Source organism: Papaver somniferum, chromosome 5 (genome assembly GCF_003573695.1).
Source record: "Papaver somniferum cultivar HN1 chromosome 5, ASM357369v1, whole genome shotgun sequence".
In the NCBI taxonomy this organism is placed as follows: Eukaryota; Viridiplantae; Streptophyta; class Magnoliopsida; order Ranunculales; family Papaveraceae; genus Papaver; species Papaver somniferum.
The window spans coordinates 89144159-89214178 of NC_039362.1; the positions used below are offsets into that span (position 1 = coordinate 89144159).

Genomic DNA, 70020 nt, shown 5'->3' on the forward strand with positions numbered 1-70020 from the left:
CGTTGATAGCTTCTACTGCATCCTTCTTGGTGATTCCTCTTGTTACAGGAGCCATGGAACCGAAAATTCTTAACGAGACAATAATATGCATTTAATCCTAAAAAGATAAAAATGACCTTCCAACACGGTACATGAACCAGTAGACATAATATAGACATTGCTGTCCGTGAATCCAAAAGATAATACACAAATTTTTGGCACTTTTTAATATATAAATTGTGGTTACTATATCTCATGGGTTATACCATAGTTTATCACATAAGTTTGACACATTTTCTTAGCTCGAATATACAGGGTTTAGAGCACTAGAGACGGTTAAACGATACTTAAGGACATTAATTGGATATGGAACACAATTACATATTCTAGATTTTGGAGCTGGCTCGACAAAATCATTCGTACCAACAGTTCTATGAAGATATTATGAGATAAGTCAAGCTTTCACTTTTCACTTACCTTTTGTTGATGAAGTTCTCCAAAAGCTTCGGTTGATCTTCGCCTTCAAACAGTAAAATGCATTGATGACTTACATGATCCACTATTTCTCAACTACATTTCTATCCTAGTATGAGACTTAACTAATTGTAGACTAGAAATCAAGATATATTTTTGACAACTAAATTTAATAACAAGTTTGAGATATCAATACTTGTGAGTTCGACTGAGCAATGCTCTAACAATCTATTAATTTGTATCGTCTTTATACCATTTGTATCAACAGTTTTATCCTGGACACATCTACACTATTAAGATATAACATTTCTCCTTCTTAAGGAGCATCCACATCTATTGTTAAGCATAAACTGTTCGCTACGACCTAGTGATAACATAAGGACCCATGATAGCTAGTTTCTGGTGGTTTTCGAGTGGCGGAAAATCATCGTACGAGAGAGGCCTTTCAATCCGACAATCCTTTCACAAAAGATTATTTTTCGTTCTTTTTGATAATCAGGCAACTTTTTTATTAACGATATTGTTTAAGATCGAAAATAAAAGAATACAAAACCACAAGATAATACGGTAAGATGACCAAATTATTGTAGGGCTTGTATCCCATGGATGTGCGGCCCAATATAGTGTCTAGTTCTTCCTACTTATATATAAAGGAATATATTTATGTTAAACAGTTTACCCTGATCAATATACTTCTCTGCCTCTTTATCTTCTCTATATTTTCCACTGCAATACGTTATCATGCACGAAGCTATACCACAGAGCTATATTGGATAGGTTGATTTTTTATTTTATTTTTTTGCATGGATGCGTTACCAGGTATTTCTTTTGAACAAAGAAATTTCGTTTCATAGTATATATTAGGGTTCCACGAAAGCATGATTATCAAAAGTATAGACTTCACCTTTAGATTTTCATGAAAATTTATTATGTTCAACTAAATCAGTCGCTGTTTATTCTGTTAAAATTCAATCAAATCGGAATATGATGCAATCTAAAAATTATGATTTTAGTAGAACTGTCTTCGTTTAGAAAATCCTAATTATAACAGCGTTGAAAAACCTAAGTTTCCTATAATTTTAATCGTTGGATTATTCTGTAATTTTTATATGTGGTATATGTTATCCTCATGGATATACGGTAAAAGTTTCATAAAGATCCAACCATGGAAGTACTCCAAAGTACGTGATCTTTCCTGCTGTGTCCACAGAAACGTGAATTGGAACAGTTATACGACGTCATAAATATCTTTTTATCTAGACGTTGGATGTCTTTGAAATTTTAATATGTTTGTGGAAACAATGTGGTGAATCTAAAGTAAACATGACCTTGTTTTTTTCTTCAATTTTTAGGGTTAACGATATGTTTTGGGCTATGATGCTAATAGTTTCACACTTATTATCAATGGGCTTGAATAGTTGACCAGACCTTGACTAAACCAACTCGACTCTAATTTGACCTTTTGAACTCAGAAGTACTTGAGCACCACTAAAGAGTCTACGATGTGGAAGTTTGTGTACACAAGTACAATACTTTCTTCATAAAAATCTTCAACTTATAAAGATACACCTTTCAAAGAGGAAGCCATACCTTCAACATTTTCAAGGCGACATATTAACTTCAGATGATGTATTGCTTTGAAGGAAGTTTGTCGAAACATTCATTTCCCCCCAAACTTGAATGTTAAGTGGGATGTAATCCACTTGATAGACTATAATGAGTCAATAACTTTGACAATGATATGTTGTAATTAAAAGCACACCTCAAGTTTTGTGGAAAGAAACTCACAAAAGTTTCCATGAGTCAGAGATGTAATTCTGGCTCCAGTATTAATGACACAAAGTAAATGTATCTACCTATAATGGGACAAAGATGTAATTCTGACTCATACCAATGAGAGTTGCAAATCTTGGTATAAGCATTTTACTGAGAATGATACAAGCGTTGTAATGCAAGTATCATATATTAGTAGTCAACTACAAGAGATATAGGGAGTTTAAAGGAAAACAAAACACACTATATTCTTGGAGAAGGTCATGCCATAGACATCAACATTAATGTAAACAAGAAATTTTCCAAGTCAATACACTTACCCGTTTTTTCTTACCATTATTCAATCGAATTTGTATGGTTAGATTCTACATTTTGATCCTAAACTGTTGTCTACATGATAGTTTGACATATGTTTCATTAGCTAAAATAAAGAAATTTTTTTTGCGAAGAATTAAATTCATTGTCTGCACTTATGGAATGAAAAGTATATCATTTTCATGAGATTGAAATACTCTAAAGAACTTGAGATGTACTCAAAAGTACTTGAGTTATAAGGATCATTCGTACATTATGATGAGAAGTATATCATCTTCACGAACGGTAACACTCTAAAGTAAATGACATAGATTTTCTTTTGTTACGTAATAAGGTCACACCACTTATTACACGAAACTCTTAAGGAATTTAAATTAGTTGTTGAACTATTTCCTTATAATGTGACTACGATGATTAGATCATCAAGCGAAGCAATGTTCAAATTTTGTTTCAAAGATGGACAAAGATTAAAAGTCACAAAAGCTCTATATGTACCGAGAGCTAATCACCTTGTTAAATTCCAAAGAGACCCATGCAAGTGGATATCATATGGAAACTCACAATGATGAGAATGTAATTGATTCCGTCTTTTATAGTCTCTAATATATTTTGAAGGAAATATATCTTAGAGAAACTAATGAGTCAATCCAGTGAAATGTAAATCACTACAGTATTTGGATTATCGAACCCATATTGACTTCCACGATGAAATATTGGGAATTGACTCATAAAGACTTTGACATAACCATAAAGGCACTTTGGTTGTGACATGATGTTTCGTTTTGAAAGGACTCATACGTACATCACTGTGTTTGAGTGGACGAGACAACGGGAAAAAGATTGACAAAATGCGAAGTAACAACATATCTCTCAATAAGTGTTCTCTAAAGAACTAGATGCACAACCCCTTTCCCGTTATGCTTTTAAGTAAGAGAGCATATCACTCATTTCACAAATCCTTCAGTAAAATAGGACCGAGACCATCCTAAGATGCAAATGGTAAACAATCCATATTACAAAGAAAACGAGGTGATATTTAGAAAAATATCCATGCAAAATACGGACCATTAAAGTGACTTATGGCTCTCGTGGATTTTTTGACATTTTGGACTAGTTATAGTTCCCAAGTAATGTTGCGTTTGGAAAACTACTAGCACACATTATACATGTAAGGACTCACCACCCCTTGTAAATGCTAGAGAGTATACATCAAAAGGACTTGATGTTTATTGCATGTTTAATAGGATAAATGTAGAGCATCCTATACCCTATGGTCTCGCAAAGGCTATCATCAAAGGTTACATATGGTGCCTAAGCCATGGTTATGCATACAAACCTACCTTTAACTACTTGGGGAATATGCAATATTACACGCATCTTCACTTATTCGTTTTAGACCCACAATTGGTCAACCATTCTTTGCGTACCAGTTGGTAACTGGATATAGGCCTGACATTTTGTGTTCATACGCATTTTTGGTTGCACTATATATGTGCACTTACGACTCCACATCGTACTATGATGGGTCATCGAAATGATTAAGTGATTATGTTGGACAAGAATTTCCAACAATTATCCGCATTTTAAAACCTTTGGCAGGAGATCTCTTAGCGCTAGATTTGCGGGTTATCACTTTAATGAGACAGTCTTCCCGTCGTTAGGGGGAGATAATAAAAATTATTTTCTAAAGGAACGACAAGAATTGTCGTAGTGTGTTCCCACTGCGTCTCATATTGACTCTTGTACTCCACAAATGTAAATGTGAAGTGAAAGAATAATCGATTTTCAGAATGTACATTGATGTCGCTAAAGTGATGAGATCACACAATACCAGCTGCAAACCTACCTGCAAGGTTACAAATCCTCAATAAGGGATATACACCATAGACTAAGGTGTTGCAACTACACTTAGTGGAAGTGTGGTGGAAGTTGGAGAGACCACTTGGTTCGATCAATCCCCACCCAGAAAGGAAGTAGGTGAGGAAGGCACAAATTACTTATATCATCAGAAATCATCTCATAAGATTGTCTCTGAATATGTCCATGAATCAAACTGGAGGACGCTCTGAAGTTTAATAATTCCAGAGAACAATGACATCCCAAGTGGATTATGAGAATGCACACGAGTCAATAGAAAGATCATGCGAGCATATTGATGATTAATTTCATATACACTTGCTTAAGGAAATATAGCAAGATGAGATCGAACCGTTCTCCTTGTTGCTTAATGTCAACGAATAACATATTTGGCCTACACAATCCAGGTAGAACTTGGTTCGTTGACAAATATACATGTATTTGGTGTGGTAGTGCTAACCAACCAAGTGTAAAGCCTATTGGACATACATGATTAATTTGTCATAAAGCATAATGAGAAGAAAGAAGTCTTAAAGTATAAAGACTCTCCTTATGGCGCGAGGTTTCTCACAAAGCCCTGGAATTGTTTTGTAATGAACTTCATAGTGTTCGGCTACTCATTTAGCTTGGTAATTTCAAAAGGACTTGAAATGCAGCATACGTATGTGGTTGTTACGTATCTCTGAAAGAATCAAGAGATAAAAGATATTTACAAAAGTACTTGATAGCCTTTTGTTACCCAAATCAAGTGACTCTAAACCACATAGTGTGTTTACAGTTAGATATAACACTCACTTATAGATAGAAGCAATCAGGAGGATGTGGTATACCCGTCTAAGTGGCTATTTGATTTGGAGGGGAGAGACAAGTAAGTTATTTTTCCTTGCGTATTCACAAGAAAGTTCCTGATTTGGAATTGTAGCTACATATGTCGATGATACATAGATGATGGGTACTTTTGATGTAATAAGAGACCTTAAAAGCTATTTGAAATCCGAATTTGAGATTAAAAATCTGGGGAAAACTCGACCGAATACTGAGCTTGTGGTATATCATTCCACCAGTTTGCATATGTCTAAAGTTGTCGGGCAGTTTAATAAAGACATGCATCCTGATAGAACTCCCATGATTAGTCGAGGTTCAAATGTAAGGAAGTGACCATTTCGTCTAAAGGAAGATGACGAAGATGTGTTGGGGATGAAATTCCCATATCTAAGTACAATATACGCATTGTTGTACTTAGTATAGTAATATACTCGATTAAATTTTATATCCTCATGGAACTTGTTAGCTAGATATAGTTCAGCGCCAACGCAACGTCATTGAAATTGTACAATGAATGTAATCATGTACTTAAAAGTAACCATTGAAATGAGTTTGTTTTATCCCAGCAAAGACATAAAAATGAATGCTAAAGGAACTGCAATCCTAAGGTTGTTGATTATGAAGGAACAATAATCTCTTCTCCAACGAAAGTAATCAGGGGGAGATATGGTAGACTATTTTCTATGTCATTACCTATATTCAGTTCCGAAAAGTACATGACTAAAGATATTGTCTGGAACAATTCATAAAGTAATCAGGAGGAGATGACGACATCAGGGAGAGGATCCAAGGATATGATGTCGACATAATTTACTTCGAAATTGAAGATGTGTTGTACTCTTTTTCCCTTCAATCGAGAATAGTTTTTCCCAAAGGGTTTTGTTACTCGACAAGGTTTTTAGCGAGACAACACAAATATCAAGTATGTTGAACGTTGAAGACATAAAGATCACGTTGATATTACTGAAATATCTGAATCAAAGAAATGAAATGTGATATTCTCTTAAGCAACGTAACTTCCAGAATCAACAACATGTCTTATAAACATTCAAGTCACCAAAGTAAAGTGTGATAAACTCCTTTGGAATGCATTAGACTAATGAAAATCATCTGACATCAGGGGGAGCATCTAATGGTGTGTTGACTGATAGACACATTTTTGTGTCTAATTTGTCCTCAATGTCTGTATTGTTGGAACTCTATTTTTGTACTAATATTGTGTTTTTATGTATTTTTAGGAAATAAACATTTTTGGAAATTCGGCTCGAAAAGTTGATTTTGGCACCCGGAGGACACGTGTTATTTGGACTCCCAAGTTTGGATAAGGGGTAACCTAATTACTAAGGGGCACCCCCAGGTCACCCAAGGCATCTGCTATTCGGACACCTATACAGGATAGGGGGAGGTCATCTTCTCAAAATTCAAAATCAATTTTTGGCGGGAAAAGAAAGTTATTCTCTGGCAGATTTTTGGTTCGTGATTTGGAAGTGTTTTAGCGAGATTAAATCGTTGTAATTCTTCGGAAAGGTTTATTTGGGCTTAACAGTCGTCATACGGGTTTTGGTTTCAATCCAAATTGGATAGTTAATCCGAGAGAAGAAAAACAGGGAAAGCACGTCACATGGAAGATATTCTCGGGATTTTTAGCTATCTTTGGAATGATTTCGTGTGTATACAGCGTGCGTTACTTCATCAGAGACGCGTAATAAACATGATGGTAGAATGTCAACACCATGCAGACGCGTGAACAAGGTAAAGAAGGAAATAATTACGTAACTCTGGTAGAAAATATTTTCCGAGAATAAAACTCATTAGTGGAAGATTATTCGAATTGATGGCGGAGATTTGGAGGTGCTGTGACTATATAAATGCTTCTGGGATGTCATAGAACGGCTGTCGAGAGTTGGGAGAGAGTTAGAGACGTAAAAATCAAAGAACCAGACGCTGTGAAGAAGTTCCTGCTGCTGCTGGAACTGAAGAACACGAAGAACATTGGACGAGGCAGGAAAGTCGTTAAACACTGTCGCTTTATTGCGACACTTTTCCACTCCTTTCCGTGACTGAGTCGTTGTACCAACAGCACTATATCTGTGTCGTTGATTCTGGACGCCTTTTGTGGGTCGCATAATCCTGTTTTATACTATTTACTTATCTTTCTCTTCATTGTAAAACACTTTTGAGCATCAATGAAATTCTTTGAGAGGTTTTCCAATATGATGAGCGACTAATTCCCTCGTAACCAAGGCAATGGAGGAAGCTATTCACGCAACATAAATGGGTAACTGTTTCATTTAATTATATAATTCACCTAATCGCTGCTTTTGCATATTTTTAAATTATTTGAATGATTGTCTTAATTATTTGTTATTCAGTTTGATAGGTTATACTTGGTTAAATCTCTTGATAATCTATGCTTAAAGTTTACAAATAAAATTTGAGAATTTGTATGATTGATAGTGAATTAAAGATAAAAGAGGACTTAAGAATAGAATAGAGTTTTGAAATATTTATCAATCAATTTTGCGTAATAGTGGAATCTAGTGTCTTGGTTACCTCTCACACCCATTGTTAATATTTTTGTATATTTTTAAATCTAAAAATCCATTATCTTTACAAGTCCGAGCAACGAACTTTTACTACCACTTTCAAAACTACAACAAAATGGCGCCGCCGACACGGACTTGTATATAGATTGATTTATTTTTTTAGGTTTATTATTTTTTTAGAATTGTTTATTCCTTTTTACGTTTCTTTTTGTCTTTATTTTGCAGGTTCAAAGTGAAAACTAAGGACTTGGAGAGGAAAAATCTTAAAGCGAAAAGCGAAAAGAGAAGAAAAAAAAGGACAATTTTAGGATTTAATTTTTAATTTATAATTTTTTTAGAGTGTGTGAGGAAAACTGTATTTTTTTTATTTTTTTATTTATTTTGGACTTTGGACTTTAAACAATTGGACTTTGTTTTTTTTAACCCTACGGAAGGGTATTATTATTAAAAAAAAAAATTATTATATAAACTGTGTGCAGGGAAGGACGACGATTACTATATCGTCTCGGCCCCTCGGTTTCGCACACGGCATAGGAGTCGTGGCCCGAGTCGACGACAACGGTTCATCGCCCGTCTGGTACGGGAGGTAAGTCCAATCGAAACACCCGCGAATCTCCTGCAAGCGGGTTACTGTCTGCCTTAAGGTGATAATTGTTTGAGGACGAACCGGACTGTCTTTATTTTCCTAGTAAAGGGCAAGGCCTGGCCTAAACAAGATAAGGGTTCGGATTTCATCACCGCTCCCTTCTTGCCCGCCTTAGGAAAACGAAACCTAACGCGAACCCAAGCCTTAAAATTTGGAATAGAACGAGACCGATAGGGTAACGAGCTTAATAGGAAACTCGTTCGAAAAAATATTGGTTGCTCTTTAAGCACACTTCAAAGTTCATGATGGTTTCTGTGAGTTGAATGCGTGACTGCGCCGCCTTGTGATAGCGGTGAGGCCTTGGGTATCAAAGCTCCACTGAGCTTCCCTGGCCTCAATTCAACTCACTTTGACTCAGATTGATTCCAGAGGGGTTTGCTCAAATTTTAACGAATTCCCTTTCGAAAGATAGAAGCTGGTCTAGAAACAATCTAAGTGGAGCCATCATGCTTTTTGTTTGCTAGAAATCTTTAGGTTTGTTTTGGTGGAGTCGAGTCAGCCTTGTTTGTGGTTGTGTAGAATTCCCTTGCAATTAAGAATGTCGAACTGGTATGATAGAAGCCAATACAATGAGTATCGACCTGAATTTGAATATGGACATCATCAGTTTTATGACCATGGTGGGAATAGTAGTTGGGAACGCCAACCTTTTCAAGGTTATGGTTCATATCATAGTGAGCCCAATTACTATCCACACACGAATTGGTCTTACGAGCAAGAAAATCAGGAATATTATAGTACTAGTCATGCGTTTTTGGAAAATTGTATAAAAACTAGTCCTGATTATGACATTTCTAAACCTGTTCAATCTCTAGAAGAAACCTACCAACAAATTCGAAGGGAGTATGAACGTGCAGTTAGTTCAAGAGAAGAGAGTACACAACGGTCTAAGATATTCAATGAGACTTGTGAACGTATAAGTGTTACGCTCAGTGAAATTCAAGCACGTTTAGAGGCAGAAAATGAACAGTTAGCTAATGCTGCTCGAAATAATCTAAATTTCCAAAATAGTGTTTCCAATTCTACCCTTGATATCAATAGTGAATATTTTCCCAATCTAGAGGACGAGGTTAGAATAAAAGACACTACTTATTTAGATAAGGTTCAATCATCTTTGTACTATTATGATGATGAGGATAGTAGTAATGAAGAATCTGAAATATGTAGGCATAGTGATCAGGAATATATTAATCCAATTGAGCTTTATAATGATTATATTATTTCTAGTTCAAATCCAAATAATTTTTATGATTATTCACCTATTCAAAAGGACGAGGATTTGATTAGGGATACCACCGTTTTAGACGATGTAGTTTTTCCTTTTGATTACGAAGCCGATAGTGGTTTAGAGGAACGGGTTCATTTCGAAAATACTGTTTTAGAGTCTAGCGACTTAGAAACAATAGTCTTGGAAGAAGAAGATAGACCCGTAGAGATGAGTAAAGATGCACTACCTGATAATAACTTAGAAGAATCTCTAGAATATTTAAGGACTCTGAATATACGGAAAATCAAGAAATAATTAGAGGTCTATCTAGAGACACTGAAAACTCTAAGTTTGGGGGTGATTATCATTTCCCTAGTGCCTTACCTTTAACTCTCAGAAAGTCCCCACACTTAGGACTTGATATCTGTGCCTCGACCATTTTACAAACCTTCATACTCGTTTTCCCGAGCCTAATGATGTCCATGAAGGAGTTCAGTTATTAGAAACCCATCCTCTGGTTGATGTGGTTTTCCCAGGCTATGATACCCAGATTGACTTTGTTTTCCCACCAAATAGTTTTCTTCCAATTGTGGGAACGTTTATATTCCAAATGTGTCGAATATTATGTTCTGAGACTAAGCCTAAGTACTTTAGGTTAATAGAATTGACACATTTTCCTAAGAATGACCACTACTCTCACTGTGGTCAACTATGCAAGTCATATCTGATTGACTTAGAGGATCCACAATTATTTAGGTTATTACTTCGTGATTCTAAGTTCGTATTTGAGTTTTTCCAGACTCTATGACCTAGTAATTTGGATCCAATCTATGAAGAAACGCAGCCAATGAAAATATTTTATTTAGACCCTTTCATATAACCTGAACCTGAACCGCAATTAACGATAGTTTTCAGGAAAATAGGTAAGGGCATGTTTTTCTTGTCCATTTTCTTGGTTCATTGTAGTTTCCTTTGGTCAGCTCTATTTCGTTTTGAAGACCCACAGTTATTCCGACTGCTACTTTATGGTTCCAGTTGACTAATCCTTTCCTAAGTTTGGCTGAAGACTTTAAACTTAGCACTTCTTGGGAGGTAACCCAATCTCATGCAACCCGGTAATATCCTTCCTTCACTCTTTTGCTTCAAATAATAACTGTCTCTCCTTGTGCATGCTTTTAATTTCATCTTTAGAACATTGAGGACAATGTTAATTTTAAGTTTGGGGGTATGGGAGAAACTTTTTAGTTGCAATAAATAAACTCCAGAGCCTAGAAATTTATGCCTATTAAGGATAGCACTAACCAATCTAAGTGGATGGAAACATTTTTGTTTTAGGAGCTAAGGAACCAATCTGACTAGATGGAAACATCTATAGAGTCTATTCATAAAAGCACAGAGCTCAGGTGTTAGAAATAACATGATAGTTTCGCCATATCTCGTCGAGTCCTTTTCACTTTCTATTTTTAGTTTTCTTTTATTTCAAGTGATTTGGTGGGGCACACGATTCAAGTTGTTACCTTTGCTAGGGTGAAATAGAGTGACTGAGTTACCTTTTAAAAAAATAAAATAAATAAATAGACCGGACCAGTTAGACCAATCGGAATAAGTATTAACACTTGGATAGCAATATGCGTGTGTTCTCCCTGTTTCCGTCGCCTAAGCAAGCGTGGAATGCAGGACCCGTGGGAACTATCGTGTAATCTGCTGACAAGAAGCATGCGCTTGGATCAAAAAGATCTATTCATGCCGTTAAGTTAAAAAAAAAATGGTTATTGTTATGTGTAGTCAACTGGTGGTTCCCTTGTATTTGCCAGTTTGTTGATCTATATTTAAGTTATTGACCACTGGTTCCCTTGTATATGCCAGTGTGTTAATATTAGTCAGACCGGTATCTCAGTCATTTAGGTTAGGTTCACCTTGGCAGAGGCCTTCAGACAGATATGGGAAACACCGTTCACTTTTCAACCATCTACATTTTTCTTTTTCCATCTTCTTAATCTTTTCATGTGATTAGTCTGACTCCGAGTATGATGTCCATCGTGAAACTATCTTAGTAGAGCTCTGTCACTTATATGAATTTTAGTTTGCTTGAGTGAAAACTCGTGTACATCAATTGGAATTTCGCATCAGGGTACTTCCTCCTATAGTCAATGATTGTATGCCAACCAAGGAGATTCTTTAGTGCCTTCCAAGGTTCGTTGTAGATAGCTAGGGTCTGGAGTAAAGGTTTTGTGGGTACACCTCTGGTAAACCCTCCGGAGACAACATTCCGCCACTAGGGCCACCTAGGGGTTCAAATGATTTTCCTTTCTAGAATAAATTTGCTCGAGGACTAGCAAATAATAAGTTTGGGGGTATTTGATAGACACATTTTTGTGTCTAATTTGTCCTCAATGTCTGTATTGTTGGAACTCTATTTTTGTAGTAATATTGTGTTTTTATGTATTTTTAGGAAATAAACATTTTTGGAAAATTCGGCTCGAAAAGTTGATTTTGGCACCCGGAGGACACGTGTTATTTGGACTCCCAAGTTTGGATAAGGGGTAACCTAATTACTAAGGGGAACCCCCAGGTCACCCAAGGCATCTGCTATTCGGACACCTATACAGGATAGGGGGAGGTCATCTTCTCAAAATTCAAAATCAATTTTTGGCGGGAAAAGAAAGTTATTCTCTGGCAGATTTTTGGTTCGTGATTTGGAAGTGTTTTAGCGAGATTAAATCGCTGTAATTCTTCGGAAAGGTTTATTTGGGCTTAACAGTCGTCATACGGGTGTTGGTTTCAATCCAAATTGGATAGTTAATCCGAGAGAAGAAAAACAGGGAAAGCACGTCACATGGAAGATATTCTCGGGATTTTTAGCTATCTTTGGAATGATTTCGTGTGTATACAGCGTGCGTTACTTCATCAGAGACGCGTAATAAACATGATGGTAGAATGTCAACACCATGCAGACGCGTGAACAAGGTAAAGAAGGAAATAATTACGTAACTCTGGTAGAAAATATTTTCCGAGAATAAAACTCATTAGTGGAAGATTATTCGAATTGATGGCGGAGAATTGGAGGTGTTGTGACTATATAAATGCTTCTGGGATGTCATAGAACGGCTGTCGAGAGTTGGGAGAGAGTTAGAGACGTAAAAATCAAAGAACCAGACGCTGTGAAGAAGTTCCTGCTGCTGCTGGAACTGAAGAACACGAAGAACATTGGACGAGGCAGGAAAGTCGTTAAACACTGTCGCTTTATTGCGACACTTTTCCACTCCTTTCCGCGACTGAGTCGTTGTACCAACAGCACTATATCTGTGTCGTTGATTCTGGACGCCTTCTGTGGGTCGCAGAATCCTGTTTTATACTATTTACTTATCTTTCTCTTCATTGTAAAACACTTTTGAGCATCAATGAAATTCTTTGAGAGGTTTTCCAATATGATGAGCGAATAATTACCTCGTAACCAAGGCAATGGAGGAAGCTATTCACGCAACATAAATGGGTAACTATTTCATTTAATTATATAATTCACCTAATCGCTGCTTTTGCAGAGTTTTAAATTATTTGAATGATTGTCTTAATTATTTGTTATTCAGTTTGATAGGTTATACTTGGTTAAATCTCTTGATAATCTATGCTTAAAGTTTACAAATAAAATTTGAGAATTTGTATGATTGATAGTGAATTAAAGATAAAAGAGGACTTAAGAATAGAATAGAGTTTTGAAATATTTATCAATCAATTTTGCGTAATAGTGGAATCTAGTGTCTTGGTTACCTCTCGCACCCATTGTTAATATTTTTGTATATTTTTAAATCTAAAAATCCATTATCTTTACAAGTCCGAGCAACGAACTTTTACTACCACTTTCAAAACTATAAAATTGAACTATGTTCCTTCACCGAGGTTGCTTTTTCCTATAGGGTTTTGTTACTCAGCAAGGTTTTTAATGAGACAACAACAAACACCGGAAATGTAATTTCCCAGCTAAGGCTATTGTCTTTCCCACAAGGATTTTCTGCCTTAGGAGTTGTGAAGCAACTAGTCAACTTCAATGGAGCAAAGTGATCATCTGCAACAGATCACCTTTACTTGCATCTGTCACGTTGTACTCTTTTCCCTTCGTCAAGATTTTTTCCCACTTGGTTTTCCTTGTCAAGGTTTTAATGAGGCAACATATTCGAGTCTAACTATGTTCTACGTTTGCGTAATATTGTACTCTTTTTCTTTAGTTCCGGTTTCGTCCCTTTGGGTTTCCCTGACGAAGTTTTAACGAGGCAATTAAGTTAGACTCATCGATCTTTGAAGATCGTATTGCATGTGATGAACTACATGTAAAGTACGAGACAACATGTGAAGTACTACATGTGAAGAGTTGTACCAAGGTTTTATCCCACTGGGTTTTTCCTTTTCAAAGTTTTAATGAGGCAATTGATTTCCGCACAAGTCATCAAGGAGAGGACGACATTTGAAGAACTATATTCGAAGCAATAAATATGAAGCACTGCATATGAAGTTCTATTGGACCGCACAAGAAAAACTATTGTAGGGCTTGTAGCCCATATAGTGTCTAGGGTCTTCTTCCTACTTATATATAAAAGGGATATATTTATGTAAAACAGTAATAGACTTCTCTGCCTCTTTATCTTCTCTATATTTTCCACTGCAATACAAATAAAAAAAAACGAGGCTCAAACTACTTCCGGCCACTGACTATCTCAGAACCAAAACCACTCCTTAGTTATAGAAAAGGGAGACAAAATTAAGAGAGAACAAATTAGTTATGGAAGTAACTCAGAGAAATTCATCAACCACTCTCTTTAATCATCTTGCCTCGCCTAATCTCTTTAATTCTCCCAAACAAAATTTATCATTTCCTCCCCAAATTGATACTATCTTTTTAACCGCGAAAATCAACACCACTTCACTGAAATTTCCAATCAAAAGAACGCCCTCATCCATTAGATGTATTGGAAACCCTAACCAAGAAGGAGGAATTCTATTGACTTGTAAGAATTGTAAAACCCAATTCAATCTCTCTCTCAACCATCCTCAAGCTTGCCGTTTTCACACTGCTCATTTTGGAGGTAACCCTTTATCAAATTATTATGCTTTTCATTTCTTAAATTTTAGTTTTCTGATTAATTGACCATGACATCCATATACTGTAGTTGTTGTTTATCAGTAATTTAGAAGGTAGACGAGTTTCAACCTTAGTTTGGATGTTAAGAACAATTTTACCACCCTACTTAGCCAATTGCGTAGTTCAATTGTTTCGAATAGCAAGAATAAGAGTATCGTAGGCTGAGAGTTTCCTTAATGTTTGTAATGTTAACTCAGTTCTGTAGAGGATATATACATACAAGATGGTGCAAAGTGTACGTAATGTGGGGGAATAGATCCATGATTTGTATCAGCATAGCGTCAAACAATTCAAAGCAAAGATCCATTAAGTGGAATTTGTAATGAGGTTGAGTATTTCAGTTATGTAGGTATCAAAAAGTTCCTGAATTATGCATTTCACCTATAAAGCACTGATCCATGTGATGCCTATGTGGAACTTTGCCAAGCTTATCCTCGTATGGGTCTGCATTTTGTACTGTGTGGTGATGTTTCTGGCAAGTTTCATCTATAGGACTAGTTTCGTTCACACAAGCTTATTACTTGGTTTATAGTTGATCAAACAACTCCGATGACAAGTTTTGGCAGTAGTTGACTCAAAAAGCTGAATTGACTAGTTTGGCACTAACCTGAAACGGCGAGGGGTATAGGTAAACTCCTACTCAAAAATATTGATCTTGGAGAGCTGTTATTCTCCTTGGCGAGTCATCCTTTCTTTTCATTGGTCGATCAATATAGAACTTATTTAGTGGATGCGACAGGAACGACATTCAACAAAATTAAAAGAGCTAGGCCAAAACACTTTCTCCCCCGAACGAAGCTTATGTTACGTAACAATGATATAGGTATGTTGAGGCCGATTATGGTATCCTTAACAAGAAATTATAGCCATTTGGGCGTAGCTAGTTTCAGTTAAATCAAGTTCATGACTTTACTTGTATGCTTCACAATCTTTACTTGCTCTTTACTGTTTATTGTTTTAAGTTGCCTATCAGTATACCCTCATAAACACAAAGATGCATCCACCTATATTTTTGCTTGACCTCTTGAAGTAGCTCGTAGTCGGTTCTTTTCCTTCTTTCTCATCGTTTCCTACAACACCTTACTGCAGGAGAAACTAAAAGAAAATTTGAAAGCGTATACAGCGGAGGTACCATGAATACACCAAATGGAGGTGTTATTCTGCAGTATTGGCATTGTTGTGGCTCAGAAGATCCTTCTGACCCTGGATGCACAGCAGCACCTCATTCTTCCTACGACGACTGATACAAAGTCGGAGAAAGAAGGTTCTTTTCATTCTTCTAGAAAAGTTCCTATCAACCCACAATACATTTCGAGTAATATTCATGCTTTCTTTGTGTTGTTTGTGTACAGCTTATGATGTATCAAGAATTGCATATAGGCTGTCAAATGTTGTAAATCGCCTTCCACTTTTCCCATTTTTGATCCAACACCCGATTTAACAGGGGAAACACTTGGCCTTCAGCCACCAGCTCTATCTTCCCTGTCATAGCATTGATGTCAATCAACATATTTTTTACATCATTTTGTAATTTCTATACTGCTTAAAATTGCATTGAAGTCACCCAAAACTAGCCCATGGATAATCGCATACTTTTGACATGCCATATGGTATGGTCCTGTTTATACTAGGGCTGCATTTTTTTTTCTTTCTTTCTGTGTGTTGTCCGCTTGTCCTGTGTATACTAGAGCTGCATATGGTCCCTCCTCTAATGGTGGTAAAAAATCATTCAGTTTTCCCATTTTCTATTAACACCCAGTTTAACTGCGCCGAAAGAACTTTGCCTTTCCAAACGAAATTTAGTTTTTCTGTTAAGATTTACAGTGAACATAAGAATAAGTTCACTCTTCTTGCTTTCTCTTCATGAAAGCAAAAAGGAAAAAATGCTCGACTGTAGGACAATGGGTAGTGGTTTATAGGTCCCCTCGCTAGGATCTTAAAGAGAGAGAGAGAGAGCCATCTCATCTCAAGTTTCATGCTGAGATAAAATTTCAGATCAGTAATGTGTCCAATGGAAAATGATATATATTCCCCACTCTTTACCCCACTCCTTCCCCGCCTATGTGTCATGCAGATATTGATTAAATCCAATAATAATGGATCCCCAGCTAATTTCAATCCAGGGGATTAAGGGCTAAGGCTAATCCCTATGGGTTAAATTGGAGTGTTAGATTGGCCAAAAAGTGTTGCAAATCAAAAAATAAGTGTTGGAAAAAAGTTAACAGTGATAGTTGATAGTTCCCTCTCCTACCAGGTGCTCGCAGTCCAACTATCAGCGAGATTGAAACGCTGAACCGTTCGACGCTCAAAAAGTGGTCTAAACGCTGAACCGTTCAGCACTGGGAGAAAATTTTCTGATCTAACGGCTGAGATTTAAAGCGCCGAACCGTTCATATGGTGGTCCCACTGCTAATCTAGCTGCTAGATGAGCCATCCTATAGGACTTGGAAGGTTGTCCATGCTCACGTGGATGGCCAATCTAGCAGTTAGATATCTAGCCCATAGAACTAAGCCTAAGAACAGTGCCACCTAATGACGGAAGTAAGCGCGAAAGTATAGCAGCTTCGGTGTCCAACTGTGCGAGTCTTTTCTTGTCAGCAGCCTAACTTTGATTTTGTCATCATTCCGACAATAATAGAAGCAACAGCTTTCATGTTTTAGGACCCATAATGGAATGTTGCTTTATTTAACTATTTAATGGATTGGTGCTGTAATGAATATTGACAGATTGAAATCCAAGTAAAGAATTTGGTGCCGGTGAGTCAGGTCACTGGTATCATCACCCAGTGACTTTAACACTATAATGACACCGGCCAAATCATCCTTGAAACAAGATTGTTCAGCCACATCTCCAAGAGAATGATGATATTGATATTGGCTTTTTACAAAGCAAATGTGTCCGGGACATATTGATGACAGCTACAGTCGGTGCATCCTGATCGGACTTTGCTATTTATAATTTAAGCAGTCTACGAGAGTCAGTATTGTAAAATGACTGTAACCTTGAGTTTTTTGTTTTTTTTACTGCTCAAAGAAGTACTCCAATTACCGCACATTTTTATTTCACATATGTACTGTGTACACATAAAGGGTTTTGATTTCATAATTGGCTCTGGGGCAGCAAAACTTCGTGTGTTTTATCCCCGGGGTGGTGTCAGGATTTTCTTAGGAAATAATCACTGATAACCGCGGGATAATGGATCTTGAGATATTATGATGAATAATAAGTAAACCAAGCACAAGCAACCATAATAATACGAGAAAGATAAATCAACTCACAAGACACAAGATTTATAGTGGTTCGACCAATACATACAACTTGTATATATTGTCTACGTCCACTTTGAGCCGCACCAACTCAAATTCACTATGAAGAAAAATGATTACAGCGTCGTGTGAATCCCAGCAAATCCTTGGTTACACCGCAACAATTACCCGAGACGATAACCTTGTCTCTTATTCCTCACCAATATGCTCTCACAACGAAACCCTAGCTTTATACCTAAAAGTTGTACAAGAAATATCTCACCGATCTCTTAATCGTTTTCTACACAATACAATTCTACAAGGCCTAACTACCTATTTATATAGGTTACAAACTTGGCCACCAAGAATTCTAGCCGGTTTAGGAAACCCCTTCCCTAAATAACCACGACTAACTTTAGGAAATAATAATTAGTCTTCAATAACTAACAATCTCCCACTTTGAAGACTCATTGATTGTCTTCCATTCTTCAACTTTGGATTGACGGTGCTAAAACATCTTCCTTGTTAGTGCGGTCCCCTCCCAGATCCTCATTATGAGAGACCAACTAAAGTCTTGCAGAGCTTTAGCTTGTCTGATGTAACTCCCTTGGTAAACATATCCGTCGGATTCTTTGAACCAAGAATCTTCTCGAGATTCAACTCTCCTTCTTCTAAGAGATCCCGAATGAAATGATAACGGATATCTATATGCTTCGTCCTAGTATGATAGGATGAGTTCTTGGCTAAATGTATAGCACTTTGACTGTCGCTAAACAGAACATTATCTCCTTGTTCCTTTCTCAACTCAGTTAATAATCCTTGTAACCAAATCATCTCCTTGCTCGCTTCCGTCACCTCTACGTACTCCGCTTCCGTAGTAGACAATGTCACCAACTTCTGTAAACGTGAGTTCCAACTCACTGCAGCTGACCCCATAGTATAAACATAACCGGTCGTACTTCGCCTTTTATCTACATCACCTGCGAAGTCTGCATCCACATAACCCCTCAAGATAGAACCACCTTTTCCATAACACAATGGTACGTTTTTGTTACCTCTCAAATACCTGAGAATCCACTTCACAACTTCCCAATGTTGTTTTCCTGGGTTGCTTGCATATCTACTCACTACTCCCACTACATGTGCAATATCCGGTCTCGTGCACACCATAGCATACATTAGACTCCCAATAGCCGAAGAATATGGTACGTAAGACATGTACTCCTTTTCTTCATCTGTCTTTGCACTATGCATACTTGAAAGACGAATTTGACTTCCAAGTGGAGAACTAACTGGTTTAGCATTCTCCATATTGAATCTTTTCAACACTCGTTCAATATATTCAGCCTGACTAAGCATAAGTACACCCTTAGCTCTGTCTCTTATGATCCTCATACCAAGAATCTGCTTTGCTTCACCAAGATCTTTCATAGCAAACTCACTTGCTAATTGTTTCTTCAAATTCTCAACTTCTTGTAGAGATGTTCCGGTAACCAACATATCATCCACATACAGTAGTAATATGATGCAGTCAGAACCATTCCTTTTGAAGTAACAACAATGATCTGCATTACACCGTGAGTAACCACTTATATGCATGAAGTTATCAAACTTCTTGTACCACTATCTCGGGGCTTGTTTTAAACCATACAAACTCTTCTTTAGCTTGCACACCATCTCTTCCTTGCCTTTTACTATGAATCCTTCTGGCTGCTTCATGTAAATTTCTTCATCTAGGTCACCATGAAGAAAAACTGTCTTTACATCCAACTGTTCAAGGTAGAGATCTTCAGAAGCCACTAGACTTAACACTACTCGAATAGTAGTCATCTTCACAACTGGAGAAAATATCTCGTTGTAATCAACACCAGGTTTTTGTTAGAAATCTTTCACAACCAACCTCTCCTTGTAGCGAATATCTCCATTTTCTTCAGACTTCATCCGATAAACCCACTTGTTATGCAACGCCTTCTTACCTCTTGGTAATTTTACTAACACCCAAGTGCCGTTCTCATCAAGTGAATTTATCTCATCCTCCATAGCAAGTTTCCACTTGCCTGAATCATCAGCCGCTAGTGCTTCCTTAATATCTCCAGGTTCGCCTCCATCCGTAAGTAATAGATAATTCAAAGCATACCTTGGGTTTGGTTTAGGAGTTCTTGACGATCTTCGTACTTCTTGTGAAACTGTAGGAATAACTCCCAATGCAGTAGAAGTATCTTCAACTTGTACTTCTCTGCCATCAACAACATCATGCTCTTCTTGTTCCACACTTCTTGCAAAAACATCATCAATATCGATATACAACTCCTTATCGACGTTGCTTGACCTGACATCTTCAACTTGTATTGTATTCCTGTCCTTGTACAACTCATTCTCATGAAAAGTGACATCTCTACTTCTAATAACTTTGTGACCCTCAAAGTTCCAAAGTTTATACCCAAAAGCGTCAATTCCATAACCAAGGAATATACACTTCTTTGCTTGAGCACCTATCTTAAACCTCTCACCGGGACTAAGATGAATATAACCAACACAACCAAAAACTTTCAAATAAGAAATATTTACCTTTTTGCCAGTCCAAACCTCCTCTGGTATCTTCATATCTAATGGACTACTAGGTGTCCTGTTAATTAGATAAGCAGCCGTCTCTGTTGCATGTGCCCAGAAGGTCTCGGGCAAACCAGACTGCAACCTCATACACCTTGCACGTGCATTCAACGTCCAATTCATACGTTCTGCTACTCCATTCTCATGTGGTGTCCTTGGAACTGTCCTCTCCAAACGAATTCCATTTGTATCACATAACTGTAAGAATTCTGTTTTGCCATACTCACCGCCGTTGTCTGAACTTAGACACTTCAACTTCAGACCAGTTTCTGTTTCAACCAAAGCTTTCCACTTCTTAAACACTTCATACACCTCGAAGTTATTCTTCATGAAGTAAAACCACACCTTCCTTGAGTGATCATCAATAAAGGTGACATAATATTGGAACCCGCTGTGAGATGCAACATCAATTGGTCCCCATACATCCGTGTGAACCAAATCAAGTTTTTCACTTCTCAAGTCTCTTCCTCCTCTGCTGAAACTAACTCGTTTTTGCTTTCCAAGAACACAGTCTTCACAAAAACTCATATCAACAGACTTCACCTTAGGTAGATATCCTCCCGAACATAGAATCTTCATGTTCTTCTCACTCATGTGCCTTAATCTTCTATGCCATAAGTTAGTGTCTTCACCACTACTAGCCACTGCTAAAGTAGTTCCATCTGAAGTCCGGTATAGAGTACCGACTCTAACTCCACGAGCTAACACCATATCCCCTTTCTTTACTTTCCAATTGTGTTTCGTTAACACAACTTCACAGTCATCATCACAAACTTGGCCCACAGACACCAAGTTCTTCTTCAAATTTGGAACGTGTCTTACATCCTTCAATTTCCATGTCGAACCGTTGACTTTCAAGATCACATCACCCAAACCGATGATGTCGCATGCTTCACCGTCACCCAAGAATACTTGGCCATATTATCCTTCTTTATAAGATATCATAATACTCTTATCACCCGTTGCATGGAAAGAAGCTCCCGAGTCTATAATCCAAGACTCATCTTGCTTGTCCTCAGAGAGTAGTAGAAAACCTTCCGTAATAATCTTCTTGTTATCAACAAGGACCTTCACCGGTTCCGCAGCTGCAACTACGTTGACCTCTTATTGATTACCTTTGTTTCCACCATTATTAACACCTTTGTTTTCCGGACAATCGCGCTTGAAGTGTCCTACTTTCTTACACGCCCAACACTCAACAACACCTCTAGGTCGAGATTGAGATCCCCCTAGACTTCCCTCTAGACTTCCATCTGGATTTGTTGTTGTTGTTCCTATTTGAACTCCTGCCTCTATCTTCATCATCCATACTTAAGGCCGAGCTTGAAGAACTAAAAACATAACCTTGTTCTATTCTTCTCTCCTCTTCAGCGATCAACCTTTGCTGCACATCATCAAGCTTCAACTTCTCGCTCCCTGCAGAATTGCTTATGGTTGTCCTTGCAGTCTCCCAACTCTTTGGTAATGACGAGAACAACCATAAAGCTTGAACTTCATCATCAAAAGTAATACTAACTTTTGAAAGCTGAGAAATAATTGATCTAAACTTCCCAAGATGTGCTGAAATCGCTTCGCCTTCTTGCATCTTCAGATTAAATAATTGTTCACACAACATAATCTTCCCCGAGGATGATGACTTTTGATACAACTTTTCAAGTTTATCCATAAGATTCTTCGTACTAGTTTCCTCTTTACGTTATTGTAGACTTCCTCCGTTAGGCATCTACGGATCACGGCTACACACTTGCGATCAAGAGTATTCAATTCATCGTCTTTGCGTGCTCCCTTTTTTCTTAACTCCACCCAATGGATCAGCAAGGTTTTTCTCATATAGGTAGTCTTCTATCTGAGACTTCCAAAACGCAAAGTTCTTCCCATTAAAAACTTTAACCCTAGCTACCGTACTTTCGTTATTATCACTCATAACTCCCACTCCAATCGTATTACGATAAACCCTAAAGCTCTAACCCGAGCTCTGATACCAGTTGTCAGGATTTTCTTAGGGAATAATCACTGACAACCGCGGGATAACGGATCTTGAGATATTATGATGAATAATAAGTAAACCAAGCACAAGCAACCATAATAATACGAGAAAGATAAATCAACTCACAAGACACAAGATTTATAGTGGTTCGACCAATACATACAACTTGTATATATTGTCTACGTCCACTTTGAGCCGCACCAACTCAAATCCACTTTGAAGAAAAATGATTACAACGTCGTGTGAATCCCAGCAAACCCTTGGTTACACCGCGACAATTACCCGAGACGATAACCTTGTCTCTTGTTCCTCACCAATATGCTCTCACAACGAAACCCTAGCTTTAGACCTAAAAGCTATACAAGAAATCTCTCACCGATCTCTTAATCGTTTTCTACACAATATAATTCTACAAGGCCTAACTACCTATTTATATAGGTTACAAATTTGGCCACCAAGAATTCTAGTCGGTTTAGGAAACTCCTTCCTAAATAACCACGGCTAATTTTAGGAAATAATAATTAGTCTTCAATAACTAACAGGTGGCTCAAATTGGCACCATCTTGTGATGCCTCTAATTTTTACCTGTATCTGTTCTACTGAAGGCGCTCCAAAAGGGCCAGAACTTACCCACATTATGGTCTCCATGAAATGTAATTATGATTTAACAGCGCCATCTTGCATCACATGCGTGCAGCACCCTTAAGATGGGGGACCTATGAGCTCAAATTGGTCCTCCAATCCAACCAGCCTCTCCTACAAGTACAAGTAGTTGTGTAGTGGCAAATATGTATCTTGTCGGTCATCAACCAAAATTACCAATTTTGGTTGTATTTATTGTTCATCTCCTTATACTTTTTGGTCGGAATCCTATGCAAGGTACATTACAAGACATGAAATGAAACATTGGATATATGTCGTCTTTTAGGTGTTTTTTCTCGAAGACTGTTATTGGGGCGTCACACTCCTCTAAAGAGGCGTCACCTAATAAGACAAAAACGGGTCACTCATAAGTAATATGAAAAACTCCTTATTTTATATAATTTTGTGATGATCAAACAACCCTTGTTTGGCTAATTTTAATTTAATTTAATTAATTACGCCTAGGTTGGACATATAGCAAACCTAGGCGTAAAATTGGAATTACGCTTGGAAATCAACTAAACCTAGGCGTAAAATTGGAATTACGCCTGGAAATCAACTAAACCTAAGCGTAAAATTGGAATTATGCCTGGAAATCAACTAAACCTAGGCGTAAAATTGGAATTACGCCTGGAAATCAACTAAACCTAGGTGTAAAATTGGAATTACGCTTGGATATCAACTAAACCTAGGCGTAAATTGGAATTACACCTGGAAATCAACTAAACCTAGACGTGAACGACATGCAAATCAAAGTTTACGCTTGAATTGAACTAAACCTAGGCGTAAGTTCTTCAAAAACTAAATTACGATTGAAAAATCTAGTACCGTACCCAGACGTAACACTAGCAGAAAGTAAATAAAATCCTAGTTTTACTTTGATTTCATTCGATTTAAGCACAAAAACGAGTACAAAAAGATGGGTTTGTTCGATTATTACCTTACATACACCATGGGTTGTTGTTGAGGAGTTTGAAAAATTCATTCTTCTTCAATTGATTGAATCGGTGGAATGAGTTGAGGATGGAGTTGAGGTTGATTGAGATGTTGATTACCATCACTAGGATCAGTTTGCTTCTTCCTCATCTGTTTTTATTAGTTTTAATTGAAGGGTCATTTTGGACAAATTGCTATTGAATCAAAAGTATCCCTTAACCAGATTTTTGGTCACCAGATATCCAAATGACACCCTTCTAAAGGAGTGTGACGTCCCAATAACAGCCTTCTTTTAGGAGTGTGACGTCTAAAATTCCCGCATTTAATTTATTTTAAGCACAAACCAAAGTACATTGGTTCAAGACCAATTTGATGCATGTATTGATTGCATTTCACATTTTCTTTGTTCGTGGTTTTGTGTTTCTGATTTAAGTCAAAACATGCTTTGATATGATCTTGATAACTTTTGAGTGGAAAATCTATATGATAAAGCCTTATGAAAATGGCCAAATAAAATCCAAATCCACGACAGTGTCGATACAGAAAAGGATGCTAGAACATTAGTGTGCGACTTGAAACAAGGAAAACTGAAAAATCTTCAACACCAGCAATAATGAAAAAGCTGCACAGTGTTGGAAGCAAAACCACACATAATCCAAACATGGCGTTTAATTTGTGCGGTTCAGAAAAAGTCAGTCGACTGCACTAAATGCTGGGTCCTGCCCCTGATAACATGTACTCTGGGGTCTTTGAGATCGACGTCGACCCCTCAACGAAACGTTAGAAGTGCAGATTTTTCTTGTTTGATATTATGGTACTGATTTGCAGATACTAATTCTTTGGGTTGATCGTAACTTAATCCGGGTTATTGTATACACTGGGGCACAAGATATTGTGTTCTCACGGGCAGAACAGAACCCACCGCAGAAATTTGTTGCATCTGGACTTTTTGGTGGTGCGCCCACGGTCCACCGCCTTCTTTGAACTATCTTAGATGGAGAGAGGCACGTGTATCATACACTAAAATTAATTATCCCAGGTCCTTGATGGCATTTAGTTTCTAAAATGTTGGCCAATGCCTATTTAATGACGATGGTCGACTGCCATGATCCAGCTTCCGATTGATGTCGGTACGTACTCAGGATTTGGATACTTATTGAGCTTAACTATACCGTACTTAGTAAACATAAGATTACGACAATTGCAATCTCACTGGTCATAGATATTCTTGCTTTAACTCCTCCAATCTCAGATATGCAAATTGCGTTGGGCACGCTCTTGTTGGATATTTTCAAGGTTTGCCGCTACGCAGAGTTATACTTTGTAAAACCTAGAAGTTTCCATTCAAAATTGAACAGACGCGTCTTTTCCCATAAGCCACCATTAATGGATTTTGGAAGCGTCTGTTGGTGATGAAACGACACTACCAACATGCATGAATATCACTATAAGTAGTGAAGATGTTCTCCCATTCCAACACATTAAAAAAACAATTTGTTTTCTTCTTCTCTAAAAAGCATCATCATAACCTTATACAGTGTGTTTCTTGGTCGGGTCAAGGAAGTACAATCCTTGAATTCGATTACGGTGTTAGGGCTTCATTGAATCCTGAAGGCATAATTCGAGAGACCGTTTTGTACTCACCAAATCTATTGGGAAAGGTCGAATTATTGTCTAAAAGAATCGAAAGAGCCTTGAAGTCAGGGGTACACCATTTTCTGTTTATGTTTTCATCCTCTTGTTTAACCCAAAATTTCCTAACAGCTCTTACAAAATATGCTTTTCAACGTCATATCCAGCAGAATCGGTGGACATCTCCTCACTCAAACGCCCACACTGCATTTCTCCTCTTGGCAATCCACTAGCAACCTAGTTTCTTTTCCCTATTCTTGTATCGTTGTTTACTTTGATTTTTTCCTTCTCTGCCCCAGGGACGGGCCTAGCAAGGGGCTAATCCGGGCTATAGCCCGTCCCTATTTTTTGGTTAATAAAAATTTTGTATAGAATTTTTTGTAAAATTAATAATTAGCGCTCCCCTATTTATGTTTATCCCCTTGTAGTTAATAACATAAATTATTTCTAGTCCAAAATTGTTTAAAATATAAAATTTTCTTTGTCACATCCATTTACTTTCCTATTTTTTCCCTTGTTTTATAGGCAAACTTCAGTTAGCCACTAATTATATAACCCGTTCCAAAAAAATTGCCGCGGTCTTCGACCGCATTCGCAACTAGTAATAATCTAGTCCTAGCCAAAGAAGATTTCTGGGTCCGTCCCTGCTCTGCCCCCTGTTCAGGCAGTTCACCGAAATAAAACTAAACAAATTTATACAGCCATTTAGCATGTGAAAAAAAGTCACGTGCGTTCTCTCCTCGTCATTTTGCATGCCACACTTTGGGCCAGGTTTCCCCACCAGTTACGTAGTATTTATTTAACCGGTTTTAAGGTGGGTGAACACAAAGGTAGACAGTGCAGGTCTACTTTAATGGGTACCGAACTCGGTTAGGTTCCTGTTGTGTCCCGTAAGTGTTAAAGGCACGCGGGACGTTACTCGACCTCTTAATTTTTCCCTTTCTTTGTTCAAAGGGAGCTGATTTTTTTTTTATTTGATCGGACAAGGATATGAAGCTGACGAGTTCGAGCTCAAACTTCTTTTGGACAAAAAGAAGTTAGGTTTCTTTTTTGATTTGATCCTAAATAATATGGTGCTGACTAGAGAGTTTCAAAACTTAGGTGATCAATATCATTGTTTATTGGCTTTACCACCGTACTACGGTGACATGACAAAAAAAAAAGGATCCATAGTATCTGCAGCCTCCCGGACTTGATATTCATCATTTTAGAAAGCGGGCGGGGGTAAGGGATCTCTTTTCTGCAACGTAAAAAAGGCGAAGCAGATTTGACTCGACACAACCTAATGATACATCCAATACCAATGATCTGTGCCTAGAATGTGTTGCTAGAAAGACAGACAAGAACGAATGCGACTCGGGGCTTCCCTTTCATTACTTCTTTCACGACGAGGGAACCACGTCCGTATCAGTCGAAGGAAGGCCCTCCCTGAATCACTTCCGCCCCGTAACTCCCATGCCTTTCTTGGTCGGACCAACCCAACCGGCAATTTCCGACAAGTCTTTCTGCATTTGGAGAGCGGAACTACAAGAAAGCTTTTTATGGATAACCAATCCATTTTCCAATATAGTTGGGAGACTTTACCCAAGAAATGGGTACATCAAATGGAAAGATCGGAAGAAAAAAATAGTTAATTTTGTATATGGGTCTAAGACCTAGACCTAGTTAATTTTGTAATCTTTTGGTTCCCCTTCTAATCTCATTGTACGTGGCTCTAAATTTTTCAACTACAAAAGGGGAAGTTTGTCAAGGCGGAGCCAGTTTAAAGTATGGGCGCACGTCAGTTGCAAACCCGGTTCTACTGGCTCCCAAGCCTTTTTTTTTAAAAAAAAAAAATTTGGCTTCCAACCCAATATGTACTTAATTGTACCGCTAGCAAGACTTTCGCTTCGTCCCTCACTGTGGATACTTTATTTTATCAACAAAAAAATCAATTAAGCAGTAGTAGTATTTATTAATACAAAAAGTCTTTACAGACCGAGCTGAAAAAACCAGGTGAAAACCGCCACACACAAACCCACTTCTGCACTTATCCCGAAAGGCTGGATCCACAGAGACACACAAATAAATAAAAGAAAAGAAACCCACAGAAGCTGGATCCACAGAGACACACAAACCCACGTAGGCGGTTTTTAACTGGTTTTGTTTTCTGGGTCTGTAGATAAGGACTGTTAGTAATGTACGACTTGTTTGGTATTCTATACTTTTTCTTACACATGCCCGTACGACTATGCTAATCCTAAGATTTCTAATACGTCTATACCTTGTAATTGGAAACCTCAGGGCCCTCAATTCGGAAACCTCAGCCAACCTTTAAAAGTTTGCTACAGCCTATGTAAGGTACATAAATAAAAAACTATGTCCAAATTTTGCTTTGCAGACGGGTAATATCACGATTCACGAGTGGTGCAAAGTTCATCGGACTTGTGAGCATCACATATAAAGTTAGTTTCGCGTGTCTGCTGGTTTTTTGTTTCTCTTTTCAACTTTTACTTCAACTTCAACTAGACGTAGCAACAGGGGCATTGGAGTGTTAGTTCCTGACATGTAAAAGTTGGAGCAAATAGTGAATTGGTACAAACCTTTCGGATCAAAACCGAAAGCTGAAACTTATAAGGGTGTCGGCGGTATTAAACAATTGCCTCCATTAATTGCCATTTTTCCGAGTCATTGTTTGTTTGTAAGAATATATATCTTCTTCTACTGAAACTCTAAACAGAGAAAACTCTGTTTATTTTCTCTGTTTCTCTCTTCTCATCTTCTTCAACACAGAGGAGTGAGTAAGAGTGAAAGGGATAGACTGAGAAGAAGAAGGTGTAGCCATGGCTAGGAGCTTAACATGTAAAACATCCATGATCATAATATTTCCATCTCTCGTACTAATATTTATCTTATTCACATCACTTACTCAACAACATCATGTTAGTTATTTATATTCATCTTCTTTTCCTTTGCACCAATCCTATGTGAAGCAATACTTCCATTCTTCTCCTTCATCATCAACTAATGGAAATCTAGAGCATGAACCCATATTATTAAAAATCTCTCCATCTCCTTCTCCTTCTCCTGCACCTTCAACTGCACCTGCTCCATCCCCTTCAAGCACAACTTCTTCAGCTGAGTCATCTTCAAATCATGACTTCTTTAATGAACTTCTTTCGAATTCTACCAGTTCTAACACTGCAACTACTGATAGCACTGTGAAAGTTATTAAAGTAAGCAAAAACTCTCTGTTTCTCTAAACAAATCAGATTTTTCATCAGTTTTTGAGTTAGCTTAATCACTTTTTTTATGCGCGCATGATGATTAACAGATGAAGACTAGTGTAGACAAAATCGAAGAAGGTTTAGCGAAAGCTCGAGAAAACATACGAGAAGCAGTCCGATCTCGTAACGTAACAACATCAGATGGTAGAGATGATTTTATTCCTAAAGGAGCAGATATCTACAGAAATCCATATGCCTTTTATCAGTTAAGATTTACCTTAAACCCTTAACCATATTTTTTAATTCAATACTTTAATCACTTTAACATATACTATATTATTGTATATTTTCTTCCTTTAACATCCTAATTTGATGATGACACAATCTTAAGAGATACAAAATCAAATACTTCAATGAATGACGATGAAAATAGTAAACGGGTCCATTACTAGGATTGGATTTAGAATGAGTACAAAAAAGCAACAATGGAGGATTTTGGTAGCACTAGGGCACCACCACCACCTAAATTATTAGGGAGAGGGCCTGGGGCATTGTTTTTAGTGCGAAAAACACCCAATTTGATGACATATATAATGATGAAAAATCTATCTTTTTTCCGTTTTTGAGTGGGGGTAATGTTCATAATTTCATACATCATCTTTACCGATTCTCCTCTATTTATTCAGGGTCCTGGTTGTTTTTATCTTCAAAAGAGTGTATACAGTTAGTAACTTCTTGCTTTGTTCTTTTTCAATGGAGGGCTTCTTTTATTAGGATTCCATTTTGGTGGCCAAAGGAATAAAAGGGCAGTCCCTCTAAGTTGTGGTCCATTGACCACCAAACACCCATGTTTGAGTTTTCTCCTTTGCTTACTTTTTTGTGCCTAACTTTTTATCTCTTTGTCAACTTTCTTTGATTCTTGCTTAAAGATTTATAGAGCACCCCCTTCAATTATCTAACTAGTAGACTATCGTATATATCAAAAGATAAGGTAGTACGAAATTTTCAGCAAATAAAAAGGATTCTTGGTTATTTATTACCATACTGTCAAGCTTCAACCATTTCATATGCAGATATTAATTCACCCAACGAGTAATTTCAGAGCCGCCACTTAATTTTTGCATAGACGACAGATCTATATGTGGCTATGTCCTGTAATCTTCCTTTATTACCATCATAAATTTTGCAACTCAGAAGTTGTGGGGACTTGAAATGTTTGACAATAAATGTTGGAGATCAGAAGTTATTTCAAAACTTTGAAATATCCATCGTTCTGAAATCCAACACTGGGGTATGGCTTCACAGAAAATTTGTACATGTAGTCCATTTGGAAGCCTTACATCCCTTCGGTAACGGGTAGAAGTGAGTTTGAAACGAATGACAACATCTAACAGTATTTTCTTTTTTTTTTACGTCTAATAAATTATATACTTTTTGTGTAGAGTAAAATTACTACCATGGATTTGGAGTAAAATCGGTTTCTAAAATTCTTTTGTCTTTGATAAAAATTATAGGAGTCATATTGAGATGGAGAAAAGATTCAAGGTGTGGACGTATAAAGAAGGAGAACAGCCTTTAGTACATGATGGACCTGTAAACAACATATATTCGACTGAAGGACAATTTATTGATGAAATGGAAAGTGGGAAAAGCTTGTTTATAGCTAAGCATCCAGATGAAGCTCATGCATTTTTCCTACCGTTTAGTGTTGCTAACGTTATTCGTTATATCTATAAGCCAATTACTAGCTTCTCCAGGGACCGTCTTCAACAGTTCGTTGAAGACTATGTTTCTGTTGTTGCGAATAGGTACCCGTATTGGAATAGAAGCAGCGGTGCCGATCATTTCATGGTTTCTTGTCATGATTGGGTAAGGAATGGAACACGGTTGCTTTATTGAGGTCATTGTATACGAATCCGTTATCCCGGTGCTTAACGCATACTTGTTCTTACCTTTTTGATTTTGCAGTCACCCCAAGTCTCTAATGCACATCCGGACCTATTCAAAAATTTCATTAGAGTTCTATGCAATGCCAACACCTCAGAAGGATTTCGACCAGAAAGAGATGTAACTCTACCGGAAATCAATCTCCCGTTCGGCCTTCTAGGTCAACCCATGATCAGCAACCGCCCGTCAAAACGTACCATTCTCGCGTTTTTCGCAGGTGGAGCTCACGGGAACATAAGAAAGGTGCTACTAAATGAATGGAGAGGTAAAGATAATGACGTTCAAGTTTATCAATACTTGCCCAAGAACTTAAATTACTATCAATTAATGGGCAAGAGCAAGTATTGTCTGTGTGCAAGTGGATATGAAGTTGCTAGTCCTCGAGTAGTGGAAGCAATACGCGCAGAATGTGTTCCGGTTATTCTATCAGATAGTTATGTGCTCCCATTTAGCGACGTTCTTGATTGGAGTAAGTTTTCAGTTAATATTCCTGTAAGGGATATCCCAAAGATTAAAGAAATTTTGCAGGCGATACCATTACGTAAGTACTTGCAAATGCAGAATAGATTGAAACAAGTTCAAAGACATTTCTCTGTCAACCGGCCAGCAAAAAGATTTGATGTCATTCATATGGTTCTTCATTCGGTATGGTTAAGAAGGCTTAACATTGGATTATTATCTTGATTTTTTTGTTTCAATAATAGTTAATTAGTGAAAATTCATGTAGTCTGTTTTTTCTTTTTTCTGTTTTTGTTTGGTAAATTTGATTGTAATTGTAAATACATGTACTAACCATCCTAATCCTATCAATAAAAATTGAGATATATTGGATGGTTAATCGATGACTTAACGCGGTAAAATTCCATAAACAGTAAAACTTCGATAAATCGCTAAAATAATAAAATTTTCTGGTCCCACTTAGTCTTGGATAAGATAAATTTTAACTCCATAAGCTAAAATAATAATTTTCTTTACTCCCAACGTTATTAATTTATCGAAGTTTTACTGTACGGTGTTCTCATTTTTGCTTAATACGTGAATATTGTTAGCAACCTTAATCATGCTAAATACCAACGGAACAAATTACAATTCAAAGGCACCAAAGGCCAGCACCACAAAGGGTCATTACAAAACTTGGATAGAAAATACGAATAATTAGGAAATTCTAGCCGAGTTAAAAAAAACTGGTCTAGAATCGGCCATCACATTACCATGATGTATACATGTTTTACCGGTACCGTACCTGATGTATATTATATATGGTTTTCTTTCTAGCCAAGATTATTGAATGCCGTATGATTCAAGCCTAGCTGTAGCGGCGGGTTCTCAATTTTGCTATATGTAGTAACTTCTTCAGAGTTCAGGCTTTGGTAAGAATTTGTGTTACTTAGAGTTCAAGCTAGGTTTAGGATTGTTTATTTACCCGGTCTGTAAATATTACTTTTACGATTCATAATAACCTGTTTGAAAGAGAAACGAAGAAAACAAGAATAACTGATGGATACAAGCAAAGGAAGTGACTACAATACAGGCGGCCATGGTTGTCTAGAAGGTTATGAATTGATTTTGCTTGACATACTAAGTAGACTTCCGGTGAAATCACTCATGAGATTCAAGACTGTACACAAATGTTGGCAATCGATAATCGAAGAAGATACCTACTTCAGAGATTTGCACCATGCACGACTAGAAACACGTCGACATTACAATGGTGAAAACACAACTACCACGCTTCTCATCTTTCCGGCCCGTATTTCTAAAGAACCAATAGAAATCAAGATGATTTCATTCCCGAATAATCAACAACAACAAGATGGATCACCAGAAGAAGCGGCTGTCATTCCTACGTTACCATGGCATTGTTTTACTAGTGATGTAAGGTTTCTAAGCTACCCAAGACATAGAAGTATAGAAGGGAGCTCCATTGAAATCTTGCTTCAGGACAGATCGACTTGTAGACGTATGCTGGAACCTGTATACGGTTTGGTCTGTTTTATCAGTTTTAAAGATCACGGTTGTGTTCTCGTTTACAACCCAAGCACTAGAGAAAAAACTTCTTGGATTAGAACAAGAACAAGTGCAGTACTTGAACGTCTATATTGTGAGCATAAAACGCTAGAAGGATTAACTGGAAAAAAATTAGAAGTACTTGGTTGTAAACCAGGAGATTATTGGAGTACTAGATACCAATGCATGTTTGCGTTCGGATTTGATTTAACTACCAGGAACACAAAGTATTATGTGTATATAAGATTTTCACGGAAGAACTTGATTATATTAGCGAACATCATAACGGTTTCAAAATGCCTGAACTGCGGACTAGGAGTCGTGAAATCGTTTGTGAGGTCATGACAGTAGGAGAGAACACATGGAGAAAGATTGATAATGATCAATTCCCACCATACATGGTACCTGCTTACATTCTGTACATGTGAATGGTTCTATATACTGGATGTGTTATTACGAGAACACAAGATTTGAAGTCGTAATGGCATTTGACGTTGGAAGAGAGACGTTTTCATTGATATGTGTTGGCCATTTAATCCTTGATCTTGTGAGTTGAGTTCTGATTATAGGTCTGAGTGGGTTCAAAAAAGGGTTAATTATCAATTAGCAGAAGTCGATGGACATTTATGTCTATTAGACACAGAGGGGGATGATTTGCTAAACATGTGGATCTATTACGAGGACGATAATGAGGACAACCCAAATGACCTGTCCTTGGGATAAGTTTTGTTATTTAGCTTTTAAAGCCATCCCCGGTACGGACTTGATTATCATAAAACCCTTTCAAGAAGAAAGCTCCAGAGGAAAACCTATAGAGGATGAATGTTTTGACTGTTATGATCGAGCAAAGAAGAAATATTACAAAACACACGTCCAAACAAAGTCAAACCGTAGTCTTGGTGTCCATGGCTTTTATGATGCAACAACTTTCTTCGAGACTCTATTCCCTGTCCAGCGTAACAAAGGAATGACGCGCGCATCATCTCATTGATCAGCTACAGCCCCGTAAAGGAATTCAAACTACTTATTTGGAAGTCTTGTGTTTTTTTTATGCATATATATATATATTAATTGGGTGAGAGTGTTCTGGATTTGGCTTTTTATTTCAGGGTTTTGCATATAACCAAATAATGATGATGTATAGTTTGGTGTGATGTTTTGATAAACTCCAAAATTTTACTTATCATATTTGAGAAGTGCATCACCTCAATCATTGTGACGGGACTATGGCTACAACAGACTTTGTTAATTTTGAGATGTGGAATCCCTCAATCTAATGGTTATAATGAGCCAGGATTTATATGCTACCGGGTCAAATAAATTTTATTAGGACATTCGCAAAAGAAATTTTTTGATCCATATTATTTTTGATCCATATTAAGCCAGTTAATAAATAAACGGGATCCATGATATAATGTTTTTAGGTTTGATATTCTTTGGCTATAGTTTGGCCATAGCCAAGAAAAACGGCCTCCTATAGTGCTTGATCTAAAACAAAAATACTCAGAAAATACACCAAGAACATAAAAACATGATTAAACTAAACTAAAAAAGAGCTATTAAACAAATTTTTGGCTACCCAATTGAAAGTCAAAATCATTTTTTTCTAAGTTGAATTAGAGTACCACTTTCTACTTAAAGATTTCAACATTCTACCTCGTACAAATATTAACAAACCCACCCACCATCTCGATGCAAGTGCATATAAAGAATAGCGTTCCCAACTTGAACATATTTTTCCTTAGTTGGACGACCTATACAGACTCTTTTGATCTGGTCAAGGAAAAATACATGCAAGTCGGAAAGGTTATTCTATCTATGCGAAAATTGATCTAACAAAATAGTGATGATCTTCCATCCTCAGTCCTGTTCATATATATATATATATATATGCTTGAACCTCTTATAAAATGCGAAATTCTAGTACGAGATAAGTGTTAAAAATATTAATTAGTATTTTTTACTCATTTTCCTGTCCAAATAGGAATCTTAATTTTGAAACTCTAACCATCATGCAATAATCCAGCCATTTATCAGCCTTAAAAAATATGCACTAGATCTTTACCAAATTTTCATTATCTCGATTAACTTAAAAATCGATTGCATATCTTGCAGAAAATTAGGGAGTATTAGTTATACGCATCGAACAGTTGTATAAAAACTATAGGAGTCACATTGAGATGGAGAACAGAACAGCCTTTAGAACATGTTTGGCCTGTAGATAACATATAGCTAAGCACCCACATGAAGCTCATCATCGTGCATTTTTCCTTACACGGTTGCTTTTATTGTCATTGTATTTGAACACATCCTACGAATAAATTTGATCGTGAATACGTGTAAATATCCATCCTACCAATAAAAGTTGAGATGGTTAACCATGATGTTTTCATTTTTGCTTTGATCGTAATTTGTATGACCTTTTTGACAAATCACAAGCAAAATTTAGTTCTTACAGACATTGATTCTGTTACCAGCCACATTACATGTTTAGGCCTTGAAAGCAAGTTTACTTTGGCCATCTTCCTGCTTTTGGCTGAGTGACGTTTCTCATAAGAATCCCTTCTACTTTTGTACCTTCCCTATTATGTTTCAATTTCTTAGCTCATATTCTACTTTTCCCGAGTGACATCTCCGCTTCTGCTCCTCCTCTGCCTGAAATGCCAGTAGCAAATACCATCAACTCATGAGACAGAGGAAAAGAACTGAAAAGAAAAAGAGCAGATCTGCTTGACCCTTGTACTAGATGATTATTTATTTTTCAAAGTTTCTTGTTCTAATTTTTAAAGCTCATAAAACGATAAGTACCCCTGTAATAATCATATTCTTTTTAAAGAGTGTCCATGGAAGTACTTTCGATTCTTCTGTTGAGACCTCCAAAAGCAAGCAAGTGCTCCAAATGCACAGCTGGCCAGAGCTATACCCAATGCGGCTCCTAAGGGCACTGCAACTACATTTGTTGACGCAACCATTTCATCAGCCATTGACGAAGCACGTCTATCTTCTTCCAATGAACTGTCCTTGTTCAAAGATACAAGCATTTTCCCATAATAATTAACCAAAAACTTGTACACTTCATCCTTGTTCCAATCAACCGTATCATTCTTTCCCCTGCTTGGTTGGGAGAGATAACAAGAAGGACAAAGCTGTTTCGGAGGCCATATCATCTTCGGGAACTTTGGGTCACCAGTTTTATGGGTTGCTTCTTCTTTGATTAGCCTCTCGTTTACTTGATTATGTGCAGTCCACAACCACAATGCAAAGTCAGTTGCTTTCTTGAAAGGGCTAGACACCCTGCCGAAAAACATATTCACAAAAGAATTCAAAGAACATGAAAATGTCGGTCATTAATTTTTTTCAACTTCAATTGGGTCCAGTCTATAAATCAGCTTTCAAATACCATAAGAGACTGTTACCTTGAACACATATCATAGAAGTGCTGGCGGCACTCCTGACAAATAAAAAAGTCATGAATGAATTCACATGTAGTTTTAAACGCAAAATCGCTCTCCCCGACTTCAATTCTCACAGAGAGCGAGTGCAACAGAACCCATAAGCCACAGCTGCAAAAAAGAGATGTTAGATTACTTAAGCCATGCACAGACAATCTAACAAGATGTCTCACGGAATGCAACTATCATTTGGGTAGTTAGCTGTTGAGAAGCTTGATAGCACTATTAACATTTAGGGAACAACTGAAGAAAGCAATGCCAGTACCAAGATAGTACAAGCTTCAGTTAAAGATAAGTTAGCGACTCCTAGGTCCTTCTAGCTCGGCCTTCACGTAAGTGAAATGTGACTGAAGTTTAGACATCAAACCTGTTGTCACCTGAACTTATTCCCGGGATGACTTGGCAACTAAGACATCTATTGTGCAGTCAAAGGGTGTGTCAAGCGTTTTGAATAACTTATCTTTTGAAAGATGGAACTTTGACATGAAAATACTGAATTTGCTTAATCGAGACTAGAGAGAGGGCCTACAGAAGGATGCTTGCTTTTTCGTATAATGTAATAGGATCAACTGCACAACCAAAGATTTAAAGGATGAAGTTTAAGGGTGTGTCTTGATTTAGTGTGTGTAACTGTGCATGTATGCACCAGTCAAATATAAGACATTTGACAACAGGTCAAGAAATGATACGGAAGAATATAAATAATTGGAAAAAAAAAACATTACCTAAATCCCCTAGTTTCATTCTTGCTGCCTCGACAAAATATCTGCAATATAGTAACCAGTGGATCTAGAAAGAATCAGGGATTAACCTCGATATACAACAAAAGTTGGCATAGAGAAAAAATTGTAAAGAAGATATGTGGATTAAGAACTTGTGATCAATAAAAATAAGTACCCATGTCACTATATGGTAATGTTTGTTCAACCATTAATGGGTAACTCAACTTAAGGTTACGTACTTAACAGATGGCAAAAAGAAATGTATAATCACAACATATTTTTCAGCACTGTACACAAGAAGAAACTCAGGAAGGGTTATTATGTTTAATGTTGCCTTCTTTGTAACTCAGAAAGGTAACAGTCCCTCTGGTGAAAGAGTAACAAAATAAAAACTACGGAATTTTAAAAACAGAAGCAAGTGATTATCTTTAGTATTGTCTTCTCTCTACTTTCGATAAGTAATAAAGCACGACTGCAAGATCATCTCATTGGTCATTTCTACTCGTTAAGTTTCACTTTTAGGATTTGATCCTTGGACATTGATGATGCCAACCAGCACCCACACAATAGATTTTACAGTTTCAAATGTTGCGGCATTTCCAATTCTGTTTTAGTTGTCAAATGAATAAATTAGTTCCACATATCTATAAGACATATACTGTTCTTGTGATCTTTGAGAATTTAATCCTGTAATAGATATAAATCATTCTTTTTAAACACATTTTAAGGCTTCATTTAAAATGAAAGAACAGCAGCAAATGGCACGTGTCAGTTTACACCTTTACACTTACCCAATATCCACGAGGAACTTCTTTTCCACATACTTGAAGTCCCTGGACTGCATCCATACCATGAGAAACATTGGGCTGTTGTTTATTACTGGAAGACAGGTCTGAAGGCCAAAATTCGTCGAAGTTCACAAGTATATCAGCGCTTCCCTTTCGGCACCTGATAGAAAATGTGACTAGAATTAGTAAAGGATTCATGTATGCATCTCAATGTACACATCAAAAAGCTTAAGTTCACCTCCTAGAAGGGTGATGAGCCACCAAAAGTTGAAGAAACCCTTTAAGTGAAGGTCGAGTCAATGAGTTGACCATCTGCAAAATGAAACGAATCAGATGCGGGTATGAAGTCATGCCGCTTATAGGAGATTCAAAACTACAGAATATACCTTGTGCTCCAAAATGATGTCAAATGCACTTGAGGTTGCTTCCTCGACATCGTAAACAGCGCGAACAATCTTTCATGAACACAAACTATAAAGCATCACATACTTGAATAAAGAAGTGCAAGATTAAGCAAATTGGAGCAGTGCTATGTCAAACAGACCTGTCTATGGTCCGACACATTTATTGTGAGATGCTCATTCTCAAACTTTTCATCATCCAAGTTGTATGAGCTGTAAAAACAAAAGAATAATATGAATACCGAAGCACAAGAGCTTTGTGCCCTCTTGGAGCTGGCAACTACTAAAGAGCTACCAGGAAAAAATGGCATATATGATATCCAACAATTACTTCATCCCATATAAAGAGTAAACAACAAAATAACACCAGGTTAGCGTGCAAGAATGAGGAACGCGTAGACTGGTTTGTGACTCAGGTTTTAACCAACCGTATAAGCACGAGTTACTCGGAAACTAAAGTGGTGTGACTTGTGTGGAAAACTTAACCAGTGACGATGGAAGAAAGGTGGTAAAATGGAAGGGAAAGGGAGCCGTTAACAACAGAAAAACTGAACAGCCAAAACAAAGAACCCTCTTCAAACAGCAACTGGACAGAGAGAAAGTAAAAATACCTGGCCATACGCTTGTTTATCCAATTAAGCAAGCGATCAGCTGTCCGTCCATCATCAATGGCAATTATATCACTTTTCTCTTTTGGATCCCACTTACTAACAGAAACAAACTTAGAAGGAGGTCCCCACAGAAGCATAGGATAATATGTTACTGAAAATGAATCACATAGCTTTGTATTTATCTGCACTGTCAAACATTCAAAAGTAGAGGGACTAATCACAAACTATTTTTAAGAAAATACTAGAACAAGCATCACTTTAGGGTCTTTTGTGCTTCTTTTTTTCAGCAGACATGATATTGTAGACAAATGAGCCAACTTGAAAGACGCAAGAATAGTTGTTGTTTTTGTTTCTTTTTGCAGTCTCCAACAAGCTATACAAGGTAGTGAAAGACTAATAGATAAAGATCATAAATCGCAAAACTAATGAAGAAGAAACTACCCATGCTAGTTTCCCCAGTACATTTTCAATTAGAAACAGCCACAGTACCTTTTCAGCACAGTCAACTCTTGCCATGAGTAAACTCCCAGGATGCACTGCTTCACGGCCATTGAAAAGCCTTGCAACCCTTTCATATTGAGGCTGCATAATTGTCAGTCAAGAAAGCAAACCGTCAGATAATATGATGCTTTAATAAACTACCAGTAATTCAGTAAGTACTGATGATGAAAAAAAAATGCAATAATGTACTACATAATTTACATACCTTATAATTCCGGCAAGCAGGACACCTGCAAAACCAAGAGCAGTGGATTACAATTCAAATTGATCTCATAGTGGTATATAATAATAATAATAATAATAATAATAATAATAATAATAGCAATAAAGAGAACCAACAAAACCTGTTTCAGTAGTATTAACTTTATCTACACACGCTTAACCAAATTGATATATCTCTAATCTCTGCTATAATTTTCACATTTCTACCACATCAAGAAACCAAAAATGGTCCCTTGCTGCACAACATAGTTATACAACTCAGCACTAGCACAGATGCTACCCATATTTCTACCAAATACACGCGACAACATACGATTCAAGATAAGCAATTTGGTAAACATGACTCCAAGTCTCCAACTTTATGCTTGAGTAAGAGTTCTTAACCAGTTAAACAAAGCATTTTCCAAGGTTACCCACACTTTTTTTTGCTGTTGTTCGATCATATATTAGTCAAACTTGTACCAATTTTGAATACTGATCGAAAATGCTACACGTTTTGAATCGGGAATTGGGTAAAAAATCAATAAAAAGACAGAATATCGCCCAACTAGATTCAATAACAAAAATAACTTACACTTCCCTTTAATAAAATCAGAATTGACCCGAAGATATAATAGAAAAAGAAACAGTAGAAACGAAGATGTACTAACCAATGAGCAAAGAATTCAACAATAGCAAAGGAAGCTGGAGTGTCTTTAAGAACCGAATCAAAATTTGTTGTATTCAAATCAACAGCAGCATCAGGAAGATCAGTATCATCACTAATAACTCTAAGAATCGATCGAGATCCAACCGTAGATGAAGACACCTCTAAACAAAATACAAATAATAATAAAAGAAAAACATAATGATAAACAATTGATGTTGCCATTGAAGATCAACGAAAATTTAAGATTCTGAGATTGAATTAGGGTTGATTCGGCATCATATTCGGTTATGAATCTAGGGCGTAGTACTGAAGAAAGAAAGAAAACGTCAGCTTTACAGAAGAACTGTCTCTTAATTTCTTTCTTCAGTCTTTTGAAACGTTAATGTAGATTCAGATTCTGGAGGTCCAAATAGTTGAGAAAGAAAGAAAAATGAGTGAGAAGCTAATTCTAAATCGGTGCTTCACTTTTTCGTTTTATATCACAAAGACCCTTGTACTTCTGTAGTTTACCTTTTAGGGCTTTATAAAATTATAAGTAGGCTTGTCAACGGTACTTATCGGAACGGATATTGCCGTTACCATTATCCCTATCCGATAGGGATTACGAGATATTCGATATCCGACGGATATCTAAAATTCACTTTCATATTCGTTTTTATGATAATTCCGGATATCCGATAATATCCGGTACTATCAATAAAAGAAAAAAAAAATCTAATTTTTCTTTTTATGTTTCATATACATTTCATAAATTACAAATAAACAAAGATACCATATCAAAATTCAACGAAACAAAACCAAATAACCAGATAAGACGCCAAAATTTCACTTCATAATTTACCAAGTTAATAATTATATATATTATTATTTGTATATGCATATTTTTAACGAATATCGATTATTACAGAACAATGTCGTGTTCGTATCCGAATCCGAATCGTTAAAGTAGGAATATCAGATAAGATATCCATTATCCGAATTTCAATTCATATCCTAAATTTTCGGACGGACTCGAATAGATATCGAATATTCGGTCATCCATTGACATGCTTAGTTTGTTAAGGTGGGATCTAAGATTTTTTGAGTTATTTTAATGATTAAATTTTTTTTAAAGTGTTAGATATAGAGAGAAGAAGAAAAAACCTAGGAGGATTTTGTGAGATTTGAGGGAAGAAATTATCATATAACTTTTTTTGCATAATCATGTATAGGTCCAAATGACATTAAATATGGGTTTATTTCGCGTGGTAAATGAAAAATAGACCAAGAATCATGACGAATGTGAATCTCAAGAATCGGTATGGTATTCATCATTTAGCAATGGCGACAGTAGATATTCCTCCAATTCACAGGCTATTTCAAAAGAAGAAAGAAATCACATTCGGCATTGTCTGAATTAGGGTCGATTGCGGTAATAAACAGTCGAAATTGACAAACTTTTAATCGTCTATGCGACTTCGCATACCATTACGGGCATGATGAAGACAACGCCCATTGTTAAAATCTGCATTGTATTAATCATAAAGACAAATGTCGACTCATGTAGTCGGCATAGTATTCATCATGCATTCAATGCCGACTGTTAGATGCAATTGTACGGAACTTTTTATTTTCGATTTTCGTTTTGATTTTACGAGAAAAAGAGATTGGTGGGTGTATTTTATTTATTTTTTTTACTTTCATTTAGATTTTAAGTTTTGTTTTAATATTATTAGGAAAAATGATAAAGGGCGCTACGGTATTTTCATCACCAAAATCTCCCCTTTAGCCAAAAACCTAGCTCCATTTTACCATGAGTATTCACCATTTTGTGGGAGTATCCCCAAATATGGGTTCATAATTATGAAGGGTTAAGGTTTATTTGATCCAAGCCATTAACAAAGTCAATGTTATGAAAAATATAAAATTAGGGGTGAAAAAATGAAAAACCCTTTAAGGATTTGGATATTTCTCGCATAGGGATGATAACCATGTATCATAAAAAAAGGGCAATGGATGACCAATTTGAATGAAATAATGGGTTCGGGTGGACTGAACCATACAAAATGAAATAAATTGTGTGAGAAAATGATTTCAAAGGAATTTTAGGTTTGTCAACAAAAACTTTATATTCACACGAATAGTTATATGAGAATGAAGATACAAAGTTTTTGAACCAATGAGACAAATTTTTAAGAACCACTTAATAATGGTTTACGATAGAATCATTCACTTTCAAATAATAGTTGGTTAACATTATACATAATTCTTCCCATTAAGGCATATATCCATTGGAACTGAGTAAACCACCTTAGTTTGGGAGAAATATGTATTAAGGAAAACTGTTTGATAAATAGTAAAAAATTTCAAATTAGGAAACTTGGGATTTCTAAGTAGTTTGAGAGATAATAAAATATATCAAATTGGGAAACTTGGAGTTTAACAAGGATGTCATCCAAAAAGTAAAAAGAAAGTCTGTTGAGCCAGTGATTTGTTTTTATCCGAAAGTAGAAAAATATTTGTTAAGGAAAGATCTTGCAGGAAGTTGCTCTAATTTTATCTGGAAATAATACTATTTGAAACTAAATAGTGAATATAACAAATTTAAAATGATTTATTTTCATGTGAATGTTGGAAAAGATTTGTCAACATTATAAAGTGTCTATTCTTGAAGATTATACGGTGAAAAGGGGATATGAAGTTCAATTGCAGGATAATAAAGAATGCAATTTTGTCAAGTATTTGTGGAGAAAAGATATCCCTCCTAAGGTAAATTTCATGTTATGGGCAAATTTTCATAATTCATTTCCTATATTAAGTATGTTGAAGCACAGGGGAATTGATATACAAAATGATTTATGTAATACTTGTAAGAAGGGGGTGGAAAATTATGGCCACTTGTTCATTCACTGTGATTTTGTTCAAGAGGTGTGGAAGTATTTCCTTCAGTCTTGTCATGTGAGTAGTGGTACTTACGTGACAGTATTGGAACTGTTTGAATTTTAGAATGGTGTTACCTTACAAGGAAGATGCTGGAAAGTTTGGGATAAACTCATATATGTTGTTATGTGGCATTTGTGGAATGAGAGGAACTCCAGAACTTTTGGTGGAAGGAAGAAAATGGTGGAGGAACTTTGTTTGAATATCAAACAGACTCTTATCTTATGGTTATTTGAGAGTGATGTCTTTAGAGGGTTCACTGTAAATCAAACTTTGTTCAATTAGGAAACAATTCTACACATGTAGTTAGAGTGTGAATTGTTTTCCTGGCTTTGTACAATTTTTTTTCATTAATATAACCTTCTTTTCTCAAAAAAAAACATTATAATGGATTTTGTAGAAAATATCTGCTTGATAATTTTATTTCATAGAACTATTAGTGGATTTCCCCTGCCATAATGGCATGGGGGTGGAAGCAGTGCTGGTGATTTAATGCCTTCATTGATGTATCGGGGTCAATATCTAGCGATTTGTATCTTTTTGAAGGCGAGCCGCCAAATTTCATTACAAGCAATCAGTAAGAAAGAACTAATATACAGTTTGAAGCTGAGTTTATTTGTAAAAAGATCGGTATTTGTATTCTTTATGTTACTCAATTCATCTGTACATTTCTTTCAATTAGTCTACAATTGTGCACAAAAATAATAATGCTGTCAGTTCCATAATGGCACGGTATCGTTGTAATTTTTTTTACAATTTTGACTGGATATTTAAGTGGTGGCTGTGGCGATTGTGCTGGTGGTGGTGGAGAGCCAACATAGGTGCACCTTTGTCATTCTATAAGACAGGTGTTACTCTCCTTGTTTTTCTCTTCATCATTGAAGGTGTAAATGTATATTAACTAATATACTATTACATGAATCAAATAGTAAATTGCTAGATGAAATTTTTAATAGCTCATAATTATATTTTTATGATAGTGGTGGAAGATGAATGATAGAACCAATGGAATAAGGGGTTGATCTCTGCCTAAATTTGGTACTATATAAGACACACCACATCAAATTCTACATACCCGCTATTTATTTTGTCCCACGTCAGCTACTTATTTTGTCCCACGTGTCGCGGAAAAACTTACGATGAGGCACATGTCTAAATTTTTTATAAAACTTTAAACTTTCCTCGCCACCTTTCTCTTCCTCTTCATCTTTTTTTTTTCTGTCTCATAAACTACCACTATACACTATTCAATAAATTAAGGTTTTTATTGTTGTGTTGAAGGTTAGAACGTCACTGATTCTCATCTCATCTTCCGATGTTCGTTTACTCAAGCAATTTGGTTGTTCTTCACTATATAGATTGTCAGGTGCTGCAAGAACTTTGGTACGGTAATCAATCAAATTCACTCAAATGGATGGAATTTATTATAAATTGGGTACTTATGATTGATGTATTTAATAGAAATTTAACATTGATTCCTTTGATTTGATTAAAGTTTATCGATTTGGAAAAATAAAATGTTGGTTGTGGTGGTGGAGTTGACGGCGGTGGCACCGTGACTTGGAGTCTGAAGATAGTGTTGACGGTGATTCTATGTTACTAGAATTGAAGCAGAGATCTAAGTTGGTAGTGGTGGTGGTGGAGACGGCGGCGGTTGCACTGTCGTGTTATGATTCGGTTATGGCACAAAATTGGGGGGAACAACAACAATTCGAAGAAGAAGAGAGTAAGGAAGTGGTATTGGGGATGATGTTCTTAACTGTAATGATAACGATGGTATTCCTGGTGGTGGTTTGGGAGAACAGAATAAATGATTTTAACAGAGAGTACCTATGTGCCCTCAAGTTCTCAAAATCTACCAAAATTTGATGGATATGCAGACAAAACAATGAAATCACGTAGGGACAGTCCCGTCAAGTTAAAAAGTAACGAAAATTCTAGGGACACCAAATCATTTTCCTCTATATTATGGATGTCAAATTAATAGTAAAACGATTTGTTTATATCTTAAACTAGGAAAAAGAAAAGTTACGGAGAAGCAAGAGTTATTTAAGAACTTATTTAAAAAAATAAGAATTTTAATATCTTAATAATAAGTGTTTTATATCATATAAAACAACCTCGTGCACGAGAATTTAAAACAGAAAAAATTTATAACCAAGATGAAATATTATCCATGGTTGCAGCTGCCACATAGACTTTAACTTAGCTTTAGCCACCTTTAATGGTGTAGATCACTGGCAAAAATTACTCTCCTCATGATAGAGTTATTACACTTGTTGACATCCAACTGACACTCATTTTCAGAGACCTGTATCGATATGCGAGAGCCTTCCAAACATGGCTTGTTATAGCTGCCATTCATAATTTGGGGATATTCGGGTGGATGTAAAGATAATTTTTCTAATCGCGAAGTAGATGAAGAATTTATATGGACCAATATGAGAGCTTTATAGTGAAATGTTGTGAAGACAAAGATTGTAAGCTGAACAAATATTTCTATAGTTTGAAACAAGCACATTAAGAGTGGCATGAAAAATTTAATCATGTGATGATTTCTAGTTGGTTTTTTAAGTCAGGGGATCTAACAAATGTATTTACGCTAAACTGTGAGCAATGTATGTGTGGTTGTATGCTTGTATGTTGATGATATGCTTATACTTGTTACAAACATGGAAGCCACTAAGAACATGCTGAATGAGAACTTTGACATGAAAAACTTAGGTCCCACTGATGTGATCTTAGGGATAAAAATTAGGAGAAATTATAATGGTTATAGACTTATAGTCTTGCACCTCATTTGTTTATTCCTGACTCATCTGAGTCGTCTGGATCTGAGTGAAATCATCTGACTCAAGTGGATCTGTCTCATCGAGATCCGAGTGAAATCACCTAACTCATCTGGATCTGACTCAATATGTTTGTTTTTTGAGTCAGATCTAACTCAACTGACTCAAAAATATGTGAGTCAGTAGCTTGATCTCATAAGCCATGTGTATTTTGTTACCTGACTCGAATGAGTCTGAATCAGATAGCGAGTCAAATCTGACTCAATTTAAAAAAAACTATCTGACATATGACTCGGTGCGAGTCAGGGGTTGACTCAGATCCATATTATGAGTCAGATGCAAACAAACATGGTGTTAATCAATCTCTTATACTCTGTAGGATCCATCTTGTAAACTTAAGAAGAATAAGGGAAATAAAGCTTCATAACTTGAATACTCACATGTTATATGAAGTCTTATGTATTTGATGACCTCATTCTTTTTGAGTTGAAGTCATTTATTCATTATATACAAGACAGAGATAACAATTCCTATATTTGGACAAGTTTCACTCGGTCTTGGATCCATTTCTACATGTAATACTCTACTTCCTTGGACCCGAGACTGATTAAAACTTCTCCCAATCTAGGAATTTTTTATCTTCGTCTTCTAGAAAATGAAAATATTAGTTCAAACCAAAAAGAATGAGGTCATTCCAGCGTTGGAAGAAGAAGTTATGAGCAAAACAATCAAGGAAAATGCCAAGTTTATAATCTATTAATAAGTCCATTTATATCAGCCGATTCTGGCAAAAAATAAATTGCAGAAAAATTCTCCTAAATTATAGTTCTTTTTTGCAATCGTCGGGCATATTCCTATGCATATGGCAAACATCAAATTTCGCCATATATGCACCCATTATGGGTATGCCAAAGTGCCAAACGTATATGCCTATATGTCAATCATAACATATAGGCATACACGACGGATTTTCCAGCGAGCGATAGAGTTTCCATCGCTAGATGGTTTAAACATCGCTCGCTGGTCATTCCAGCGCCAGTGCTAGTCAGTATATCCCTCGCCGTTTTGATCATCGCTAATCAGTTCCTCATCCAACTGCTACAATTCTTCCCCTCTATAAATACTCAATTTTAAACTCATTTCAACTCACACCAGAATTTCCAAATCTCTCTAGAATTTCTCAATCTTCTTCAAATCTAAAACAATCATACCTTCTCTACAATTCTTAATTTCTTGTAATATGGATTCACAATCTCAAATCCAGGGCAACTGTAAAGGTAAAAAGGTCAAAGTCCGAGGTACAAAATACACCATGATAGAAGATGAATGCAGTTGTCGTAATTATGTTTTTTTTACCCAAGATTGTATCGATGGTGCACAACAACATGGTAACACCATGTGAGAAAATATATTTCCTAAATATGAAGAAGAAACCATGAACATCAATTCTCGTGATGCAAAAGTTTTGGCAAAACACTTCATTGTAATCAACAGGGAAGTAATCGCTTATGTTGGATTGATAATGCAAGTCAAGAGAGGTCGGGAGAGTTGTCTTGTGGATGTTGATGTTGAAAGAAAGGTTTGTACGGATTGGCAGCGAAAACATGGCAAACAGTTCGCTTTCGAAAGTTGTTATCATATTTTGAAGGTGTTGAACAAATATAATCCACATGTGTTAGTAGGTAATCAACAAGTACCTGAAAGGTCACCATATAATTCTTCTCCCTCAACACCAAATTCTTCACCATTTTCACCAGGTCCATCAAATTCTTCACCAGATACCCCAAGAAACCCAAAATTAGCCCAAGAAGGAGCAAGTTCCGATGGATTTAACATGATGGAGTTTATGGAACATCAAAAGACCGTCGAGAAGCAAAGAGCGGTTGATAGGAAATTTCAAAACAAGGAAAGTAAGAAAAGTCGTCTTTCTCAAGAAAAATTTGGGTTTGACTATGACAAGCATAACATTCTTCAAGCTAAAACTTCAATTATGAATGCCCAACAAAAACATGTGTGGCAAATCGAATTTGACAGGATTCAAGCACAAATTGAACAACATGCTGGATTTACTAACAACCATGATGATGATGAGGATGAGTCAGATGATGAGTTCGATGTAGTAGTTCCTCTGGATGATTGATGTATTAATTTAAGTTTTAATTTGAAGTATTGCATTTTAATTTGATATGTTGTTGTTGCATTCTACTTAATATTAGTTTGAAATGAAAAGTTGATTAATTTGAAATGTTGTTGCAGTCCACTTAAATAAGTTTCGCATATTAACTTAAACCAAAATACATAGATATAACTAAACCAAAATAAGTTAGACATAACTTAAAATACATAACTTATCTTCCAAGCTCTACCCAAAGATTCACTATCAGATCATCTCTTCAATTGTCATACAAATTCTGGTTCTGAATGTAATTAGTCATTTGAGCATAATTCCTTGCAGGGACCCCTCTTTGTGGTTGAATCTCTGGCCTCAGATCTTCATCTTCATAGTTAATCCATTCTGAATCACGATAGGTTTCCTGAATAACCATGTTACGAAGAATTATGCAAGTGAGCATAGTCTTGTGCATTTCACGAGGACTCAACCCACGATATGGGCCACAAATGACAGCGAACGTCCTCTTCAAAATTCCAAAAGCGCGTTCCACATCCTTCCTCGCCGCCATTTGGGCGGTGTTAAAATACCGGTATGAACGCTCCAACGCACCGGCAGGAGGATGACGATAGCATTGAACCAAGGTGGACCATTTTGGGTAGATACCATCCGCAAGATAATACCCATGAGTGTACTGGTGGCCGTTGATTGTGAAACGGACTTGGGGACAAATTCCATACTTCAGATCTTCAAACAGAGGCGACTTGTGTAAAACATCAATATCATTTTGTGAATCCGGAAGACCAAAAAAAGTGTGCCACATCCAACAATCATAAGAAGCGTTAGCTTCAAGGATAACGGTTGGTTTAGGATAATGACCCTTATATTGACCGGCCCAATAAACAGGGCATCCTTTCCATACCCAATGCATACAGTCAAGACTACCTAGATATTCCTGGGAATCCCCTTTCCTCATTCTCCCTCAATATTTGTCTAACATCTTCCTCGGTTGGTTTTCGTAAATATGTTGAACCAAAATGATTAATCATTACTTTACAAATGTTTTACCCATACGAAGGTACTCATCGTTCGCATCCGCTGGTCTGCCATAACCTAGAATCCTTAAAGCCGAAGTAACTTTTTGTTCAGGACTATGACCTCTAATATTGAGTGCATCAAACTGATAATTAAATTGAGGTTCTACTCGACAAAGCTCTTCAATAATCTCTTTCACCAGATGACGAGGCATACAGAATCGACCTTGAAAATTTTGATCAGAGGACACACAATTGGGAAGAAAATAATCGTGCATCAGCTTTTGATGGTAAAATTCCCTCCCTCGATACTATACCTTCTTGAGAATACTTCTTGTGGCTCTGGAACTCTAGGTATTTGGCCCATATGTACAAGCATCAAAGTGTCGATTAGTTTATTATCTTCAGCTTCCTCGTCATCAAGTTGTTGCAACCTCCTTCGATGTATTTCTTGTTGTGATCTAAACCGATTCATAATAACATTCCTCTCTTCATTGGATCTCGCCATTGATGATTATGAAAATTAAAATGAGAACAGAGATAGAGAAATTGGTGAAATATAGGTAGAAGTAGGTGTGAGTAACTCGGAGAAGTACAAGGGCGTATATATAGGAACCAGCGGGGGGAAATAGCCGTTGCGAAATAACTACTGGTCGATAATCTTAATATCGCCAGCGACACTATTTATATCGCACGATGGAATGTATGACGCCAGCGATACTCATAATATCGCCAGCGTTCTGGATAATAACGCTCGCTAGAAACTCAATTGCTCCCTGGTTTTCTCATAGTGGCGCAATTGATTTGCCATGCCACCTAGTATGCCAAACAACTTTTTTTTTGACTTGCATGTGCATAAGAATAGGCCTCACATGGGAGGAACCTTGTCCACCAATTATAAACGTATGTTATGTGAAAAACTATCATCTTTGAGTTTTTTTATCAATCAGTATTCAAAGAGGATTGTATCCGCCGAATGTGATCAATCACCATAAAAATGTAAAACATATACCGATTCCGATTGATATTCTTCGTGGATCAAGAACATCAAAAACAATCGGCCATAAAAATAAAGAACATCTGCCCATTACCGGTTGACATGGATTAAGAACAATCAGCCATCGCGTAAGTTTCTTATCAGCCAATTGTTCTTAAACCCAAATATTTTCCTCAAGATAATTTGAAGAGGAATTACTGAACAGTTTTGAGTGAAACAGATTTTGGTCGGCCTCAAAACTAGCCAGGATAATCTGAAGTTGAACCCACGACCATCGTTCTTTAGAACCATCTTTCTCATGATCTCCTTCAGATCGAGACATAAGCAGAAGCGCAAATCCGGTGAGGTAGTTTTCTTTTAGGAAAGAGTGTGCTACATGTGAGAGGTAAAAGAGGTATTTCGGGGAATTAAAATCAAACATTAAAATTATGGGGCAAATAAGTTGAACAGAAATCTAAGTTGAAGACGATTTTAGTCTGCCTTCCAATATTTATCCACACACTTTCATTCCCCCTTTTGTCTCTCCTCTTTGCTACCCCTCCAAGATTTCTAAAACCCAAAAGCAAACTACAAAGAAAATATCAGATTTCTCATGTAGTTGCGGACAAATGCAACAGTGGCGACACGTGAACCTTCAGATCCTCCAAACATGAATGTAGGATATGTCCTCACATGACTAACATATCGAAATGAAGTAGCCAAGGGATCAGCGGCAAGCTTCCTCTGATTGAAAGCTTCAACTTCTTGCATCAATTCATCCTTAGTGCTATTACATGATGTGATAACCTATGCAGACATTTAAAGCAAAAAATAATAAATGACTTTTTAAGTTTCAGTCAGAATTTAGAAACTGGAGGATCATATATAATTGTCAGAAATTTTCACACTTAGAAAAGATAGTCATCTTATGCTTAAGAGAGAAGGCAGGCAATTTTACCAGTATTCCACCAGGGGAAACCAACTTTGCAACCGTATCCCAATACATGATCCTGAAGAATAAGAAAGTTCAGGGAAAGAGTCAACAGTTGAATTTTATTATACTAACTTCCATTTCCTGTCTACCCTATCATAAGAAACATATGCTGCTATACATTATCCTACCAGAACTTCTTTGGATCGCCTATTTTAAGGAAAACATTTAGGCTACTTATTTATAGAAAGCATATGGTCTGGTTTGGTGAAAAACTTAACTAGAAAGAGTCATTTGGGTAAGATTCAGTATATAAAACATAGCACATATATGTACTAGATGATTAAAAGAATATGCAGAAATAATGTGGGTTGTTACTTTTTAATATGGCCATCAGGATGCAAACCAATAGCATCAAGAGTCCCCTTATCCACAACAAGACGGAACTGCCTCTCCAACTTAGTCTCAAGAATATCATCAACCTATGTTGGCAACACAAACAAAGATAATGAGACGAGAGTATAAACAACCTGAAGAAACAAATCCAAACACGCATAATAATGCATAGGAATATGAAACACCAAATGTTACTTTCACTTGAGAGCATATAGCAGATGCGGGTTCTAATTTAAGAATGAAAATAGCATTCATTAACTCGGTTAATTTGCAGGATAGTTGGCTTTGCGCTTAGCTTCACTAAATTAAAACATTTGCAGGTACCATAAGCAGCCTACCAAAACTCCAAGTGATTTCAGACAGCCAAAAATTTCTTAAACTACATGCACTTTGATTGGAGCGGCACAGAGGAAAAAAGGGAAAAGGTACATAAGAGAGAACAATATATTCCGAGAGGTACACAAACCATAAAGGTGATGTTGGTGAATCCATCACGTTCAGCAAGGCCGCGAGCAAGGTCAACTGCCCCTTCACTATAATCCGTGCCCGTCAAATCAGTGAACCTGAAAGAATACAATAGTACGCCAAAAAATTGTAAGCACACATCCTGGCATCTGGATCAGATAGCTGCCTAAAGTGAAACAAAAAAGTACGGTTTAAACTTTCAATCAGTACCCTTGCTTTGCAAATTCCTGAAGAAACAGACCATTGCCAGTTCCAATGTCAAGCACACTCCAAGTAGACAAATCAGCACTATGAGTCTCAGAGTCTGATTTGCTGACGTCATTAGCAAGATCTTGCATATTATCTGGAGAAACATTGGTGCATAAGTTCTTGGTCCAAGCCGCAACAGTGTCCATCACATCAGCTCCAAACCTAGAAAATCAGAACAAAGCATATACATATATGAACACAAGAAAGGAATAGCGAAAATTAGTTAAAGCAGATGGGAAAAATATAATATCCCAGATTATCTACCACGGCCTAAGAACATTCAACAGGGAAAATATATTACTTAACAGATGAGAAATTGTGTTTATCACCTGCCATCTTTAACAAAAGAAAGACAAATATCCTTTCACACGGAAAGGTGGAACTCAACCAGATCCTAGCATTATGTTTTCGTATTCCGCAGATCGTTGAGCAGTGATAAAGAATACATGATATGACTCAGATGTGCATACAAAGAGGCTCCCTGGTTAATACATCTCAATAACTCACCCAGTCAACCACTCCTAATGAACATTTCCTGTGTTCTAAATTTACCACACCAACTTCGTGGTCTAGTTGAGAGAAATATAAGTGATCAGCAGAAGGATACTTGAGTTCAAGTCCCGCCTTAAGCAATCTCAGGCAATTACTAGTGAGATATATATTAAGCAGTTGATAACTCATTCTTGTTTCTAGTAAGACAACATAAACAATAAGTAAATGAAGCTCGTCGTGGAGAACAAACTTTAGTAACAAAGAGTTAATAAGTATGCAGAATGTATTAGAAGATTAAGGGGTTTATATGTTACAGAACAAGAATACAAATTATCTAACTCAAAAGGATACAGTTAACGGAAGAGAGACAGTCAGTTTGTTTACAATTTACATAACAACCTAACACCGCAACCGGCCGATAAATGATAAACGAAACCATTTAGATCTCTTGTAATTATACTGTTATGATCACAAAACTTACCAAACTTCACCAGCATGGCCATGTTCATGAAAATTTGCCAACTCTTCAGCGTATGTGGAATCCCAGTAGCTTTGTAAACCCAAAACTGAAGGTTCCACTTCAGCATCTGGCGCCTCCTTATCGGAACTGATTCCACACAAAGTACAATAGATAATACTACCATCAATCAACTTATACTGAGAATTTCTACCAGCATTATAGCTACCCGAAGATCACTCTACTTTGTTAATATCAACAGAATTCCGAAACAGTGATTAAAAATTTCCGTATTAATTTTTCAACCTAATCTATGGCATCACAATATCATTTTAGTCCCAAACCAGTTCCAAATTATTATAAAATAACAAATTAAGCCCATAAAATCAAAGGTTAACGAAAATCAGTAGTAACGTTACAAATCAAGGTTACCTGCAATCGGATGCAGCTCGAAATATCCCAGAGGAAAGCGCATCAGAAGCATCGACGTGTCTCTGTTCATCATCTAAAGTACTTCCATAATCACTCTTTATAGACCAAGAATCGGCTGCAACAGAGCGATCATCATCAGAGATTAGGTCCGCTGGAGTTACCGTAACTGCTCGTGTCTGAGATATCTCAGAATCTTCTGGTGGCCATCTCATTCCAGCCATGAGTAATTAACAAATAAGATGTATATAAAGTAGGTAGATAGATAGATTGGAAGAGAGCGAAACCCTAGATTTCAGAAATGTAAGTCTTTCAGCGCTAGTAGAGATGATAGAAATGTAAAGAATGAGAACCAAGGGAGGACAGTCTGAATTGGGGAAACTATGGAATTGTTGTTTCTTTTTTCTAGTTTCGTCTGTTTTTCTTTCTTTTCGAGGAGTTGATCAACTGAAATACCCTCAGTTTTCTATTGATTGACGATAATGTCCTTGAACCAAAACGGGACGATTATCAGCGAGACAGCGACTCTTGCAGTGGTAGCTGGTAGCCTATTCCTATGCACCAGTTAAATGACGTAGTTTCTCACTTTTGCACCCATTATGGGCAAGACTGCTAATGGGGTGTCAGGTTAGGTGGGGATGTACCAAGTCAAGGAAAAAATTATTTTGTCCTATATGAAAATCTGTTTTGTCTTATTATGATTTTGGTACACCCAACCTAATCTGGTATCCCCTATTAGCAGTTTTGATTATGGGTATGGCAAAATGATAAATGTGATTGTGTAGTCCCGATTGACAATAGGGTCAATCAGTTTTCTATTGATTGATGATAATATCCTTGAACCAAAACGGGACGATTATCAGTGACTCTTGCAGTGTTATGGCTTTGGACGATGTAGTCTTGTCCCCCAAGCCTAGGGCTGCACAAGACCCGCCCACGATACCCAAATCCACCCGTACCCGCTAAGTTAGTGGGTTTTTAATCCATACCCGCCCGTTGTGGGTGCGGGGTTGGTTATGAAAAAAAAACCCACAGTCTGTGGGTGCGAGGTTGGTTTAAGCTAATACCCGCCCATACCCGCCCAAAAAACCCGCAGATTATATACCATTAGATAAAACTAATCCTAGTCGTCCATTATGAAACCCTAACACTAGTAGATAGGATAACTGATAACCCTCATTCACTTTCTACACTTTTCTCTCTGTTCGGCCTCTCCTCTTCTTCCTCCTCAGTTCTTCTTCTTCACCTACGAACGACAATTACCAGAAATCTTCACCAGAAATCGACAACAACAACTTCGAATCTTCACCAGAAATCGACAACAATCGAAAAATCAACAGATTCAACACTTAATATTCATCTGTGAACTTCCTAGATATGAATATTTTGGGGGTTTTGGTTTTTTTTTCTCACTTAATCAAGGAGAATAGAAGTTACTCTAAATACTTGAATATAAAGCGGGTTTAAACCCGTTTAAACCCATACCCGCCCAACCCGTAGCGGGCGGGTAACAAAACCCGCCCGCTGTTTGTGGGTGCGAGGTTGGTTATGAAAAAAAAAACCCGCAGTATGTGGGTGCGAGGTTGGTTTAAGCTTATACCCGCCCATACCCGCCCATGTGCAGCCCTACCCAAGCCTAGTATGGTTGGTCTAAACTTCCCCCACCTACACAGTTTAGTCTTAGTCAAATTCTTTTTTCATCGATCCAGAAAAATAGGTTTTCTTTTTTACCTAAAATGTCCTTGAGTATGTTAGTTTTGGAAAGAGATAAATCAGATCGAAGAAATACAAAGAAATGAGAGGGAGAAGGAGACGGAGAGAGGCGATTGCAACGGAGATTCAGTAAACATTTGATTCATCTCGATTTAACTCAAAACAAGCACGAAAAACTAAATATCATTATCAATAACACTTGTTCTTATAGATCCACTAGGAATCAGTAATGAATAATTGATGAGCATCATCATCAACAATTGAATCTAAAGATTTTTATCATCAAAAAATGATTATGAAGATAAGTTTAATCTCCTCTTATCACTTTCATTCGAGTTGGAGTTATAAGTTTAACGTTTTCGAAATTGAAGCGATTTATTCTATAAGATTCACAGATCGATTTTTTTTGTTTGCTTTTTAATCGATCAAAAATATTTATACCATGTTTGATCTCTTGTTTTATCTTTTTTTCAATTTTGGAATCTTTTTGTTTCATGTTTTATTTGTACTTTAATCAACAAGGAAATCACATGTTATCAGTTATGTTCTTGAAAGAAAGCTTAAGCATATGATATTGTCTGGACCTCATGTATGGATACATATCTTTGTTTGAATCGATGTTCGAGTTTTTTTATTTTTTTTGTAAATGTGTACATGTTTGTACACTGAAATGCTTTGTGATGAATGTATAAGTTGTTTTGTTTGTATCTATTCTCTATTTGGTAAATGTGTACATATTTGTACACTGAAATTCTCTGTGATGAATGCATGAGTTGGTTTGATTGAATTAATGCACTATTTTGTTATTTTTTTGTAGATGTGTACATACTTGTGTACTAGTATGATTTGTGATGAATGCATGGCCTGTTTTGTGGGTGGGATGCTAAATATTTTTATTTTTTTTGTAGATGTGTACATGTTTGTACACTTAAATGCTCTATGATGAATATATGGCATGTCATGTGGGTATAGATGCTAGATTCAGTTAGGTTTTGTAGAGGTGCACATGTTTGTAAATTAGTATACTCTGTGATAAATGGATGGCTTATCATCTGGGTATGAATGCTAGAATTTGTTAGGTTTTTATAAAGGTGTGCATATTTATACACGTGTATGCTATGTAGTGATCCTTTTTAAGTTTACTTATTATTTTAAGACTGTCGAAATTATTTTTTATTTGTTTTTTTTTTTTAGATTGTTTCATTGGAAATGATAAGACAATACATTCTTTTGCGTTCCTCCTGAAATTCCGAAGATAGGATTGAAACAACATAAATAATAAACAAACTAGAGAATATGTAAGAACGTGCAGTTCTTCTTCCCTTTTTACTTTGTTACTCTTTATATTTGGTTATGATGTTTACTTTAGTCTATGCACAGTGGGTTAAATATGATAAATGTGAAGAATGGCAATATCAAATATGTGCCCTCTTTAATGGACAAAAACAATGAAACAATGATGGAGGGCTGAAAAATACAATTATGATCAAAATTAAACAGAGAGCTCGTAGTACATAGTTGTGCACATGTTGATTCTTTTTGAAATTGAACATGATTTTGCAATTTTTTATTTATTTGGTTTATGAAACTTGCATATACGATCATAGTTGATACATATTATGGATGTATATAGTTCCACACATGCTGGTTATGAATGTGCACATAGTTGTACACCTGTGTGTATGGTTGTACATATGCTGATTATTGATGGTAAAAAAATTGTGTTTGAAAATACATGGGTACCCAAATACACCACAATCTTTTAATTTCAACCTATAAGTCTGATACCAAGTGTGATCGTATATGGACTAAGTCGAGACAATACGACAACTTGATATTCATTTGACAATAGTTACGGTACAAGATCGATAAACTATATGATCAAAGTCAAGTGATTAGGATTAACGTACAAGTGTAATTTACTTTATTATAATAAGACAATTATAATGCAGAAGTAAAGTAAATGACACGGCAAGATTTTGTTAACGAGGAAACCGCAATGCATAAAACCCCGGAACCTAGTCCAGTTTTGAATACTCTCATAATTAGACCGTTATACAAAGAACAAAAGCCAACTTTGTATAGTTATGACCAAGTAAACTACCCCTAGTTACTTACTTTCATCAGTATCCCTGCGTTTTCGACCTTTTGTTCACGCACGTGAATCTCAAGGCAAAAATCATCATCTCAAGTTACTTTACTCTTGATTGTATTCCAAACAGTAAAGGAATTAAATTTGTTTGGTCACCACTCTATTCAATCTTTGGTAAAAGATGTGTTTGAGTAGTTGACAAAGGCTCTTATGTTTATGAAAAAGCGGGGGTCTAACAACACCACCCAATATTTCGCTTAGCAATATGTATGGACTAACTCCGAAATACTTTGCTAGAGAATCAACTAGACATTCAGACTCAATCTAGATAAAAATATCTCAAGGAGTTAATATCTCTATCTTGTTTTTGATATTACTCAAGCTAATAGAAATCAGAGAGTCCTAATCAAACACGAGAAATACTTGGACGGTACCAAAGACCAATGTCCAAGGATCAATCAATCATAATCAACAACCAAAGGTCAGATTTCCAATTGATGATCACAAAAGCACAACCTGTATTATTTCAATTATAAAGATAAATAATATAATGCGGAAAATGAAATAACACAGACACCAGAAATTTTGTTAACGAGGAAACCACAAATGCAGAAAAACCCCCGGACCTAGTCCAGATTGAATATTAAGCCGCTACAGACACTAGCCTACTCCAAGCTAACTTCGTACTGGATTAGTTAAACCCCAATCAGTCTCCCACCGATCCAAGGTACAGTTGTACTCATACGCCTCTGATCCCAGCAAGATACTACACACTTGATTCCCTTAGCTGATCTCACCCACAACCAAGAGTTGCTGCAATCCAAAATCACCGACTTGATAATAAACAGATCTGTCTCACACAGAAAAGTCTATCAAAGGATAAATCTGTCTCCCACAGATAAACCCTAGGTTTTGTTCCGTCTTAAGATATAAAATCAAGGTGAACAGGAACTAATTGATAATCCGGTCTTATATTCCCGAAGAACAACCTAGATTAATCAACCACCTCTCTACAATCCTTCATGACTACACAGGCGGTTTGTCGAGGAATCACAAACAGTAAGACGAAGATGTTTGTGACTTCTTTATCTTGCCTATCGGAGAACTCTCACGATCTCAAGTCAATCAATCGATTGTACTCGTACGATAGAAGATGCAAAATCAGATCACACAACTACGATAAAAGTAGTATCGGTCTGGCTTCACAATCCCAATGAAGTCTTTAAGTCGTTAACCTGATTTTAGAGAAGAAAATCAAATTTTAATGGAGATCGACTCTAGCGGGCGCACTAGTTGCACACAGACGTGTGGGGATTAGTTTTGCACAATGCTATATGTCTCCTTTATATAACCTTCAAATCAAGGTTTTGCCTTAGTTACAAAGCAATCCATATTCACTGTTAGATGAAAACCTGATTTAGATTCAAGTTAATATTTCTCAACCGTTGGATCGAAAACTTAGCTTGTCACACACACTTGGGTAGACGTTTACTGGGTTTGTGAAAACCATGCCCAAACGTGTACGTGTATGTTGGTTCAACATAGTAACCCCAAAGGTTAACCATATGAGCATTTCATATTAACCTTGTTCTTCTTCACCATAACTAGTTCAATTGACTCAAATGAACTAGTTAAAGAGTTGTTCAATTGCTATGAGATCTTATGTAACTATACAAGACACAATTGAAACAAAGATGATTCGATTTGATTGAATCGGCTCATGAAATTTATAGCCACGATTTGCACAAAGCATTCTTTAGTAATTTAAGTTTCATGTTCAGAGCACATCTTTAGATCATAACCTCTTAAGTTCACAAACAAGTTCGCGGACTTAAGTTAATCGGTTGAGTTTTCCAAACTCAGCAGAAATTCTCGGAAAGAGAACTTCCTCGGAGTTTCCGGATTTAACACACAAACGAGTTTTGGAAAATCCAGCAGAAATTCTCGGTCGAGAACTTCCGACAGTTCACGGACTGAGTCTACGGACTGGGTTCGCCGACTTGGCAAGCCAATTCCACAATCCTCCCGATTTCTCTTGATCAACAAAGTTCGAAAACTTCAGTTCAAGGGATACATGGTTATTTAATCTAAACTCTCATTTCAATCATTGAGACATTCTCAGAGGACGCTATGTAGCCGTTATTCACAGACCGATTCACGTCAGAGAAATTCTCAAAGTGATTGAAACTTTTCATGACTTTCGTCACTAGGTGAAGATAAACTTGATCAAAGCGAAACGCTTTACCAACACACGATTTCGAGATAAAAGATAAGCAATGAATGCTCAGCTCGAAATGTCAAATGTGTATGATCTAGTCTATATAGCATACTACTTTTGTCTCATAAGAAGTAGGAGATAGAATAGATAGACTTTTGAATGATAGATAAGTTCAAGTCTCCACATACCTTTTTGTTGATGAAGTTCCACGGTTCCTTGTATAGATCTTCGTCGTTGTATGATGAATCGCCATGAAGTCCTTGAGCTCAACTACACTTTTCTATCCTAGTCCGAGACTTAGCTATGTAGGCTAGAAATCAAGACTCGTAGTTTTGATCACTAATATTGACAAACATGCTTGAGATAGCAACGCATGCGAGGTCGACCGAGCTATGCTCTAACAGTTTAATTTAATAAGCTCTTTTGTCTGGTTAGATCAATCCAAAACTTAATTACCGAATAATCAATTTCCATACTTGCAATCAAACAATATAGAACTCAAAGGGTAACTATAAATTAAGTGATGCCGATCTTACACAACTAGATAATCAAGTCTATCAAAGATAAACAAGATCTAGTTGGATCCCAGTCGATCAAGATGCGTGCATAAATCACGAGATACGAAAACTAATAAGAAAATCTTCTTCGTCTTCAAATCTTTAATTGTCTTCTTAATAACCTGCACACAAAAACTTGAATTCTCTTGTAATCAATCACACACAGGACAAAGTCAGTTAAAAATGGATTATCACAAGATGTCTTTAGATCTAACAATAGTTCTAAAGATTTCGTCGATGCTTTGATCCAGTTAAGAGTGACCCTTATGTCAGAAGAGATGGATCTCAAGAATAATCAAACTAGGTGCAATAAAAGTTTCAACAACCGTTAGTCAATTAAATCAATAATCGAAAACTAGAATAATAATGCAATTATCTAGTTTCCCACCAGCGGTACTCGTAGAGCTTCTTGATCCCACATAAGTCTTTAAACGAGCGACCGTAAGAGACTTCGCCTAATTAGGTTACTTTCCTATCCGGATAGACGGCTCTACCAGAAACAACACGAATGAAGTTTTCCTGGCTCTTAGGATATTTTGCAAGGAATGGCATTTCAAGTATTTATAGACCAAGGTTGTTTGGACAACAAGAAAATTCCAAAACCGAAAATATTCTCAAGATATGCATTAAAGTACCTAATTTAGGTTTTGCTATTTCCAATCAATGTCAAACAATATTTCTGAAATCTCTCTTAGAAAATTTATATTATTAGTTTAGCACATTAACTAATAAACCTTTTCCAGAGGATATCCTTTAATTGTCGGTAATTAGAAAATCATAATTAAATGTTTTTCAATATTTCGGGTTGGGATCACCTTGGGCATCAAGGAATATCTTTGAACAATTAATGAAAAGAGTTATGCACATGTTCAAATAATGTCAACATCTAGAAGTTTCCTATCTTAGCAAACCCTAATTCCAAAATCACACACAACATAAAGAAATATGTGAATATTGGAAACTTGATTTTTCTCTTGGGACCGGTTATATCAGGACTCCCAAACTAAGTTAGGACCGGTTATACCATGACTCCCAATATAGGTTGTGACCGGTTATACCATGCTTCCCAAAACTAGTTAGGATCGTTTACAGCATGTCACTAGATATAGGTTATGACAGGTTATACCATGCTCCCCAAAACTAGCTATGATCGGTTATACCTTGTCACACAATATAGGCTATGACTGGTTATACCTTGATTCTCAATATAAGTTCAGATCGGTTCTACCTTGTCATCTTGTATTGGTCATCCAAATATTATTCAATGAAGAATCAGACCAACACACTCATGATTTCCCTTTCGGTTATGAAACAAGTTCGTACATATATTTCCTTAAACCAATGTAATAATACATAGTTTTCTAGGATGAAATCACACTTATATCCCATACATAATCAAGTAACTAAATACATACATTATGTTGATGTCATATTTACAAAGTTCAAAAAATAAGCGTTATACTTCGTAATTCAATAAAATTCCTTGATACTTTGATCATAATGCTATGACCAAATCTAATCACTAGAGTGTCATAAATATAGCTTTGCATGTTGTGTTTTCAATATAAAACGACTTGAAAGATACGCTAGGAATGGAAACAAGTCAAGTCAGTATTACTAACCTCAAGTGGAAGAATGATGTCTTCATTGCAGTCGCTACTTCTTCACATTCTTCAGGTCTTCAGAGTAATATTAGTAAGTTTCAACATTCCCAGACTTTCTAGTCTAACCTAAACTAAGTTGAATCTAGCAATTAATCAAGCGACTGTAGATGAGTTTTGATACTAAAATATGACAACCAAACTTGACATACCAACGCTTGGTGGGTTCAACCGAGATTTTCTCTAATAGTATTATACCCTGATAAATCTCTGACATCAATCTTTTTTTTAGCGGATGCATGAATTATAGACAACATATCACTTGGTTGCAGTGAATAAAGATTGTTAGACATGGTATGACGCATAAATGATTACCTTTTGATTATTTCATTCATAAATGGTTGATATCACTAGGGTAAATTTATTTATCTATAAGTTTAATATCCTTATTGTTTGGTTTCTATTAGGGAATTTAATTGAGGCAAATTATTTGGTATTCAAGTGAATTTCACAACAACAAAAAAAAAACCTTCGCAATTGAACTTATAACCTCATTTTGAGTATAGTTGACCCCAGTGATGATTATGTCGATAATCGGGTTGACGATATGCCACACTTCATGCTAATTAGGTATTATGTTATTTTATGTGTATTAAATTTAGGAACTCATAAGATCAAAATGGTAGAGTCCCAAGCCTATCACAAGGTCTGCGGAGGTTGATGGTTCAAATCCATCTGTGTTTTCAATATGGGTTGCATTATTGGTGCTTAGGTAGACGATCAAGTTGTATGTGTGTACAAACTGGTGCACCTTGTCCCGTCTTATAAATATATTACATGTTTTGTGAGTATGGATGTTGGATTTGCTAGGTTTTTATAGATGTGTACATGGTGGCATACCATTGTCCTATATCATTGATATATGACATGTTTTACGGGTATGAATGTTGAATTTGTTAGGTTTTGTTAGATGTGTACATAGTTGTACACCATTGTACCGTCTCATGAATATATTGCTTATTTTGTGAGCAAGGATGTTATATTTGATGGTTTTTGTAGACGTCCACATAGTTGCACACCAGTGTAATTCCCATGAAAAAAAACTGCATAAGGTTATGAAAATTTTGATCATGTTTACTTTTTTGTACACATGAGATAACGATTAAGCAAAAATTATTTCTTTAAAAAAAAGTTATATAGTCATAGGGTACTCTTTTTGTTGATCATGGAAAGAGCTTTCTGAATATATTGGACGAGCGGTTCGACAGATAAATTGTTTTTAATTATTTTATATTATTTTAAAATTGCTGACATCATGTTAGAGAAATGCTCGGTTGAACCCACAAGTTTTTATATCTCAAGCTTGTTGTTAATGTTAGTTGATCAATACTATATTTTGATTTCAAGTCTACTAAGTCAACTCTTGGATTATGTTAGAATTTGGTAGTTGAGTATCAGACATCATCCTCGACGACTGAGAGCGGCGAAGAAATTTGAAGAACTTCTTTTATCAGGTATGACTGAACCATTCTATTTTATTCACTACCTTACCATTCCATCTTTTGAGACTATGTCGTATGACTTCTTGTAGATTTATTGCAAAAAAGAAATTTCGAGTCAAGCTTACCTTGTTAAATATCTCGAAATATGATTCAAGCATTCATGTTCAAAGGTCCTTAAAAATATTAGTCCAAAACTATTTATGTTTCGAGAATTAATTTGTGGATCAATTGAAAATCGCCCGTACAATTGATTTTATCATTTGGGAATGTTTCAAACATCATAAGAGAGAAATTCAAAACTTCTGATTTTTCAGCTCAGGGTAGGTTGGCGAACCAGTTCGCAAACCATGGATATCTGAGTTTCAGAAATACCAACTCAACACAATAGATAATGGAATTTACAGTTTATTCCTGCAGCACAGCAGCGCACAACATAAAAGCGTTATTACAAAACTCACAGCAATACCAAACTCGCATATTGTTTGCCACTTTTTCATCCACTATGGGGATGGAAAAGTGGCAAAGTAATTGCGTAAGTGTCAAATGTACCACTCAGGAGTACGCGATTGAGTCTCTACAAAGTGATAGAGAGTTCATTGCTCGATGGTCAAAAAAGCGCTAACGATAGTCTTTATATTGCTCGATTTTATGATTATCGCTCAGTTACTTATCAGGCCTATTCCCATGCACCATGTCAAAAGAATCCATATGATGTGCGATAAAGACTTTATCGCTGGATATTAAATATCGCTCAATGGAACGTATAGCGCCAACTGCTTGTTTTTTGTCGCCTATAAATAGGTAATTTTCAAAGTAAAAATTTACATCAAAATTTTTGCTAATTTTTTTTTCCTATTTTGATCTTTCTCGATCTCTAAAATGTTCTCAATTTTCTCAAATGGAAGAATTTCATACCCAACTTGATTCGGCAACCCAGCTTGATTTTTCTGGAGTAGTACTTGAAATTGGTGTTAAAAAGGTATGTGATAGTTATGAAAAAACGTGTAAAAAGTAAAGAAGTCTTCAAGTTTTGGATATTAACCAACTCAAACCTGCAGCTAAGGAAATGCAAATAAGAGTTCAAGGAAAAGCAAAGTTTGAAAGAAAATAAGAGTACTAGTCATAAAAACAAAGGACACTTCGTTCATGAGTGCATTGATTTGAAGTTATGTGAAACGATTAATTATTTTTAAATTATTATTGTCTAGTTTTATCTTGTAAAATGCATATTAATGATCAGTTTGAAGTTTATATCAAAACATCACACTTGTTGATGAATTTGGAAATTCGACTCGTATTGTTGAAAATTAGCTTGTTAAATGAATCCAAGAAGTATTGTTGAAAATTAAGCTTGTTAAATGAATTCAAGAAGTATTGTTGAAATTTAAGCTTATATTCTTAATTCAGACTTACATTTTAATTAGATTTAAATTTTAATTTTAACTAATAAAGTAAAAAAAAATTAAAACTTATATTTTTGCTTCAGTATTGAAAATTAAGAATTTAAAACATAAACATTGGATTGCATTTGAGAAACATTCTTAAGATCTCAAAACAACTTACATATTGGAAGTCTCTCTGATGTGGCGCCACTCCGCCCGACACCTTTGTTCAAGGTCAATCATGGTTTCACCAGTCATGTGTTCGACCCGTTTGCATTAGTAAAACAACATACAAGATAATTTTCCTATTGAGAAAACTCAGCGTGTGCACACCGCAATTGTTGAGGTTCATTTTTTTTTGGAATTTCACAAATATGTTCTCCCAAAATTCTTGGGATATGAGTGTACCACTAATGATAGGGGGTTCAGTAAAAAAAACATAGTTCCTGCAAGTACATTCATCTTCCACTTTAGGGAATTTTGGACTCCTTCTTATTTTATTTTATACATTGGCTCGGTTAACAACTATTTGATATTCTGCAGCATGTTGGTTTTCTACGAACTCATCCATGTTCATAATTTGAAAAATTGGAAGAGTTATAAAAAGTATGGAAGATGTATGAGTTTGGGAAATTCTAGAGAAATTTAGGAATTCTGGTGTAAGTTTGAAGTTGAGTATTTATGGGGATAAGAATTCCTCACCGTTGGTCTTAGAGCGTTGCTCGGTTGAACCCACCAAACGTTGGTATGTCAAGGTTGGTTGTCATATTTTAGTATCAAAACTTATAAGTCGCTTGATTAGATTACTAGAGTCAACTTTGTTAGGTTAGACTAGCAAGTCTAGAAATATTGAGCGTACAAATATTACTCCGAAGACCTGAAGATTCCGAAGACGTATCGACATCGATGATAACATTATCCTTCCACTTGAGGTTAGTAATACATGACTTGTTTCCATTTTTATATCGTAAGCTTTCAAGTCGTTTATTGAAAACATAACATGCGAAGTTATATATGTGAAACTCTAGTATAATATACTTGATCATCATACTATGACCAAAGTGTAAGGAACGATATATCAGTAGTGATAAGTGCTTTAAATTGGTATATTGAATTACGAAGTATGATGCTTATTTTTTTAACTTCGTAATTGCGACATCAACATAATATTTGTAACTCGTTACTAGTGAACATATATAGGTTTGATTTCATACCTAGAAAATTGTGTTTAATTACATGATTTTAAAAAAATAGATGTACGAACTTGTTTCGTAGTCGAAAGGAAATCAAAAGGATTGATGGTCCGTGAAAACGCGGGGGTACCAAAATACGCCACCAACGTTTTCTTAGGCAACATGTATGGACAAACTTAAATACAATTTTGAGAGTTCAACTTAATGAATCTTAATCAAGGAATAATATTTAGAGTTATATCTCTTTCTCCCACAATCAGAAAGTTTACAAAGACAAGCCCGTGGACCTGAATTACGTGTTAGAGTACTTAGACGATTCCAAAGATCTTATTTAGCCGCTATAGACACTAGAATACTACCACTTAACTTCGAACTGGAATGTAGCTGAGATCGAATTAAACTCTCACAACAATTCAGTTAAAGTCATGTTCCTTACGCCTCTTGAATCCCAGCAGAACTCCGTGCAATTGATTCTCTTAGCTGACGTCCTTTACAGCCTAAGAGTTGCTTCAACTCAATTGAAGACTTTAAACCAATCTGTCTCCACATACAAGCATATATGGTGATTTCCCTTTTGATTGTAGATCAAGGTGAGACTAGAAATCGATAGCAATAGACAAAGTCTAGCTAACCTCGAAACCCGGACTTATGCTTTCAGAAGAGCAGCCTAGATTATTGTTCAATTCACAAGTATTAAACCTATGGAATCACAAAGTCTAATACGAAAAGAACTTTGCGATTTCTATCTATCTTGTTTGAGTGAGTAGCTCAACAATCAAACAAGATCAGGATACACGAACTATTAAGATAAAGATAGTTGGACTTGGCTTCACGAATCCCTATGAAGTATTTTTAGTCGCTAAACCCTAAAAAAGGTTTTAAGAATATGAAAAATCTAGTTTACAACTAGGACACACAAAGATAGTGTCGGGATTCAAAGATCCCACTTGCTTGAGGTCTCCTTTATATAGACTTTCAAAGTATAGGTTGCTTTGGGTTTAAGATAAGATAGCTTTGGAACCAAGCAAACAATATCCATCGTTAGATGAATCTTTGAAATGTGATTGACATATCAAGATATACACTCTGGTTAGGATGAACCGTAACCGAACCGTGTACAAAGACATTGTTCATAAACGGTTAGCCGAAACTAGCCGATTGAACTATAAGCTTAATCATTTTCATAAACACTTAAGACTTTAAGTTTGAATCACAACCATAGTTTATAATGTGATCAATCATATCTATATAGTGTTCTTAGAGATTTATTCAAATGCTAATTATCTCACAGAAACAATTTTATGTGCATCTGAAAATATTCGACATGGTAAGTATGTGTACCAGGTACGTGTACCCAACCTTGTTCGTGACTATATTTGACATGGTACATGTATCGGGTATGTTGATGAGTGCTAAAAAGTGCATATTTTTATATATTTTTCTTGGCATTTAACTCATCTTTTGTGCATTAATTCTACATTTTATCCCATATTCTGTATTTTCATTGTTTTCAAGAATAAATATTTTTATTAATTAATTTTGCATTTTTAGGTAATAAATAAAGTTTGGATGAATAGCGGGGCGAAAAGAGCAGAAAAGTAGTGAAAAGCCGGGAGGAATTACACAAGGAAGCCGCGAAGAATGTTGTGCACAAGACCAAAAGGCTAGAAGTGGGCTTGAAGAGGAAGAATTGTTCTTAAAGAAGATATGGGCTTGGCATACCCAATGCCCAAAACCCTCACCCAAGTCCATTTCCTATATCCATACCCGTTTCCCTTTCTAGCCGTCAGATTGGATCATCTCAGCATCCTACGGTCGCAGCATCGCCATTACATCAAAGTCTGAAGATCCTGTCTAACACTACAGCACCTAACTCCATCTTGAGCCGTCAGTTTCGTTGTATCAGGCATCCAACGGTCGCTCTTGATCTGTCTCCATCTCGCCGTTAGATCCGTCCCAGAAGATATTATCCCACGGCTCAGCTTCGCAAGACATCAAGATTTGTTGTACCCGCCTCACACTCGAACAACCTAACCCTATACCCAAAACAAACACACCCTAGCCCAAAACCCATCGAGCCATCTACTTCTTCCCCTCTTCTGCAACAGCGACGCTGTCTCCATCACCACCATCTTCTCCCCCAAATCACTCAATCACCACCATCTTCTCCCCCCAAATCACTCAACCACCACCACTCGAGCCATCATCACTTCTAACAACCAAGACATACTTTTCTAGCCACTTATTACATCACCTCCTAATCGTTTCATCTCACAGGAACCCTAGGTTAGGAGTTGATGAAATAGGTGAGGTTAGAGGATAAATCGAAGGCATGGGTAGCATCAGCAGACGACAAGGAAGCATGGGTGAGAGCTATCAATCGTTTTCAGAGATTAGGTAAGGATTTTTTGTAAAACCCTAATTTCACTGATTTGGGGATTTTGGAATTTTTTTTGTTGTAACTATAAAAGGGTGTTAGGGGTTGTAAAATTCGGCATCTCTGGACTAGCCAGTAGACATTTGAAGAAATTTTCATTACAATTTCAAATTCAGTCCCTTTATCACAGTTGATTTTTGAATGTTGTGTGTTGTGTTTGAATTATCTTGTATGATGAATGCTTGTGTATGTAATATGTTGAGCATGAGCTAAGTAGCATTAAGCTAAGGCTCAGTTGAAGCCTTATGCACTGTCAAATGACAAGTTGCTAGGATAGTTAACTCCATGCCCTGTTTTTCTTGAGCAATTGGAAGAAACTAATGCTCATAGTGCCTGTGATTGACTGTTCTGTCAAAAGACAGTCAATACTAGGGGCAAACTAATGAGCAAGTTAGTTCTCTTCCATTTCTAGATGTATGCATAGGATATTCAACTCAACCTAGAAATATGTTGTTTGATTAGGACACACAAGGTGGATTCTAAGCCTTGGCTTAACCACAAATCCTTTACAATCACTTATAATTTCAGTTCTATTTTGTTCCCTGCTAAATTTACTTTCCTTCACTGTTTTTCTTGCATTTTGAAGCTGTTGTGCACTGAAATCAGTGCACAAACTCCCCCTTCCCTTGGCTTACAGCCTTGGTTCCCTGCTATTTTTATTTTATATCCTCTGCCATTTAATATTTGCTGTTTTGCCATCTTGTGTTAACTGCTTTGGTTTGTTAACTGTTTTGGTTCTTTGCATCTGCCATATTACCTTGCCTTGCTCACTGCCATAGTGCTTTGCACCCATTGATAGCTTAGGATAATTTCTTGTATGCTCCCACTCCCTGTGGACTGATCCCATTCTTACTTTCTATACTAAAACTTGACCTTGTATACTTGCAAGTCTTTTGTGTGTCGTTCCCAAGCACACCAAGTTTTTGGCGCCGCTGCCGGGGAATGGTGCTTGCTGCTGCTGATTTCCTTTGCTGTCCTGACCTGCAATCATTGCAACAAATCATTGCATACTTGCACCAGATCATTGCAGCATAACCTCTGCAATCGTTGCACTGCAATGATTGCAACTTCTGTTTAGCCTCTTCACTATCATTGCACACTGCTTGTGCAATCATTGCAGTTCTGCCTTGCTATCATTGCACTACAATGATTGAACTGTGATCATTGCACTGAGTTGTCTGAGCTTCTTCACTATCATTGCAGGTGCCACTGAGTTGCTGCAGAGCTGTGTTGCTGGCCACCTGAGCTGGGCTTCGCCAAACTTTGCAACTGGGCTTAGTCACCTGCTGCTGCTGGGCTCTGCCTTTTTCTGTTGCTGGGATCGTGATCTTCTGCTCCTGGGCTTCGCAGCTGATCCTCCTGGGCTTGTGTTGCTGAACCAACTCCAACTGTTGCTGGGCTTGGGCGTGAGCTACTTAGGACGATCCTAAAGCCCAACTGGGCTGTGCAACTAAAAGGGGACCAAAAGCCTATTTTTGGGCTTCCCTCCAAAAATCAAGTAAGCCTAACCCATGAGTTAACCCACTTGGGCCTCATTTAAATTCAAATTCGGGCTTGTAATAATTAATTTAATTATTTATTTGGGATTGTAATAATTTTTATTTTCCTTTATTTTCTTTTTCTTTTTTTTTTATTTGGGATTGTAATTATTTTTTTGTCTTTATTTTTCTTTTTCTTTTTCTTTTATGGGCTTGTCTTAATTATTATTATTGTTTTTATTTTCTTTTATGGGTTGTGCTAATTTATGCTAGGTTTAGTTCAAA

At 36.5% G+C, this 70020-nt stretch overlaps 5 protein-coding genes across 6 annotated transcripts; 2 read left to right on the forward strand and 3 right to left on the reverse strand.

Moving 5' to 3' along the window:
- The first annotated feature begins 14256 nt into the window (after positions 1–14256).
- Positions 14257–16407, forward strand: LOC113282163. The gene is made up of 2 exons (XM_026531113.1): positions 14257–14700; positions 15846–16407. Exons 1-2 carry the CDS (start codon positions 14397–14399, stop codon positions 15998–16000), a joined length of 459 nt encoding a protein of 152 aa, XP_026386898.1. The 5' UTR covers positions 14257–14396; the 3' UTR covers positions 16001–16407.
- An 11934-nt stretch (positions 16408–28341) lies between these two features.
- LOC113282164 (probable glycosyltransferase At5g20260) lies at positions 28342–31703 on the forward strand. Its single transcript, XM_026531114.1, has 4 exons — positions 28342–29024; positions 29123–29280; positions 30530–30884; positions 30984–31703. The coding sequence occupies exons 1-4, from the start codon at positions 28632–28634 to the stop codon at positions 31644–31646; spliced, it is 1569 nt and encodes a 522-aa protein (XP_026386899.1). The 5' UTR covers positions 28342–28631; the 3' UTR covers positions 31647–31703.
- A 3447-nt stretch (positions 31704–35150) lies between these two features.
- On the reverse strand, positions 35151–40730 carry LOC113282165 (sulfhydryl oxidase 2-like). 2 transcript variants are annotated; one of them, XM_026531115.1, is made up of 12 exons: positions 40317–40730; positions 39650–39674; positions 39433–39525; positions 38944–39125; positions 38476–38545; positions 38318–38386; positions 38170–38243; positions 37935–38091; positions 37147–37187; positions 36386–36532; positions 35823–36263; positions 35151–35624 (listed from the first exon to the last, which is right to left on the reverse strand). In XM_026531115.1, the coding sequence occupies exons 1-12, from the start codon at positions 40535–40537 to the stop codon at positions 35582–35584; spliced, it is 1563 nt and encodes a 520-aa protein (XP_026386900.1). In that variant the 5' UTR covers positions 40538–40730; the 3' UTR covers positions 35151–35581. The 2 variants fall into 2 exon arrangements, with proteins under 2 accessions (XP_026386900.1, XP_026386901.1); XM_026531116.1 differs by having other exon boundaries at positions 35778–36263; positions 40317–40729.
- Positions 40731–48416: 7686 nt separating this feature from the next.
- On the reverse strand, positions 48417–49064 carry LOC113279280. Its single transcript, XM_026527978.1, has one exon. It carries the CDS (start codon positions 49062–49064, stop codon positions 48417–48419), a length of 648 nt encoding a protein of 215 aa, XP_026383763.1.
- Positions 49065–50561: 1497 nt separating this feature from the next.
- Positions 50562–53980, reverse strand: LOC113282166 (EEF1A lysine methyltransferase 2-like). The gene is made up of 7 exons (XM_026531117.1): positions 53566–53980; positions 53158–53283; positions 52146–52346; positions 51937–52033; positions 51453–51556; positions 51102–51153; positions 50562–50950 (listed from the first exon to the last, which is right to left on the reverse strand). Exons 1-7 carry the CDS (start codon positions 53784–53786, stop codon positions 50732–50734), a joined length of 1020 nt encoding a protein of 339 aa, XP_026386902.1. The 5' UTR covers positions 53787–53980; the 3' UTR covers positions 50562–50731.
- Positions 53981–70020: the final 16040 nt, after the last annotated feature.

Bases quoted from the DNA above. Each gene is read 5' to 3' on its own strand.
- LOC113282163 (XM_026531113.1), top strand. From the start codon at position 14,397: ATGGAAGTAACTCAGAGAAATTCATCAACCACTCTCTTTAATCATCTT. The intron at 14,701-15,845 runs GTAACCCTTTAT...ACCTTACTGCAG, and splicing joins TCACACTGCTCATTTTGGAG to GAGAAACTAAAAGAAAATTT.
- LOC113282164 (XM_026531114.1), top strand. From the start codon at position 28,632: ATGGCTAGGAGCTTAACATGTAAAACATCCATGATCATAATATTTCCA. The intron at 29,281-30,529 runs GTTAAGATTTAC...TAAAAATTATAG, and splicing joins AATCCATATGCCTTTTATCA to GAGTCATATTGAGATGGAGA. The intron at 30,885-30,983 runs GTAAGGAATGGA...TTGATTTTGCAG, and splicing joins TGGTTTCTTGTCATGATTGG to TCACCCCAAGTCTCTAATGC.
- LOC113282165 (XM_026531115.1), bottom strand. From the start codon at position 40,537: ATGGCAACATCAATTGTTTATCATTATGTTTTTCTTTTATTATTATTT. The intron at 39,526-39,649 runs GTATGTAAATTA...ACAATTATGCAG, and splicing joins CTGCTTGCCGGAATTATAAG to CCTCAATATGAAAGGGTTGC. The intron at 38,092-38,169 runs GTGAACTTAAGC...ATTTTCTATCAG, and splicing joins GCTCATCACCCTTCTAGGAG to GTGCCGAAAGGGAAGCGCTG.
- LOC113279280 (XM_026527978.1), bottom strand. From the start codon at position 49,064: ATGCATTGGGTATGGAAAGGATGCCCTGTTTATTGGGCCGGTCAATAT.
- LOC113282166 (XM_026531117.1), bottom strand. From the start codon at position 53,786: ATGGCTGGAATGAGATGGCCACCAGAAGATTCTGAGATATCTCAGACA. The intron at 53,284-53,565 runs GTAACCTTGATT...GTGTGGAATCAG, and splicing joins CGAGCTGCATCCGATTGCAG to TTCCGATAAGGAGGCGCCAG. The intron at 52,347-53,157 runs GTAAGTTTTGTG...CTGATTTTCTAG, and splicing joins GGCCATGCTGGTGAAGTTTG to GTTTGGAGCTGATGTGATGG.